This window comes from Miscanthus floridulus, chromosome 9, assembly GCF_019320115.1.
Source record: "Miscanthus floridulus cultivar M001 chromosome 9, ASM1932011v1, whole genome shotgun sequence".
Taxonomy (NCBI): domain Eukaryota; kingdom Viridiplantae; phylum Streptophyta; class Magnoliopsida; order Poales; family Poaceae; genus Miscanthus; species Miscanthus floridulus.
Genome location: NC_089588.1, coordinates 91,191,733 through 91,262,867, shown reverse-complemented (window position 1 = coordinate 91,262,867; position 71,135 = coordinate 91,191,733). Strand labels below are relative to the sequence as shown.

Here is a 71,135-nt window from a genome sequence, read left to right as displayed (position 1 = left end):
CAATTATTTAAAAAATTTGTTGAACAATTCCATACGACACGTTCAATGCTTCTTGCAAGAAATGGTTAGAACCGTGTATATATCATACATACTCGAGGCTTTTGACAACATATGAATCCTAATTAACTAAACAATTTGGAAAAAAAAACAAAATTCTATACTTGGTTTGTGTGGGGGTATGGCCCCCGGTATCCACAAGACAAGACATGGGCCGCACCATCAGAGGTGGCCCATCCCACAAGATTAAGGTGTGCACGGCGTTGCTCGGCGTGAACCGCAAGATATTGTATAGTACCAAATAGGCGACTTTTCTTGTAACCCTGCCCCTCCATAGTATATAAGGAGAGACAGGGGTCCCGTAGCGGACAAGATACATACATCTATACAATGATCCATACATCTCAATGCAATACATCAGAACACAAGATGTAGGTATTACGTCATACTGACGGTCGAACCTGTCTAAATCTTGTGTCTTAGTGCTTGTATTACCCTCTCGCTCCTGATCTCGCTCACCTCTACGACAAATCTATCATCGTGGGATAACCCTCGGTGGACTGCCGAGCATCTTTTGTCGACAATTGGCGCGCTAGGTAGGGGTGCGCACTTGATCCCATGGCAAGCCAGATGACATACCTCAAGATCTACGTCGTTCGTGGGAACTCGGCGGATCGCAGCGACAAGCTTCGACAACCAGAGCATCGGCTTTTCTCGCCGCGCCGCGTGACGTGATTCCACGGCGATAGCTTGCGGTGTCCCAGCAGATGCCAAATCCGAATTGGCAAGCGTCGGCCGAGGAAGCGACGTACAACTCTCCGAGCTCGCCCAACACCACGCGCGTGAAGGCTGACGACGCGCGTATTCAAGCTGACGAGCCAGGCGATGCAAACTACATACACCACTCAGGGCAGTCCCAATGGTGCATTGATGATGGTTTCAATCCTCATTAAATGACTTGCCACGTAGGCAAAATGCTGACATGGCAACGTAATTAATGAAGAAAGAGAGCAAAAATCATAGAAATGGTTTCTTCATGAGGAAACCAGGTCTACTCTTGACCCAATGCACCAAGAAACCATAAAATCGCCATTGGGGAGAAACCACCAGTTTCTAGGGAGCTCGTGTCGCACTCCCATTGGAGGAAAAGATAGAGTTGGGAGAGAGAAAGAGAAAATAATTATTACTCATAGAAACCATGGGTTGGAAAGCAGTACTTTTTTGGTGCGGTATCCTATGTTATAGAAACTACTAGTTTCTTTCATTGGGACTGCCCTCATCACGCTGAAGAGCCAAGACTCGATGCATCAGGGTGTCCTCAGGCGGTTCCGATTTGGCAATCCCGAGAGGCACAGATGCCATCGGCAACACCACCATGCAGCACCAGGCTAATCAACGAGGGCCGTGCAATATCAAGACCCAATCAACAAGAAGCAAACCAGGAAAGTTGATCTACGATCTGCGGATGTCATGGGAAGCAAATTGAAGTAACCAAGATATACAGCTTGCTTGCGCTATACGGATCTTCATGCATGCAAATATGCAAGCACGGATCTATAAGGGCATATGCATGTGCACGTGTATAAGTACGTGTGCATCATGCAGCCGCAACCAAGCCGAGCACTGTCTATTCATCCCATCCCGTGACAAGCTCTCCAACGCCGACATGACCGCCGAGATGATCTTCCGAGGCATCAAAAAAGCTGTCCGATTGCATCAAGCGACTACGCCCGTTCAACTACGACTCCCCGTACCTATCTGACTTCAACACAAGATCAACTTCGTTCCAGCCATCAAGCGAGCTGCCCACGTCGCCAACCAGATAACGTCATATGCCGCCGACGAGACGTTCTGTCTAAAGCTAAGTCACGCTTTAATATTTTTCTAAATATTCTCCAATCTCCGTATATCGCCATGATGTTTCTCCGAACTGTTTTCTCTATGTTTGCTCTCCAAACGATTTTCTGAACCCCCGAACAGTCCTGTTGATGCTCAGACGCCTACAGAGACAGCCCTGTCTCCAGCTCCTCCCTACACGTGCACGAGCATCTGCCCTCTGCGTTATGGGTGGTCGGCAGCAACTCCTTAGCGACGCTTGTTCCTCCTACACATGCACGGGCTCCGCGTCCGTGTTATGGTTAACAGGCTAGCTAGGGCTGGAGACTCAGCTACACACTAACTGTTCGGGCGATTTATATTAAATACATCTTCGCTCCAACTGATCGCCAAGCTACATACGTTATTTTTTCTCCGGAGTTCATATATCTTTACATCATGTACTACCCGTTCTACATGTTTGTATTGTAGGATCATCGTCTAGGTGATCGGATCACCTGGTGCTCGAGCTTCTCCATCGATCAACTGGTCAGACCGCTCGGTTCATAGACTCCGTCACCGACCAGTTGGTCGGACTGTTCGCCGGTTGTTTCTATTCAATGCTCACTTCGCCACCGATCAGTTGACCAGACTGTTCATCGCTCATGCTTCATCGCCAGCTACGCCGGGGACTCCTCGGCGCTCGGTTTCTTCGTGCTCGAGGAGTAAGTGGGCACACTTCACCATATGGACGTCGCCAGCTATGCCGGGGACTCCTCGGTGCTCGGACCTCGCCAGCTTCGCCGGGGCCTCCTCAGTGCTCGGACATCGCCAACGATGCCAAGGACTCCTCTCTCCTCGGTGCTCGGTCATCGCTAGCAACGCCGGGGACTCCTCGCTCCTCGGTGCTCGGTCATCGCCAGCGACGTCGGGACTCCTCGCTCCTCGATGCTCGGACATCGCCAGCGACATCGGGAACTCCTTGCTCCTCGGTGCTCGGTCGTCGCCAGCGACGCCAGGGACTCCTCCCTCGTTGGTGCTCGGACATTGGCAACGTCGCCGGGGACTCCTCGGTGCTCAGACATCACCACCTACGGCGGGGACTCCTCGGTGCTCGGTCATCGCCAGCGACGCCGGGGACTCCTCGCTCCTCGGTGCTCGAACATCGCCAGCGATGCCGGGGACTCCTCGCTCCTCGGTGCTCGGTCATCGCCAGCGATGCCGGGGACACCTCGCTCCTCGGTGCTCGGTCATCGCCATCAACGTCGGGACTCCTTGCTCCTCGGTGCTCGGACATCGCCAGCGATGTCGGGAACTCCTTGCTCCTCGGTGCTCGGTCATCGCCAGCGACGCCAGGGACTCCTCGCTCCTTGGTGCTCGGTCATCGCCAGCGACGTCAGGACTCCTCGCTCCTCGGTGCTCGGTCATCGCCAGCAACGCCCAGGACTCCTCGCTTTTCGATGCTCGGACCTCACCAGCTTCGCCGGGGAACTCCTCGGTGCTCGAACTTCACCAGCTACGTCTGGGACTCCTCGGTGCTCGGTCATCGCCAGCGACGCCGGGGACTCCTCGCTCCTCGGTGCTCGAACATCGCCAGCGACGCCAGGGACTCCTCGCTCTTCGGTGCTCGGTCATCGCCAACGACGCTGGGGACTCCTCGCTCATCGGTCCTCGGACAGCGCTAGCGACACCAGGGACTCCCTTGCTGGTCGGATCTTGATATGTCTCATCGGTGTGCTATCAAGCTGCTCCATGCTATTCGGATCAGGGTGCTGATCTTGGGCAGCACGTCTGGGGTCTTGATACGCGCATGTCAGATGACGTCGGCAAGCTTTCAGACTTCTTTTCCTTTGACCCTGCTACAAGATTCATTCTTCATCTTCCAGCAGGCTTGGGGGACTAAGTGGGCACACTTCACCTTGTGGTGAATGTGCTTTTTTCTCATCTCGTGGCTACGCTCGGGGACTGGCTGCCTGCTCGGCTCGTCTTCTACTTTCTGACCCTGGCACCATATGATTACGTCACCTACTGTCAGGCTCAGGGACTAGCTGTGGGGGTATGGCCCCTGGTATCCACAAGACAAGACATGGGCCGCACCATCAGAGGTGGCCCAACCCACAAGATCAAGGCATGCACGGCGCTGCTCGGCGTGCACCGTAAGATATTGTATAGTACCAAATAGGCTACTTTACTTATAACCATGCTCCTCCATAGTATATAAGGAGAGGCAGGGGTCCCCTAGCGGACAAGATACATACATCTACACAACGATCCATACATCTCAATGCAATACATCAGAACACAGGATGTAGGTATTACATCATACTAACGGCCGAACCTGTCTAAATATTGTGTCTTGGTGCTTGTATTACCATCTCCCTCCTGATCTCGCTCACCTCTATGACAAATCTACCATCGTGGGATACCCCTCGGTGGACTGCCGAGCATCTTTTGTCGACAATTTGTTAAATATTTTAGAAGAAATGTTCACATGTTGTATTATATGGAAAATTCTGGAGTGCATTATTGAATTTGTTGATCTTTCTGTTAAGATTTATTATTAGTGACCAATTTATTGTTAATCACGTCACTTAGCAACTGCTAATGATAGTTGTATAGTAGGCATTAGAGAGACACCTTTTGGCCAATCAACTCCCTCTGGCCATTAGGCAACTGCCCATTGGGCTTGTATATAAATGTGTACTGTTCATCACAATAATACATCGTTCATTTCATTGATTGCTCTCGCTTTCACCGTTTCCACTTAACATGTTATCCGCACGCACGCTCGAACACCGCTAACACGAATAGGAGAAGGAAGGAGAGGGAGTTCGTCGGGACTTCGCCGGTGTAACTACATCTCAACTCGAGGTAGAAGATGGTAAACCCCATACCTTCCATGAATGCCATGGTCAACTCCATCACCAATGCAGTGGAGTCCACCATCCACCGTGGCCACCACGCCGGTGGCCTTCGTCGCTTCATGCTCTAGGGTGCTGTCGGTGTTTCGAGTTGCCACCGACAAGTAAATTTCTGATATTGCGCATTTGGCTCGGATGGTGTGCTAAGAGGACACGAGGTTTATACTTGGTTCGGGCAGAATGTCCCTATGTCTAGTTCATTGCTGCTGCTCGTGTTACTAGCACTAAAAGTTCGTAGTAGGGGTTACAAACGGTCGAGAGAAGGACAGGTCCCAAGTCTCTAGTGAGAGGAGCGAACGGATGCTGAGAGCTTGGTCGGTTTCCGGCTGTGTGCTTCTATGTTCTGATCGGTTCGGGGTTCGATGGGTTTGAGATGATTTGATCGGATCTAGCTTGAATCGATGTGATGTGTTGCCATGCCCCTTATGGGATGCCCTGCTTTCCCTTTTATAGGCCAAGGGAAAGCATGGGTTACAGCGGAGGAAAAAGAAGAACGAGAGAGATAGAGCCGAAGGCCTTCAGGATCTCTGGGTCCTTCTTCTCCTTCATGCGGGTCCCGCCAACCTTGTAGATATCAACAGGGATAGCTTCGTGTCATGGTCCTATCTGTCACTAGCGCCATACGCAGGCGTCATATGCCAGTCATGGTGCTCCACTCCATCCTAGCGAACGTCGTGGTGAACTGATGCACCCATCAGTGTTCGTACGGGGGTTAGGCAGAGCTACACCGGTACGCTCGACGCTGTTCTTGATGTGAATCCTCCGGTATGTCCCATCAAGGCCACGGGTTACATCGGGGCATGCTGGTCGCTTCCCTAGTGTTAGAGCTTTGACTCAGGCCCATATGCTTGGACATAGAGTGGTTGGTGGTAGTATGGGTTTTCATCGAGCGAGGCAGAGCCCATGGCCTTGGGGCAGAGCGAGGCATAGCCCGTGGCCTCAGGGTCGGGCGAGGCAGAGCGCAGACCCAAGGGTCAAGCGAGGCAGAGCGCAGACCCAAGGGTCGGGCGAGGCAGAGCCCACGTCCTCGGGGTCGGACGAGGCGGAGTCCTCCCCTAGAGGCCGGGCGAGGTGAAGCGTAGACCCAAGGGTCGAGCGAGTTACAACACGGACCCAAGGGTTGGGCGAGGAGGAGCATAGACCCAAGGGTCGGGCGAGGCGGAGCCCGTGGCTTTGGGGTCGGGGAAGGCAAAGCGTAGACCCAAGGGTCGGGTGAGGCGGAGCCCGTGGCCTTAGGGTCGGGCGAGGTGGTGTCCTCCCCCAGAGGTCGGAAGAAGCGGAGCTTACACGCCGAGGGGTCGGTTGGAGCTGTAGTCGCGCTCTTGACTGCTCAGATGAGTCAATGTTGTCGATCATTAGCTCCTCCTCTTCGGGTACCCTTGTATTGGTCCCCCACAGGCACCGTCTGTCATGCCCTCTAGGACATCTTCGACCACTGGATTCCTCCTCGCCGCTTCCACCACATCCGTACTGGAGGCAGTGGTAGCCGCTGTTCGTCACCGCACTCAAAGTCTCCACTACAGTTCGCCCCCAGCGTCTACCCGACGCATGGCCCAGCCATGTTTGTCAGGCACATGGGGGCGCTACCGATGATGTCGTCGATGCTGCCGAGGCCATTGGTGATGCTGCCGCCGCCGCCACCACCACTGCCATCGACTACGCTTGTGCTGCCTTGGAACGGCAGTGGTGGCACCATGGCCACGTGCCGTGGGGCCCCTCTGCTCTCCAACAACAGCGCCGGATTGGAGATTTGGCCTCCCGACTTTGCCTACGACATCGATGTCGCGCTTCCACCACCACCTCCACCAACTTGGCCGCGCTCCTACGCTGACGTGACGGCCAACCGCCACCAAGGCCTATGCCAAAATGCCCTCCCGCTCGGACACGCCCTCGGAGTTGGGTCCGTCTCCTCCTCGGATGAGGAGGGGGTAGCTCACCACCACCTCGCAGCGACGACCCTTGTGGCCGGAGCTCACCGAGGATGAGCAGGGTCCACCCTGTTAGCAGGCCTCCATAGCTGAAGTAAGGGCCTCGGCCTGAGCCCGCCATGAGAGGAGGAGGGAGGGAGATGAGGCACAAGACGACAGCAAGCATCATTGAAGGCGAAGTAGCAGAGGCGACGGTGGTTGGCAAAGCAGGTGGTGGCGGCGGTTGGCTAGGCGACGGCGGTAGTTGGCTAGAGGAGATGGTTAGGGTTTCCAAACCCTAACCGCTCCCGTCTTATGGCCCACAGCGTCTGGCACCCGCATGGGCCGAATTGGCGGCCCGGGCCCAGGTTGCGGCTTGGACGCCCGCGCCTACGCCTTGCTGCTTGGCTTGCTGGGCTGCGCGCCTGGCTAGCTGGCTAGGCCGCGCGCCCTGTTGGGCCGTTTTGACCCGCTTGAGGCCTAGAAAATTTTATTTCTTTATTATTTTCGTTATGTAAGAACATCAGTTTCACCGTATTGTTTAATGATGCTGTATACTTGTTGTACCTTGTCAATGTATATAAATGTGGTTTGATTTTATTATATTACAATGCAATATGTGATTCTATTATATTTTGGCGTATGTTGGTGCACCCAAACCCCTTTTTGCACCACATACATATTACACTTGTGACTTTGATTATTAAATTGGAATATGTTGGTGCACCCAAAACCCCTGTTTTGCACCAACATATATGTTACATTTGTAATTTTATAATAGAATTGGGTATGTTGGTGCCCACAGACCCCTTTTGCACCACATATATGTTAAATTAGCTAGTGACTTAGATGCAATTTAACAAAGTTATCCACAGAATTGGAAAACTTTAATTACTGTTGGTTTAAAATTGCAATATAAATATCTTGATTATTTTGGTTAATTAATACAAGGTAATGGAGTCTATGGCATTGGCTGCATTTAATTCCTTATGAATTATTCTGCCTAGAGACCGTGCCATAGGAGTGATTAAATCACCCGTTACTGAGAGGTCTACATCATGTTCCTCTGTGACTTGATGATTACCTACACTGTATTCTTACCCAAAATAATGGTCTATATGCAAGCGATGATTACCATTTTTCATCATATTATTTTGCTATTACACAAGATGGTAGAGCCCTAAGCAACGGTTGCGTTTAATTCACTTGTAAATTATTCTGCCTAGAGACCATGCTTAGGCAGCAATATATTTGCCTACCATAAAGATCTACTCTTTGTCTTTGACTTAGAGACTATCTGTCTTGTGTATATAAAAAAATTATGATGATTTGTTGTATGGTCTACACAATTTTGTGATTACCTACAACACTCCAAAACTATGATAAGAAATAAACTTTTAAAATATTACACTTAGTATTACAACATTACCATGTTGATTTTAATTTACCATATGGTAAATTAATTAATCCATGGTTGTCCACGTAGGATCATGGCCACTAAGGAGTTCGAGGAACTCGCGTTAAATGGCAACAATTACCCTACATGGGCTTCTGATATCAAGATAGCGCTCGCATCTCGTAGTCTTTTGGCTACAATTCAGGAACTACAAACTAGGGGTGTCCTGCAAGATAAGCATACCTATACTGCTTTGGCTTTGCTACGATTTTATATTCATAAGGACCTTAAATCTGAATATCTTATGATTGAAAATCCTCGTAGATTATGGGTCGCTCTTAAAGAGTGATATGAGCAGCAAAAGAAACTTATTTGGCCTGAGGCCAATCATGAATGGAATCATTTACGTCTCCAAAATTTCAAAATTTCATAGGATTTGTTCTAAGTTGAAATTTTGTGAAAAAGAGCCAATGAATGCAGACAAGATAGAGAAAACACTCTCCACTATGCTTCCGTTTGATAGAGTATTGCAACAGCAATACAGAGCTCATAATTACTAGCTTTATTCCTAGCTTATTCATACATTGACTCAGGCAAAAAAACATGATGAACTTCTTCTGAAGAATCATCATAAGTGCCTTGTTGGTTCGGCGCCTATGCCTGAGATTCACAACGTACAAAAAAATATTAGGAATAAGTTCAATGGATCTTTTCCAAACAACAAAACTGGTAAACGCAAACACAACAAGAGATAAAGGCCTAATTCAAACAAGAGGAAGAAGGACAATGCGTAATCCAAAAATGACAATAAGTGTCATAGATGTGGAGATTTTTCGCATTTTGCCAAGAATCGCTATGCACCTAAGCATCTGGTTGGTTTGTACCAAAAGTCCTTAAAAGAGGTCAAGCCAGTAGGAGACACAAGATATGAGGCACACTTTAATCTTATATCCGAGGCTATCCCGAAAGAGGGTTATTCCAATCAGGCCATAAAAGAACAAGTCAACAACAATTTTCTTAACATTGAAGAGAACCTTCCATCTACAGACGACATGCTCCTAGACTTTGGTTCTGGAGACATGTTTGGAGATTTGGAGTAATCTCAGTCCAACATTTGATATCTCACTTGATAAATGTTGTAATAGTTTAAGTCATACAAACATATAGTTGTTTTGGGTTGTATTATTTAATGTGCTTGAGAGTTGTACAAAGTTCTTTATATTGTTGTTAAGTTGTACCAACACAATGATATTGTAATATCATACTCTTATACTTGATATTCAATATGTTGTATGTATAATTCTATATGTTACATTTGAGTATTTTAATTATATTTGTTTTACATATAGATGTCTGTTGATCTCAATCCAAAGGAGGAAGAATTATGCCTTATGGACTCATGTACTACAAACTCTATACTTAGAGAGATGAAATATTTATAGACTCTTAAAAAACAGAAGGAAATATTATGACCATCGCTGGTCGTGATGCATTAATAGTTGGTTCAGGAAGAGCCACTATTACTCTCCCTATGGGTACACAAATTACAATGGAGGATGCCTTGTTGTATCTAGACTTGACTCGTACCCTTCTAAGTTTTAGAGATGTCCGTAAGAATGGTTTCCATGTGGAAACACATGGATAATAAAGAGGAATTTCTTCTCTTTCCCAAACATACTGGATATGGCAACCAAATCTATGAAAAGATTTCTTCACTCCAAACTGGATTGTACTTTACATACATAAAGCCCATAGAATTTGTTGCTTGTAAGATATATTCCAAGATATCGATACATTTCAAAATTGGCATGATCGACTTGGGCACCCTAGAATAGGGATGATGAAGAAAATTATCGGTAATTCCATTAGTCATGATATGGAAAACGCAAAATTTCCTCAAAGTAAAGATTTTTGTTGCATTGCTTGTGCATCTGAGAAATTAATTTTAAGACCGTCATATATTAAAATTCGAGCTGAACCATTCAAATTCCTCGAAAGAATTCAAGGAGATATTTGTGGTCCGATCCAACCATTGTCGGGGCCATTCAAGTACTTCATGGTATTGATAGACGCATCTACCAGATGGTCTCACGTGTCTCTTTTTTCGACACACAACAATGCTTTTGCCAAAATAATGGCCCAACTTATTAAGTTGAAGCCACATTATCCTGAACATCAGATTCAATCTATATGAATGGACAATGCTGCTGAATTCTTGTCCCGTGCTTTTAATGATTATTGCATGGCATTGGGAATTCATGTTCAGCATTCTGTTCCATATGTACATACTCAAAATGGTTTGGCTGAATCATTGATTAAAATAGTCAAGCTCATTGCAAGACCTTTGTTGATGAATTACAAATTGCCTACGTCATGTTGGGGTCATGCAGTTCTGCATGCTGCCAACCTGATCCAACTACGACCAACTGCATATCACGAAACATCCCCTTTGCAGTTAGCACGTGGGAATCCTCCGAGTATTTCCCATTTGCGTAAGTTTGGGTGTGCAGTAAACGTACCCATCTCACCACCTTAGTGGACATCGATGGGTCCTCATAGAAAACTAGAGATCTATGTGGGATATTCATCTCCGTCGATCATTAAGTACTTAGAACCTCTAACAGGGGATCTATTTACAGCCTGGTTTGCTGATTGTATTTTTAATGAGGATCATTTGCCAGCATTAGAGGGAGAATTGTACAAAAGGAATGCCAAGAAATTGATTGGAATGCAGAAGGCATTCTATTTTCTGATCCACGTACTACAAAAACTGAACTACAAGTTCAAAGAATTATTGATTTGCAAAATATTGCAAGCAATCTGCCAGACGCTTTCTCTAATTATAAAGGTGTTACAAAGTCTTTCCATCCTGCAAGGAATGTGCCTGAAAGAGTGGAGGTACCTAATAAAACCACACCCCCAAATTCGCAAAAAGAGGGGGAGAAGCACTTCTAAGAGGAAAGATGTGATTGCTGGCAAGCAAGAGAAGACTGTAAATACAACTCAACCTTTGGTTGAAAGACACCTAGAGGACATAAAATGTCCTATAGATAGAAGTGATCCACAATCTAGCTTAGTTATGCACATAAACACCGAGGCTGAAACATTAGAAGACCCAAGATCCATCGTTTTGGGAATTCATGATGAATCTTTAAGGGTAGACGAAATTGCTATAAATTTCGTAGAAACTGGAGAGTCTTATAATCATAAGTCCATAATAGTCTACATTTATTTCTCTGAACAAATTGCAAATATCCTTCAAACTGATTCAGATCCTAAGTCTATGACGGAGTGCAAGAAGCGCTCGGACTGAGATAAGTGGAAGGTAGCAATTGAAACAGAGATTTCCTCACTTTATAAAAGGAAAGTGTTTTCGGCTGTAATGCCAACACCCCCTAGGATCTTCACTATGGGATACAAATGGGTTTTCGTCCGTAAAAGGAACGAAAGCAACAAAGTGGTGAGATATAAAGCAAGGCTTATAGCACAAGGTTTTACGCAAAGACCTAGCGTTGATTTCAATGAAACTTACTCTCTAGTAATGAGCGAAAATAACATTCCGATACTTAATATCGCTAGCAGTACAAAATTGTCTATCTATGCAATTGATGGACGTAGTGACCGCATATTTGTATGGGTCATTGGATTCTAATATATACATGAAAGTTCCTAATAGAATCAGTATACCGAGTCCCAAGGCAAATCGCAACATGCATTGCATCAAGTTGTAGAAGTCATTATATGGCTTGAAACCGTCGGCCAAATGTGGTATAATCTGTTAAGTGAATTCCTTAAGTTGAAGGGATACACAAATAATGATGACTGCCCGTATGTCTTCATTAAAAAAATCATCAACATGATTTTGTATCATATCAGTGTACGTTGATGATCTCAATATCATTGGCAACGAACCTGATATTAATCAAGCACACCATCATTTAAAGACAGAGTTTCAAATGAAAGATTTGGGTCAAACCAAATTTTGCTTGGGTTTACAACTTGAGCACTTTCATTCTGGTATATTTATATACCAAGCTGCCTAAGTCTAGAAAGTATTTGAGCAATTCAATATGGACAAGTCATATCCAACTAAAAACCCGATGGTAGTGAGATCCTTAGATGTTGAAAAGGATCTAAAGGGGATCGTGATGCCCAAGAGGGGGGGGGGTGAATTAGGCAACTTAAAATTCTAACTCTAAACTATGGCCCCTTTTTTTAACCTTAGCAAAACCTATGCAAAAGACAAACTATCTAAATGTGCAACTACAGTTTTGCTAATGTGTTGCTATCTCTACCGCAAAAGGAGTAATGCAATCAATGTAAATGTGGAAGCTAAAAAGCAAGGTAGAATATGCAAACTCCCATCGATGACTTCGGTATTTTTGCTGAGGTATCGAGAAGCGCGCAAGCTTCCCCCTAGTCCTCGTTGGAGCCCCTCGCAAGGGCCAAGCTCCTAGTCGGGTAACTCCATGGATAGCCTCGTGCCTTCCCCACGCGCAAGTGGGTCTCTGACGTGCCTTCCGGCAAGCCTCTCCTAGATGCTCCCCGCCGTCTTCACTATCAAGCTTCCAGCCGAAACGCCGTGGGCCTTATTCCCTCTAGTACATGGTGGTGGCCACACCACAAACGCGGTTGGTGTGATCTCGCAAGACTACAAGCCTCTCCGATGTACAACAATGGTGCGCACAAGCACCGAGTGGTAAGAGGTATGCAAACCTCACTAAACACTAGGCATAAACCTAGAGCAAGCGCATAAGCGGTGGTCTAATCAACCTAAGCACTTCGCAAAGCACCTACGCCAATCACCTAATAAAACACTAAGCACTATGCAAGTGGAGATCACTAAAATGGTGTATCAACACTCTTGGTATGTTTCCTCAGCTCCACACCTGCCAAATGGTCAGTTGGGGGTTGTATTTATAAACCCCACTAAGAAAGTAGCCGTTGGGGACAAAATCCCGCTTTTCTGCTACTGACCGGACGCTGGAGTCATCCTAATCAGACGCGTCCGGTCATCCTGACTGTTGGGGTCATGAACAACTGATCGGACGCTGCCAGCGTCTGGTCACTTGCCACCGAACGCGTCCGGTCGCAATTTCGTCGCTTTGGAACGTCTCTGTACTCGATTGGACGCTGTTGTCCTGCGTCCGGTCGGTTTGCCGCCAGCGTCCGGTCACTTGCTAAGTGTGTTGTCGGACTAATGAATAGTGCCATTGGTGCATCCGATCGATTTACTTGTTCAGCGTCCGGTCGCTGCTACTGACGTCGAGCCACTTATTCAGAGCGTCCGGTCCAGCGTCCGATCACTTCTGTGAGCTCATTTCTTCGTGAACTTGCGTACGACTTGGTTCCTATCTTCATGATTGGACTTTACTTGATATCTTAGGTCTTCTCTTATGCTCCTAAGGTCTTGCTTGTGGTGTTGATCCTCGAATCATCACGTTGCCTTTGTCCAAGTCACGTCTTGCACCCTATTGAACTACAAAACAAACACTTGCAAATTCATTAGTCTAATTTGGTTGTGTTGGTCATCAAACACCAAAATTCAAAGTAAATGGGCCTATGGTCCATTTTCCTTACAGGATCCTTTTAGACGACGGGAAGAAGAAGAAGAGATATTGGGACCACATGTCCCATATCTTAGTGCCGTTGGAGCTCTAATGTATCTTGCTAATAGCACCTGGTCAGATATTGCATTCGTAGTAAACTTGCTAGCAAGTCATAGTGCTGAACCTACCAAATGTCATTGGGTAGGAGTTAAAACCGGTTTAAGATATCTCAATGGCACTAGAGGTCTTGGATTATTCTATAGTAAAAAATCAAGATCCAATTTTGTTAGGATATACAAATGCTGGTTATTTATCAGATCCCCACAATGGTAGATCACAAATAGGCTTTGTATTCTTGCAAGGTGGAACAACAATATCTTGGAAGTCTTCAAAGCAGACTTTGGTGTCTAGGTCCACCAATCATTCTAAAATAATTGCTTTATATGAAGCATCACGTGAATGCATATGGCTTTGCAGAATGATAAACCACATAATACAATCATGTGGTATTGGTGCACTTGAGACACCGACAATTATCTTTGAGGATAATTCAACATGTGTTACAAAAATGGAATTAGGTTATATTAAGAGTAATATGACTAAGCACATCATTCCCAAGTTGTTCTATGTGACACCCCAAGTGTCAGCTTAAAGTTAAGCAGTGGATTTAGTCTAATATAAACAAGTCAGAGAATGATTATGAGCTTTAGTTTAACAGTTTGCAAGTGGTGACAGAGGTGGAGTCAAACTTGTCATTTGAGACCTATTTCAAAATTCTTTTGAAAGGCAGAAGCAAATATCTTTCGGTTGACTTGTAATCTTTTCAAAATGTGCATGAACATTGTTAATCATCAAGCTTGTGTCATGTTTATGCATTTCATTTTTCAATTATAGTATATATATGTGTTACATATGTTTTTTTATGTGTGACCATGTGATGTTATCAATAATATTGATTATGGTTCTTTGTGATTTTGTGGTTTGAAATTTTCTTAAGCAATATAAAATATGCCAATATAAACTTGGTAGTACAAACTATGTTTTTCAATATAGAATCAAAGTTGTGTTAAGTTTCCAAGTAAAACATGTTCCAATTTGAACTCAAAGATTGAATTCAATAATTGATTCTCACACTTAGTCATAATGACTAAGTCACTGAAAACAGTTATTAAGTTCCATTTTAGGAGAATTATTAAGTGAATTTTCATGAATAAAAGTGGTACAACTTTTGTTTCATTGACTGGAGTAATGTTTGATCTTTGATAATGTGTAGTTGGTTGTGATGTTTGATTATTGGTTGCTCCCTAATTAATTCCCAAAGTTAGTAAATCAACTATGTTTTCCAAAAAAATACTGAAATGAAATTCAGTTTCTAATTTCAAGTTCCTGTGTTCAAAATTCAAAATCTCTCAAACTAGTGAAATTTTGACATTGGACCTCAAAGAAAAGTTGGAGATCAGAGATAGATGAGCAACTTTTGTTAATGGAGATCGTCAAGTTTATGAATGGATCGAGTGAAAGAGAGGGAAGAAGTGGCTCTGTCAGGTAGCTAAGAGCCGTGCCTGCAGCAGTTTGCTTAGCTGCTCACTGCCATCCGCCGTTCGCCTCATGCCATCTGCCGCCTTTGTGATGTTTCCCGCGCTTGGACACACTCCTACCTGCATGGCCGCCTCGAGCAGGAGCTGGTGAAGTTGGAGTTCGCGTCCTCGTCGTTAAAACGCCAAGCTGTCGGCGTTCTCTATCTCTTTTCTCTATATGCGCCGCTGCCAGGTTGCTCTGCACGTCGTTGAATTTTGCCACCGTCGCACCGCCCCCGCCTAATTCCTCTCGCAACTAGCTCTGCCTTGTCCTTGAGCGCTTCCTGCACCCACTCTCATCACCTCTCGCCATCGGGATCAGCCGTGCGCTGGTTTGCCACCGTTGTGGTCCGCCACAACCCCCTCGCCGTGGCCAGCTTGCTCCGGTTGATCTTCCCCCTTCTTCTCCCTTGCGTTGTGTTCCTTGCGCCTCCTTGGTGCTCATCGGCTCGCCCCCTTCGTTGTTTGTCCATAGGATCCACCGAAGTGCCATCATCGGCAGGCATCCTCTATTGGAGCCGCCTGTTCGCGCGGCTAGGATGCCTCGGGCCACCGCACGACAAGCCACGATCGCCCACAAGTGAGACGGTCCCCCTAATGCTCCAGCGCCACATCTAGCCGCTGGTGACCACCCCATCCAGCTAGAATCAGCCTCCTTCCCGATGCTGCTATGTTCCATTCACGAGCAGGACTTCGCGCTCAAATAGAAACAAATTCAGGGGCCTCTTTGCACAAACCGTGACTTAGGTGAATAGTATTGTTACACTGCGGGTTGATTTTTGAAACAATCAGGGGCCTTAGCGTAAAGAGTCTGTTTTTATATGGTTTTCTCTTTTTCTTTTCCAATAATCTAGCTAAAACTTTGAACATTCATAGTAAATCATAGAAAAATCATAAAATGAAAAATAAAGATGTTCTATAATCCTCATGACTAGATTTATATAGTGGATGTATAATCTTGTATCTGTTAGTGGAAAAATCTTGCTCTAAATTTTTGCCTACGCTTTTTAGGGAGAAGTTCATATCTACTGTTGTATTGCTCCAATTGACGTGAAATTTTTATGGTTGCCTTCTCATGTTATGCTTAATGTTTACTAACAATGTCAGCATTATTAGAGTATGCATGAGTGAGTTTTTTTATTTACCTAAGTCAATACTTGTTTTATGTGCAGTTTCTGTTGATGAACTGTTTTCATAGTGAAAATTATCTTTTCTGTGTTTGTGATCTATACAAAAGTTGTAGGTAACTTACTGATCTTGGCTTTCCTAACATTTCATGATTTTAGGCCAACAGATTTGGGAGTTATGAATTTTACAAATTCCCTATCAGGTTTTACTTGTATGCTGGACAGATTTGAAAGGTTGTGCTTTTTAGCTTCGTTAACTGTTTAATCATCTCAAGATGATAATAATAAAGTTGTAGGAAATTTCATAAGATTTTCAGAAAGTCTAGGAACACTTTTGTTAGATTCCTACAACTCCAGTTATGATCAAAACAAGTAGCTACTGTGCTACAGTCCAAAAAATGACTTTTGCTAAGTTTGATTGCTTTAACTTGATGAGTAATGTGTTTGTTAGTGTTAACTCATGCCTTAGTTAAGGTTGTTTTCATCTACCTAAAATAGCTGGTCACTTTGTGGTTTAATGATGATCAACTAATTAAGCTAATAGAGGGTCTTGTATGCAGGTTATTAGAAATAATGTTTGTATCTGTCTTACTAGAACCTTCATCATATTTGTATGTGAATTATATGCATGTGAGTAGTCTAAATTATTCCTATGTTGAATTAGTGTAAGGGTGTAACATCCTCGGTGTTACACTGTAAATCATTTACTAAAGCATGTCATGAGCATCATGTTTATGTGTCAATGCATGTAATAAAGTATGTAGATCAACGAGAATGCGAAACGAAAGTTAATTCAATAGTCATGTTATGTCACTTAAGGTTGAAACCCAATTTTTATTAAGCAAAAATGCTATGAAACATGTATGTGACACTTAAAGAAAGTTGAAAGTACAAACTTTGTAGATGGCAATGAAATACTTGTTGAAAAATATTATTGTTAGATAGTATTTCTAATAGCTTAGAAATGGAACTTGGACTAAAATTCAGCCCAAGACTTAGCAAATTTTCAAAGTTGAAAGCGGTGTGACAATGCTATATTAGTGAATTAATTCTGAAAAATTTAGCTAAAGACTTGTGCTATGTTTTTGCTTGGTGGGTTGCATCCAAGTAAGTACTTGTCAATGGTATAGGGGTTTGTTTAGTTAGTATGTGCTTTGATCATCAATTAATTGCTACAAAAGCTAGAAAATGCTGTTTGTGCGCCGGTTGATAGCATCCACTTGGCAGGCTCATATTTTATTTTCTAGTCTACCTTGGTCCAAGTATGTTGCTTCATTCAGTAGCCCTAGGTACCATCTTCAGCTCGGCTAAGTTGGTTGCGTCATAACCGAGCTAGATGGGTCATGGTTGACGCTTTAAAAAGCGTGCACAGAGCGTTTTGGGCCAGTTAGCCAAGTGTGCGTGGTCAATGCACGCCTGGCACGCTGCACGCTGCTGCTGGCGCCGCTGTCGATGCCACTGTGGCTGCACACACCGCCCTGTTGCGTTGCCCTGCCTCGCTGGCCACTGGTGCCGCTGTCGTCGCGTCACCACTACAGCGCGCACCGCCCTTCACTGGCCCCGCTGTCCCATCGTCACTTCATCGTCACGTCTCCGCACGGCTGCATGGTTTTCCATTGTCGCTACTGGTGCTAGGTCACATTACTACTGCCACTTGCCACTGCATGCACGTGGGGTGCCACAGCCACGCTCGCGCCATCGCCTCGCCTTAATGGCGCTGCGGCCGCGCAGGCTACTCCCACCTACCCTCCCCGCCCGCGCACGTGGTCCGGCCGTGTGTTGCGTAGTTCGGTTAGAGGTGCATACGCATGTTTGGCCAGCCGCTTGCCGCTAAGGCCAACAGAGCAGTGCCCTGTTGTATCTATCTCTCCCTCTTCCTCTGTTCTCGCCGTCGGGTCGCACCCACGAGTGTGCCAGTGGGGTGGTCACCTCATCAATCACTGACGCATGTAGCTTTGCCCTTCCATCTTCTCACCGCCTGACCCTGCAAAGCCTTAATGGCGGCCCGGCCAAGCGCTAATTTTGGCATCTCCCACCGGCGAGCTGTTAAGGCCGCGCCTCGGCCATGACCGAGGGTAGATTTCAATTCCCCGCCCTAAGCCCAATTGCTTGCGCCATTGGACTCGCATGACCCTCCTTCTCACCATGCGCATCTAAGCCTCGACTTTACTGCCACCCTCACAGCGCTAACGCGGCCACGCCACTGCAGTCTGTCACCGGGCTTGCCATGCGCACGTGGCCAGATGCACCCGGTCCGTCCCTAGCCAAGCCACCACCACAGGTAGCTGTGGGGTGAGTTGCTGATGCTCACCCATTGTTTCTATCACCTCTGTAGTGCCGAGGCTCATCGGAACGTGGCTACCGCCGCCGCAGGGTGTCCGCCACTATGGAGGGAGCACCTGGACGCATCCTTGCCCATTCTACCTCTGCCTGGCAACTCACATCAACCCTAGGTGAGCACCGGCCTCTTATTTTGGGCAAGGAAGGTCCCGGGTGGCCAGCGGGCGTGCCAATTCCACCGCCACTGCGCCGGTGCTCGCGGGGGTGACCGAGGGGCCTAGACGATGCAAAGAGGGAAGAGTGAAAGGGCCTTGTTGCAAAGTTTCTCTCTCTAGGAATAGTCGTGTGGAGTGCGGATTGATTTGCCGGTAGCTCAACGGTGTTTTTGCAAGAGTACAAGCACGCGCGGGCTTCCCCGTGGTGGGCCACCTCATGCGTGGGCCTGCTTCGCGTGGGCCGTACCTACGGGCCACACATGTGCGCCGCGCAAATGGGCCACGCGAGAAGTGGTTTCTAATTGTGAAACTAATTTTGTTAGGTTTCTAAAATTGTGCTCTATCTGTTAGTGTATTTAGTTCATATATATATATATTATATTTGTTGATACCAGTAGCTATTAAATCATTTCCGAGTGTTTAGTATTATTTAGAATAGTATTTGTAGGAATTTTTATGGCAAATTAGTAATAGCTTTGACCATGAAATTTTTATAGTAGATTCATTATATTATTATGTGCTCACTATAATTTTTGTAGCCTTAGAATAGGTTGAGAAATATGGTAGCTAAGTACTCCTTGTTGTAGTATATAGGAAATCATTAATAAGAGTAAGAATATATTTTAGTTGCTAAGTAGCATTGTAGGTGAAACCCTACTGGTTTGATGGGAATGATGATTAGCTCGGTATCTTAGTCATTAGAGCTAGCTTAGTGGCTTAGTAGATGTATTCTTATTTTAAGAACTGTTGTTGCCTTAATATTGAGTGTTGCATCGTTATTGCATGCATGTAGAGAACGAGTTGGTGGAGTTCATGACCGCGGGCGAGCAGGAGTATGAGGAGGTGATTGAAGAGTACGAGGAGGAGATCCTTGTGCAGGAGGAGGTCTTGGAGCCACCACAGACTGACTGAGCTGACACCGTGCCTGCCCAAGGCAAGCCCCGGTGCATAACCCTTATTTTGAATAATCATTGGATATATATGTGATGTGCATTTACGTTACAAGCATTTTATGGAAACTACATACATAGATAACCTACCTATGAGTCCTACTAGCTTAGGTCAAGTAGCTACTATGCTTAGGCTATCGGTAGCGTGAGTAACCTGCCGTTACTCACAATAGGTGATTATTATTATCACTCTCATGATAAAATGGTGAAAGGAAATGGAGACCGGGCAGGGATATGGTACGGGTATTGGTGGGTGTAAGAGGTTGTGTCCCACGGCCAACGGGGCATAGCTTGGCTACACTATTTTCCCTGTCCGTGTTGGTTAAGGACCGGCCGTTGCATTGGGTTCTAGTTAAGTCACAGACTTATTATCCTAAGCACATACTTGTTTATGGGAGTAGGGAAGGCTCGTTGCTTTCTTGTCATGGGTTTTGACTCTTTTCGAACCGACTGATTGGAGGCGGGGATGGTGGAGGTCGAAGCACCACACTAAGTCCAAGACTCAGGTGTGGGGGCTTGGAGTCCAAGTTTGGACGGGGACCTGGACCCCTTGATAGGAGAGTGATCGGTTGGTCCTACTTGTGCTTGGGGTACAAGCGAGGCGTGTGTTTTGGGGTACCCAGCTGGACACATTGATTCACGAATTGCCAGGTAATCCGGTATGACTTGTCTATAGTCTAGCACCATAGTAAGAACTGGAAGATGAAAGATGGTGAAATAGATCTGTTTGCTCAACTCTTGATTGAAAGTAGAATATGTGCTTACATAGAATGGTTAGGTAATGAACTAATCATGACTGCTAATAAGAAACATACATAAGGATACACTACTAGTATTGCTTTCCGCAAAAAGGAAACCCAGCAAACCATAAATCTGATCATATCCTTTGGAGTCGGGAAGTTATTCCCACTATTCGGGTATGTCTTGTGAGTACATTGTGTACTCAGGGTTCATTTACCCCTATTACAGGTGCAGCTTGAAGAGTAGCTGTTGTGTGGAGGATTCTTTTGGTGGACACAGACGGATCCTTGTATTCTACCATTAGATGTTTATTGTAATTCTACTGTTTAAATTCCGCACTCTGAACTTGGTACTGTAATAATGTATTTCCAAGAACTCTAGTTGTATGAAATGGAATAAGTATTGTAAACTCGTTCTCATTATTGGATCCTAGAGAAAAATGTGGATTATTCGAGTTCTCCCTTGGGGTGTGCTCGATGGAACCGTCTGATGTAGCCAGCTTTTGGGGTGCTTAGTGTCTGGTGGAAGACGAGCGCCTCCGGAAGCTTGCTATTTTGGGCAGTTTTGCCACAAAGGGAAATGCAACCTATATCATTCTCTTGCTCATATGATGGTCATGCATGCTCTCTATTTGGGTGATCATGTTTTGTGGCCTACTTTGTATTGTGTATCACCTATATGAACCTTGGTTAACTTAATGACTATGTTTAATGTGAGCACAACAGCCCCTATAAATCTGGTAATGCCATCTTAGCTAATCCGTAATAGATGAATGTCTTTTAGTAGTTTAATAAAGGTGACATGTGATTGAATGATTTGGATTAGTAACTCGCAATCTCACTATGGTAAACTTGTGTGATGTATAGTTTAATATAAGTGCTTGTGCCCAACCTATCATGGCCTTGTGTTTGTCATGCTCACCTTCTTGTGATGTAGCGTATATTGCTCTTCTATGTATTCATGTCTTGCATTGTTGCATATCATTTAGGTACGTTAGATGCACGACGAGAAGATGAAGGACGTGATGTTGTAACCAACCAAAAGATGATGTTGGTGAACAAGCCTGGAAGATGGAAGGGCTAACTCGAGCACTTGGGAATGGAGATGCTTTTCAAACAAGCTTCATCTACAAACACTAACATCATGTTAAACCCTAGGCAAGCCTCAGAGTATTACAAGCCTCCTACCTCATTTTTTTAAATTTACATTCGAATTTATCTTTTATATTGTGCATTAGGTTATAAGAGTTGATTGAAACCCGTTGTTGCATTACTTACCTTGTCCACAATATATGTACCTGCAACCTTACTAGTATGTATAGGTCACTCTATGCTTAGCTATGCTTAGACCGATAGAAGTCGGGTGATTCCTGTCGCCTGCGAGACATAGGTGGCTACTCTGACATGGTTGGCTATATTTGCTATCGTGGAAAAGAACCAGGTGATAATGAATAACTAGAGACTGGACAAGATCCGGTGCTATTATGGTTGTTGATGCCGGCTAGGCATGTATTCTTTGATCCCGTCTGTGTCATTTAAGGACCGCTTCGTTGTCGAACCTTGGTTGAGATTGAAGGTACCAAACACATAACAGGGGCCTGAGTTATAGTTGACCGTGAAGCCAATTAGCTCATTTGGGTTGAGTATATTGAACCGTTAGCATTGCTGGGAGGGAAGGCTGAAGGAAGGGGACAGGTCCAAGACCATGTTTGCTATGGGCTTCAAGCTTCGGGAATTCATGTGAGGATACAGGATCATGAGTTTTGCGAAACGATCCAGACTCACTGCCGAATGGAGTGAACGGTAATCCACACGAGCTAATGTGGGCTCGTACGGGTGTGTGTTTGGGATTGCCTAACTGGATGAAATCGATTCGAATCGTCGTCTCTCCCGAATAGTGAGAAACTCATACCTTGCTCTGGCAGTCGTAGTAACTGATGAAACATGATGGTTCTGTTGATCATGATAATTGAATATGGTTACTACTGTGATACTTAGTAATCAAATGATTATTACAGGATAGATGCAAACTTAGCTATAATTGGCTTCACTGAATTTGATGCTAAAATATTGAAAGTAAGAACTTACATAGTAAGCTCTTTTGCAAAAGATTTTGCTATCCAACTAGCTGCACCAAATAAACCATGCATATCCTTGGAGTCTTTATTTTTCTCTTATCGGGTAAGTCTGGCTGAGTACAATTGAGTACTTAGGGTTTTATCCCACCATGTTGCAGGTGAAGTACTATGTTTGCTGAAGGTGGTGACTAAGTGCCGGTGGGCTCGGCTATTCTGTATTGCTTCTCATCTATGCTTTTGTTGGAGGGTGTCATCAGAGCTAGCAATATGATTCAAAATTATGATATGGTAATCATTTTAAAGTTATGTTGTTTTAACCTATTGGATTTGAAACTAAACTTGTATTAATTACTTGTGACCCTATTGTAATATTATTTCTGCTACAAACTCTGTGTATATAATATGTATTTGCTTAATCAAGTACGATCTTGGTTGTGAAGTTTATTTATCGAGGCCTTTGTGGTACTTGATGGACTACCGGGTTTATATAAGTGAGCGTATGCATGTGTCAACATGTTTAATGAGGACAGTCACACAAAATCTTGTATAAATTGGGCGGTTCTGTCACATTCTGCCCCCATGAACTTCAAAAGAATGGAGAAATTGAAATCTTGCAAACTAAGTCATGTGATAATCTAGTAGATTTATTCACAAAATCTTAGAGGTTTGCAAGCATCAGGGGAAGAACCTCTCTAAAATATAACCTGTTTCAACATCACATTATACTCTTTTTCCTTTATATGAGTTTTACTCTTCTGGAGTTTTATCACAAAGTTTTTAATGAGGTAATGTTAACACATAGTGAATGTCATATTATCTATTTTTTCTCACAGAGGGTTTTCAAAGATAATATTTATGGCATATTGATCTTTGATCAAATTGTTTTTAGATTGTCTTTGGGACACCTAAAGGGTCTATTAACATTGGAGTTATATATATCATGGTGTTTCTCCTTATTTTTTTTCCATTGGGTTTTAAGGAGTTTTGCCTGGTATATCGATATACTTTGGTTTTTTCCCACAGGGTTTTTCAAAGCTTCAAGACGATGACTGATGAACAAACAACGATACCTACAAGAAACCAATTGATCAAGGGGGTGTTAAGATTTATTATTAGTGATCAATTTATTGTTAATCACATCATTTAGCAACTACTAATGACAGTTGTGTAGTAGGCATTAGAGAGACACCTTTTGGCCAATCGACACCCTTTGGCCATTAGGCAACTGCCCATTGGGCTTGTATATAAACCCATACTGTTCATCACGATAATACATCGGTCATTTCATTGATCGCTCTCGCTTTCACCGTTTCCACTTAACACTTTCAAAAAAAATTTGAAAAAATTAAGAAGTATAGATGTGCCTGTTCTAAATTGATAGCATTAAATCTCAGGCAAACTATGGTTTAAGTACATTCAAAAAGGGATTCATGACCAGGGAGAAAACATGTTTAGAGATTTTAAAGCCCGGACTCCTAATATACAAGCTCTAGCATCTCAATTCTACTGACCTACCCTAGCTGTCCCAACTGGGGATTGAACTCGGGTGGGCGGCACTCCCACCAAGCGGCATCACCACCGAGCCACCGGTTCATTCGCAAAACACGTTTAAAAGTTGAAAGAAACATATTTCCACTTTTCCATCCTGCCCAACATGAAGCTAGTAGTTGTCAAGTACTTTGAAGCCGTGCGTTCCTGTGTCACATCACCTCGCATCATTCCGACGTGTTGGTGGTGGAGTTTATCTTTATAATAGATATAGATTAATACTTCCTCTGTTATCTTTCATTGGGCGCGAGAGGTGACATCTGGGATACTAAGACAAGTGGCTAACTCCGCTTGCATGCTTTAGCATCCCCTCAGTTTCTCTCTTCATGCATTTTTCACAATTGGCTACATTAATTAAGCATGCACTGGCCGTTTGATTTCCCTTGGAAAGTATGAACACGATTGGATGCGTAAGAGTAAATGTCCACGGCTCCTCTTCGAGTTGTACCGCCTCAGAAGGTACCCCATGCCCAACATATCGTCAAAAATGAAAAATCATGGTACGCCCAATAAAAGATAATGGAAGGAGTAGAAATAAAGGATAAAAGGTCAATAACTGCAGAGCATATCATTAGACTTCCACCATACTTGGTGAAAATATCACTCACTGTATGTTTCAACGTAAACAAGCGAAGAAGCCTACAACAAGCCTAGAACCTGATTGATCCCATATGATGCCTGCATAAAAATAGACATCCATCATATTTTATGTCAACCTAAACACTAGTGCTGTCAGGGGTGGAGGCGGGGAGGGGGGCTCAAGCCCCCCTACCGTCCCTGATCTCCTAGAGCCCCTCGAAGAATTTTTGCTTCTGGGTGTAGAATGGGACAATTGTGTAGATTGTTTGCAATAGTGTGGCGATGAGTAGGATGACGGCAGTCAAGAGGGTACATGTGCACAAAGCTAGCACGGCACCTATTCCACAGCTTTTTGCAGTGTTGGCTCACCTTAAGTTGCACATCCCAAAACCTAAATTGGCTCATTAGTGCTTCAAAACCTATGCCATTAACCATCTTCGCAATTCCTTGTCGCTACTCAGCAAATTTTTTACGAGCCCTTTAGACCTCAGCAGCTCCACATCTCTTTCGGTGTTAATCAGAGTATTCATGAAGAACATGTAGGAGAGACCTCGTACCCGGCGCTTGGATGCAACATCTTCTCGGTCACTTTTTCAGCCTCAAACACTCACAAATACAAAAATGATTTTGCAGGGCGGTGCCCAAACATTAACCGAGGCGGCCATAAAATCCAACCGCCTCGGAAAATGCCTGAGGATTTTCAGAGGCGGGCATTTTCATTTACCGAGGCGGACACATTTAACCGCCTCGCAAAATCGATTTACTGAGGCGGTAAAAAAATAACCTCCTAAAATCGATTTACGAAGGCGTCTGTAGATGGTGGCCGAGCCCACCTGGCCCATCTATGCATGGTAACAGATTCCTACTATATATACGCCCAACCCCCTCCTGGCAGCGGCATGCACGGGCTGGCCACGGCAGCGGCACACCGGCTTCCCTCCGGAGGTGGTGCCCCCCACCAGCATCCACCTCCAAATATGGCATCCTCCACCACCTTCACCTCCAAATCCGGTGACCTCCACCATCTCCACCACCTCCAGCTCTAGATCCGGCGACCTCCACCACATGCACTCCAGATCCAACAACCTCCACCTCCCTCCACCACCACGAGCTCCAGATCCGGTGACTTGCACCACCTCCCAGCGGCGGATCTGCACCCTCTGCCGACGGCATTTCCGTTGGAGGGCGGTCCTGATGAGCGGCGGTGCTCATGCATGGATCCTGCAGCTGTAGATGGGCTTGGTGGGCCTATGGATGGGCTCGGCAGGCTTGTCCATGGATTTCTCCTTTTTTTTATTTTTATTTGATTTACTGAGGTGGACATTTGGACCGCCTCGGGAAAGATGGATTTACCGGGGCCTTTGCTCCGAGGCGGTTGTGATGCCCGCCTTGGTTAATCCATTTTGCCCGCCCCCAAAAAAGATTTTGTAGTAGTGGACATGATTGCATGAATCTTGATTTGCTTGGGATGAAGGTTTTTAGGGGCAAAACTTGTTTCAAATAGGAGTAGTTAGTAAAGTCTTCCTCCATCCTAGAAAGGGTATAATTCTAAGAGTAATGATAATCAAACATCGACAGTGGAATGCGCCCGGTTGTAGATTAATATTATCCACCCTCTCGACTAGGTGATTTCATTCTAGTAGCTTGTTTCCTACTGATACCCTTCTACTTTACATATGTTCAAGTTCTTCCATAAGAAAAATGTTTGTCACCATAGATGTATGACCTACAAAAATATATTTCTCCACTAATTTTGCAATGGCACAATTGCAATTTTGAATTAGGTTGTTTCAAATACTTAGTGCATACAAGTTCTAAATAAAGGAGCCCGGAAAACAAGTTAAACTAGCCCATTAACATACCATTATATTACGCCATCACAAAGTGACGCTAGGATCAATTAGCCCGGCGCAACCTATCAGGGCGCATTCCATTGTAGTATCAAATTATTAATATTTGCTCAAAAAATCAAATTATTAATATCGTTGAATTTCTTGTGAAATATGTTTTGATAGTACATTTATTTGAGTTTTATAGGTTTAATTTGTATTTTTTTTAAATGATCAAAGTTAAAGAAATTTGACTTACTAGTCCAAAACTACAGAACTACTATCATTTGGAAGGGATGGAGTAATATGTTATGTACTCCCCACAAAAAGTGTTATTGTCACTTCCGAGAAGTTAAATATTTTTAAAAGTGACCAAATATATATAAGAAAATATTAAATTTATGGTGCATTTGGTATCATTAGATGAACCATTGAATATTTTTTTTATTAAATCCTTATTTAAAGATACAAATACTGCTAATATTTTTTTATAAATCTAGTCAAACTTAAAAATATATTTGTCCACTATTTTGGAAATTACACTAGTGCAATTTTGAAGTAGGTTGTAGGTGAGCCCTAGCTCACCCCTGTCTTTTCCAATTCTTCTCCAACTAGCCAAATATATTATATATATCGATCATTTGTTAGTCCTGAGATCTCCGGCACGGGTGAGCCGACCGCTCACCATTGTTGCCGACCACACACACTATGGCTGGAGGTAGAAGAAGAGAGGAAGAACAGAGCGCTCACACATACAGCACAAGCACCAGCGTTGGCCGGAGCTCTGCAAAGGAGATGGCAAAACTAAACTCGCTCAACTTTACTAACTTGCAGTGGGAAGCTATATATACAACTCTACCATCTAATCCTAGTACATAAACATGACAGGCTACCATGCTGCTATAGTGACTAGATGTGACAGTAGGGCCGACTTTGGCGCATGTCGCTGTTGTGGCTACAGTGTGGCAGGAGAGCCTTTCGGCGCCTGCCCCTACCGCAGCTACAGTGCAGCAGCAGGGGAGCCCTTTTGGCGCCTGCCCCTACCACGCGTATAGGCGAGGGAGCAACAGATTACTTTACAATTCTTCCCTTAATCTTGTTGCTAAACCTAGAACCTCCATCATGCCGATCATCTTCTTCAGCTCCATGAATCGAAGATAGCCGAGCGGCTTGTTGAGGACGTCCGTGAGTTGTCGACCAGTTTCGACGAACTCAATGACGATCTGCCCTCCATCGACATAGTCCCTGAGGAAGTGGAACTTGACATTGATGTGCTTGCTCCAGTCGTGGAGAATCGGATTCTTTGCGAGGGTGATGGTGGGTTGGTTGTCCACCATCAGTGCTGGTGGATGAGCTTCCACACTGGTCAGCTCGCCCAGCAGTCGGCGTAGCCACACAGCTTGGCACACTGCTGTGGCTGCCACCATGTACTCTACCTTGCACGTGGACAGCGCCACCAGCTTCTGTTTTAGCGACAGCCATGAGATTGGAGCTGACCCAAGGAAGACGAGCATGCTAGAGGTGCTCCGCCGTCCGTCGATGTCCCCCGCCATGTCTGCATCACTGAACACAGTGAGTTGCAACCCACTTCCACCGGTCTTGGGAAAGACGATCACCTGATCCACCGTCCCCTTGACGTAGCGCAACAGCCGCTTCACCATGGCCCAGTGATCATCTCGGGGATCCTCTATGAAGCGGCTGACGTAGCCCATAGCAAACGCAATGTCCGGCCTAGTGTGAACTAGGTAGCGTAGACCGCCAATGATGCTCCGGTAGAGTGCTACATCTACATCTGCCACGGTACTAGCCTTCGTCAGCTTTAGTCGCTCCTCCATCGGAGTCACGCATGGCTTGCACTCAGCCATGCCGCTCCGCTCCAACAGCTTTGAGGAATATGCGCTCTGACTGAGTGTGAGTGCCTCCTTCCCCTATTTCACCTCGATCCCAAGGTAGTTGGAGAGCGTGCCGAGATCGCTCACTTGAAAAACAAGCCACCATCTCATGCTTGAAGCTGTCGATATCCTCCGCACGCGCACCAGTGATGATCAAGTCATCCACATACACGCTAACAATGAGCTCCTCCTTCCCCCATCACTGCATGTAGAGCGTGTGCTTGGTTACACACCACGTGAACCCAAGCTCGCCTAGCATGGCGTCAAGCTTGGCGTTCCATGCTTGTGGGGCCTGCCACAGCCCATAGAGCACCTTGCGCAGTCAGAGTACCCTGTGCTCTGCTCCCATGATGGTGAAACCCAGAGGTTGTTTGACGAAGACTATCTCTGCCAGCTCGCCATTGAGGAAGGCCAATTTACGTCCAGGTGATGGACGCGCTAGTCCTTTGATGCTGCCAAAGCAAACAACAGTCGGATAGACTCCATGCGCGCTACCGATGCAAAGACTTCCTCGAAGTTGATGCCCTTGCGTTGGACAAAGCCTTGGGAGATGAGGTGCGCCTTGTGCTAGACAATGGTGCCACGCTCATCCCGCTTGACCTTGTACACCCACTTCAGGACGATCGAACGGCATCCTGGAGGTGGATCGACGAGCTCCCAAGTCTCGTTTTCTTCGATCGCCTTCATCTCCTCTAGCATTGCCCATCACCAATTTGCATCACGCTCGGCCAGCGCGAACGTGGGTGGTTCCTCTACACTGACGAGAAATAGCTCTGGGTCATTGAGCAGTCAACCCGTCAGGCCTGAGGACCCTATGCCACCGACGATGTCGTCCAGCCTATAGAACCACACCTCCTCACTGTCATGGAAGGCATCCATGAACTCAGTGATGTCGCTTGGAGGTGAGGCAAACTCGATCGACGTCGATGGAGTCCCTTGTTCCATCGGAGTGGTCAGCACATCACCTAGATTGCTTGGCACCCCAGTTGCAGTGCTCAGCACTATTTCTAGACCGCTCGTCACCACTCCTAGAGTGGTTGGCATCACTGCATGAGTGTTCAGCACCAGTCTTACAATGGTCGGCACCACTGCAAAACCTCTTGGCTCTGCTACGGGAGCGTTTGGCACCCATCCTGGAGTGGTCGGCACCACTGTAGGACAGCTCAGCATCACTCCTAAAGTGCTCAGCACCCCTCTTGGAGTGCTCGACACCGCCCCAGGAGTGCTCGGCTCTGTTGCTGGAGTGGTCGGCACCTCCTCTCCAGTGTCTCCACCACCGTGGATGACCAAGTGTTTGACGACGAAGGTGCTGGTGAAGCTGCCAGCTTCCCCTGTGCCCAGACTGTCCCAGTCCCAGGCCACCTTCTCATCGAACATGACATCGCACGAGACAACCACCTTGCCTCTGCGTGGGTCGTAGAGCCGGTACGCCTTGGTACCTTCCTCGTAGCCCAGGAGCACCATCGGTGTGCTCCTGTCCTCTAGCTTGGTGAGGACCGGCTTCGTCTTCCTAACGTGGCTAATGCAGCCAAATATCAAGAGGAAGGACACGCTTGGCTTGCGCCCATACCAAGCTTCTAACGACATCTTGCCCTTCAGGGCCTTGGTGGGCCTGCGGTTGAGGATGAACACCGTCGTGGTCACCGCCTCACCCTAGAACCTTGCCGGCATGCTCTTGGCCTTCATCATGGATCAAGCCATGCCGACCACCATCTGGTTCTGTCGCTCCATCATGCTATTCTGCTATGGCAAGTACAACGCGATGTGGTGTCGCACCACACCCTGATCTGCGCAGTACTCAGTGAACTCCACCGAAATGAATTCACCGCCATGATCAGTTCACAGCACGCATAGCTTCTTGCCGCTCTCTGCCTCCGCGCGCGCATTAAACTTCTTCATCGCCTCCGCCACCTCATCCTTGCTCGTCAGGAGTTGCAGCCACATATAGGAATTACAATCATCCACGAGCCGGAGGAAGTACTGCCGACCACCGTTTTGTGGCTAGCGTGTTTGGCCCACAGAGATTGCCGTGGACGAGCTCGAGAGAGTCCATTGCATGATACTTGGCCGCCTTTGGGAATGACAACCTCCTCTGCTTCTTAGCTAGACAGCTGTCACACAGCTCGCCTCCGTGCTTGATGTGGGGCAGCTCTCGGACCATCTTCTCCAGCCGACCGAGCACGTCAAAGTTGAGATGGCCGAACCAGGCATGCCACTACCATGGCCCCTCGGTGTGCCGTGCTGCCAGGCACACCAGCTGCTCCACCTTCAAGTCAAGCAGGTACATTCGATTATGTGAGCATTTTACCTTCGCGAGAAGACGTCGCTCCCGATCTTGAATCTTTAGGATCCCACTCTCGATCAGTACCTCGCATCCGCGCTCGTCCAGCTGTCCGATGCTTGAACACAACTGCGGGATGTAGTACACATCTGTTAGCGCACAGTGCTCACCATTTTAGTACCTGAAGATGATGGTGATGCACCCTCGGATTGCCACCCTTGAGCCATCACCGAACTTTACCGTGCCAGTCATGTTACCATCGAGCTCGGAGAAGGCTTCCATGGAGCCCATTAGGTGGTTGCTGGAGTCAGAGTCTAGGTACCACCGCTGCTCCTGTTCGTCGCCCACACGTACGAGGTGGACTTGGGCGCGTGGTTCGTCGAGGTTGACAGCCTTCAGAGCCTTGCCGTGCCCTTTCACCGCCGTCACCTCTCCCTTCTCCTTGGCCTCAACGTCGTGCAGTACACAGAACGTCACCATCAGGAGAGTGGCCTCATCATCCTCATTAGCCTACGCTAAATGAGCCTCAGCCTTCTTCTCCTGCTTGTGATTTGGGCACTCCTTTACCTAATGGCTCGTCTTCCCATAGCGTCGGCAGACGTTGGGGTCGACCTTCTTCTTCTTCTTCTCCAAAGAAGCCTTGCCATGACGCTTGCCATCACCACTGCGGCTAGAGTAGGCTTCTCCGGACTTCTTCTAGGTAGCCCACTCCTCCTCTGTCAGCAGCAGCTTACCGCTGTCCGTCGTTGCTGTGGCCTGCTCCATGCACTCGTCCACCGCCCGCAGACGGCCTATCACATCCTCAATGGTGAGGGTGGACAAGTCCAGCATCGTCTGGATGTACTTCACCGGCACGGAGTGAAGGTACTTGGAGACCGTCTCTTCTTCGTCGATGGTGACACTGTGGCTCCTCAACTTGTTGATGAGCGTCTGTAGGCGGAGAGAGAAGTCCTCCACCGACTCACCATCCTTGAACTTAAGGGTGGCGTACTCCTGTTTCAGCAGCTAGGTCATCGCCTTCTTTGCGCGGTCGAAGCCGACACGCATCGCTGCAATGGTCTCCCACGCCTCCTTAGCAGAGTTCTTCACCCCCAACGGCTCCCTGTACTCCGCTGGTACAACAACGAGGATAGCATCTAACGCTGACATGTCGTCTTCTTCGCTGTCGGTGCTCTTGTCACTGGCATTCCAAAGCCGTCGGGCTCTGAGCTTGACTTTCATGGTCACTGTCCACTCGCCATAGTTGGTGCGAGTCAGCGTTGGCCAACTGATGCCGCTGACCTCCCGCACCGTACGCACGACGACTTTCTATCGTGGCTTGGCAGCCACATCAGCGCCGCTGCTGTCGTCCATCTCCAAACCGTCCGTCATCGCCAGCGGTTAGTCCGGCGACGGTGCTTGTACGACTCTGATACCACTTGTTAGTCCCGAGATCTTTGGCACAGGTGAACCGACCGCTCACCGTCGTTGTCGACCACACACACTACGGCTAGGGGTAGAAGAAGGGAGGGAAAACAGAGCGCGCACACACAGCACAAGCACCAGCGTTGGCTGGAGCTCTGCAGAGGAGATGACAAAACTGAATTCGCTCAACTTTACTGACTTGCAGTGGAAAGCTATATATACAACTCTACCCATCTCATCCTATTACACAGACATGTCAGACTGCCATGCTGCTACAGTGACTAGCTGTGACAGCAAGGCTGACTTTATGCCTACCCCTGCTGTGACTGCAGTACGACAAGAGAGCCTTTCGACGGCTGCACCTGCCACAGCTACAGTACAACAGCCGGACAACCTTTCGGCGTCTGCCCTGCCACGCGCTGCAGATTATTACTTTACATCATCGTGGAGCTGTACGTGAGCTGTGTGATGCGCGTGCTATGTTTAGGCATGGTGATTCCCCAATAACAATCAGGAGGATGCGCTATAGCTTCTCCCTCCTATGGATAGCACAATGATGTCCGAAACGGAAAAACGAGGAGACGAGCTTCCCGTCCCTCCTTCCCCACCACCTCCATTCCGGCCGCTGCCGCTCTGCAGGGCCGGCCCATGCGCGGGTGAGGTGAAGGTGACGACGACGCGGCGGCGCGCGTTCACCGGACCGGCGGTGGCCCACCGGCGGAGACGATGAAGGGGAGGCCACTGTTCAAGAGCCCTCTCCCCCGCAGCTACCTCTCCGACACCTCCAGCGTCTCGTCGGCCGCCGTTGCCACCCACCGCGTCTACCAAGTCTGGAGAGGGAAGAATGTACGTGCGTGCGTTCGTTAATTGATGGCTAATTGATTAATTAATTCATTACAAGCTGCCACGATCGATCGTTGCTACGTAGTAATTAACAATGGCGATCGATCGAGGACTCTCGCGTGGCCGATCCTGATGTCGTTGTCTGATCGAGATGCATGGTTTGGTCTTTGGTGCTGATGTCGTTGGCAGAGATTCCTGTGCGGCGGTCGGCTCATCTTCGGCCCGGACGCGAGCTCCATCGTTCTCACGGTGGCGCTCATCATGACGCCGCTCGCGCTCTTCGTCGCCTTCGTCTCGTTCCGGCTCGCCGAGCTCATCGGGAAGCCGCTCGGCACCGCCGTCCCGGCGACGGCCATGGCGGTCGGCGTATTCGTGAGTCCGTGGCACGCACACATACATACAATCAATCACGGACCAACTCTACCTAGTTGTAGCACGCGGCCGGCGGCGTTGATCATGATATCATTGCGATGGTGCGTGCGTGCGTGCAGGACGTTGTGGTGCTGGTGCTCACGTCGGGTCGGGACCCCGGCATCATCCCCCGGAACGCGCGGCCGCCGGAGCCCGACGACGCGGCGACGGACAGCTCCTCCTTCGCGTCCCCCGCGACGGGCGCGTCGTGGTCGCTGCCCCCGACGCGCGACGTGTACGTGAACGGCGTGGTGGTGAAGGTGAAGTACTGCCACACGTGCATGCTGTACCGGCCCCCGCGCTGCTCGCACTGCTCCGTCTGCAACAACTGCGTGGAGCGCTTCGACCACCACTGCCCCTGGGTGGGCCAGTGCATCGGCCGCCGGAACTACCGCTTCTTCTTCATGTTCATCTCCTCCACCACCTTCCTGTGCCTCTACGTGTTCGCCTTCTGCTGGGTCAACCTGCTGCTCATCTCCCGGCAGTACGGCGTGAGCTTCGGCCACGCCGTGGCGGAGTCCCCGGTCTCCGGCTGCCTCATCGTCTACACCTTCGTCACGGCGTGGTTCGTCGGCGGGCTCACGGCGTTCCACTCCTACCTCGTGTGCACCAACCAGACCACGTACGAGAACTTCCGGTACCGGTACGAGCGCAAGGCCAACCCCTTCAACCGCGGCGCCGGCAGCAACATCGCCGAGATCTTCTTCTCGCCGATCCCGCCGTCCAGGAACGACTTCCGGGCCAAGGTGTCCCCCGCCGACCCGGACGCCGCCGCGCTCTACTACCTCGGCCCACTGTCGTCCGAGTCGCGGATCAGCTTCTACACCAGGGCCAGCCTCAGCTTCGACATGGCCAAGGCCAGCTTCGACCTCAACTACTCCGCCAAGCGCACCAGCGTCGCGTCCTCCGACTTCGGCGACATCTACGGCGGCAGCCACGGCGGGCACGGCCACGGGGCGCTCGACCGGGTCTCTACTACGCACCTGCAGCAGCCGCGGCACTCCATCTTCGGCGGGCCCGGCAGGGAGAGCAAGAAGGCGGAGGACGAAGCGGACGCCGTCACGGCGGAGCTCGGGGCCACGATGCACATGCACTACGGCGCCGCCGCCGGCCGGTCGCGCGCGAGGGAGTTCGAGGTGGTGTGATCGAGCGCGCGCATGCAGGGGAACGAGGGGGGTCGTTGATCGAGAAGAAGCAAATGCTGCCGTGTTCTCAGCTCGATCGTGAAAATGCGATTTGCGCGTGTGCTTTTTTGCGTGATGTCGATGTCGATGTCGTACGTACGTGTAAGTAGCCCCAGCTTCGTCCTCCATATGTATGTTTGGAAATGGGATGGCTCATATCATAGCATTCTACTTCCTTCCTGCATGGTACATTGTAGTTCGAGGCTTCATGTATATATAGTTGTTATACATACATGTATATAGGCTGCCTATGCACATACATGCGCACATGTGAGTTGATGTCTGCAAGAGTTGAGTCCGATGCTAGTAATTACGAAGCAGGAGATACCGTGGAATCGATGATTTTTCACCACGTAAGACTCTGCCCACGAGGCAGTCCTAATAAAAGAAACTAATAGTTTCTATAACATAGGATACCGTACCTTTCAATCTATGGTTTCTATGAGTAATAATTATTTTCTCTTTCTCTCTCCCAACTCTATCTTTTTCCTCCAGTGGGAGTGCGGTACGAGCCCGTTAGAAACCGGTGGTTTCTCCCCAATGGCGATTTCATGGTTTCTTGGTGCATTGGGTCAAGAGAAAACCTGATTTCTTTATGAGGAAACCATTTCTATGATTTTTGCTCTCTTTCTTCATTAATTACGTTGCCATGTCAGCGTTTTGTCTACGTGGCAAGTCATTTAATGAGGATAGAAACTATCATCAATACACCATTGGGACAGCCCTAAGGAATTAAACTAGAAATTCGATTTCTCGTACCGTGGCTCCGCTACCGTACCATGCGGTCGTGGAACGCGTATTGAACATGGCTTATATATGTTATACGTGAGAGAGAGCACTTTGATTTCAGGTCCTCTTTGGCTGGGCTATGGCTTCTCCAGAAATGAAGTCAAAAAGGTCATATTTTTGTGGTTTCGGCTTCACTACTTGTCAGTGTTTTTGACCGAGGGTCCTCAACCAACTAGTGAATTTGTTCTGCGTGTTTCCGATTCCGGATGGCGATGCAAAGAGACACAAGGTTTATACTGGTTCGGGCAACTCGTGCCCTACGTCCAGTCTGGGAGATTGATCTTGTATTCCTTGCACCGAAGTGCTTGTAGTAGGGGGTTACAAGCTAGGTGAGAGAGGGTGCTAGTCCCAGGTCTCGGCGGGGAGAGATGTGGGCTGCTTGAGACGTTGCTCTCAAGCGGCAGGAAAGTGTGCGTGTTACAGGGTGTTGTTCTTCGTGAGTGCCTCCGCCCCCCTTAGAAATGACCCAAGTCCTTTCCTTTTATAGTTCGAAGGGAGGACAAGGGTAGTACATGTGCTAACTATACGGCGTCGTGCGAACAGAGGCGGCGTGTCCGAGCCCTGTAGCCTGTTCCTATGGCGGCGTGGTCATCGGAGTGGTCCGTTCTTGGAGCGCTGGGGCGACGTGCTGGTCACATCCGATCCTGTGCGTCATGGGAGCTCCAGGGCTGCCTCGGAGCGGGCGCGGCGGTCAGCGTGCGTGTCGCTGTGGATTGTCTGCGCGTGAGGTCGAGGCTCGGTTGGTGCCGAGGCTGGACCGCGGTGGGGGGTCTCGGCAGACGTGAATCCCGAGATAGCCGAGACCCTGGTGTAGAGTGCCGAGGTCCGGAGGGAGCGGTTGATCTGGTATACTGGTTCGGAGGCGATGATGACCCGAGCCAGACTTCCCATGCCGCGTTGTCTTCGGGGCGGGGATTGCGGGGCACAGTGCGGTGCGAGCGCTGATCGTGGGCACAACGCCAGAATACAGTGGCTGGTAATCCCCGCCGTGCCCCGTCTCAGCCGGTATGGCGCTGATGCGACCTCATGTCCCGTCGGCCACTCCGCGGTGTCGAGCCGTCGTCCGGCTAAGATTACGGGAGTGGTTGACGCATTAATGGGACATGACATGCTGTCGGGAAGACTGGTCGAGGCGGGAGCGACGGGTTGTTGATAAGCTAGCCTCGAGCGATACGGAGAATAGCTGTCTCATTCGAGGTTGTACGTACGGGGCCTTGGGCGAGACGGAGATTGGGCTCCTTGCCGAGGCCTCCCGTGAGAGGCCTCGCGTGAGGCGGAGATTGCGTCAGGATGCCGAGACCTCCTGTGCGAGGCCTGAGGCGAGGCGGGGAGCCTGGTGGGCTCGGACGGGGCTGGTGATGAGCCCATGGCTTACCCTCTAGCTTTGTTGTCGATGGGATTTAAGTGACCCTTTTTGGTGTACGCTCGGGGTACCCCGTTTTATGGTACCCGACAGTAGCCCCCGAGCCTCAGGGGGAGTGCGTGCACTCACCCTGAGGGTTTGTCGAGACTTGGCCTACAGCCGCTCCCGTAGGGATTGTGTTTTGCTTCTTGAGGTTTCGGTGGGTGCGCGCGAGCGCACCCGCCGGGTGTAGCCCCCAAGGCCCTGGAGGAGTGGAGTCACTCCTCCATTGGCTTTTTTCGTGTTTTGAGTGAGGAGTTTTTATCATATTTGCCGAGCCCACAAGTATGAGTTCGGGTCGCGGGGTCTCGGCAAGGTTGCAGGAAGAGCCCCCTAGCCTCTGCACGGAGCAAGAGGTCCGTCAGGGATTCCCCTGGCTTTTTGTACGACTCTCACGCTTGCTTTTCGCTCGGAAGGAGGGGTGGAATGTGCCAGGCTACCCTCGGTGGGCACAAGCATTGGCACTTCCGGTGAGCTGTTATCGGGTAAGTCCGAGTGGAGGCCCGTGCCCCGTTCGCTAGGGGACGGCTAGCGGTCCAAAGACACACTCCAAGAGTACCAGAGGGTTTCTCTAGTGGGTGCCGAGGCCGTTCGCTGGGCCTCAGTGGCTCGGTGCCTCCCTACGGTGGGATCCCATTCGGAGACCTCCCTACCGGTCTCGGACACGACTTAGGATGCCCCGAGCGATTGTTTGCTCGGGCCTCGGCCATTCGTGGGCTCGCCCATAGTCATCCCTGACTCTGTTGCCCTGGGGCGGCTGTCGAAACCTCGGGGGGCCCAGCCTTTGAACCCTTGGACCGTAATGGGCTCGGTGCCCTTTATCGTATTTGTAACGAAGCTTCTAGCGCGGGCTTAGGTCGCTTGTCTTTGTCTTGGGTGCAGGAGGAGCCCCCGAGCCTCCGCCCGAAGCGAGAGGGCGGTCAGGGGTCCCCTGGCTTTTTTGTTCGACCCTCACATATCCTTTTCGTTCGGACGGAGGGGTTGTCTGCCGAGCCCATTCGGGTGCGAGCCGGAGCCGCTGGGTCTCGGCAAGGTTGCAGGAAGAGCCCCCTAGCCTCTGCATAGAGCGAGAGGGCCGTCGGGAGCTCCCCTGGCTTTTTGTACGCCCCTCGCGCAGGAGGGTTTGTTTGCCGAGGCCCCTTTGGGCGCGAGCCTGGGTTGCAGGGTCTCGGCAAGGTTGCAGGAAGAGTCCCCTAGCCTCTGCATGGAGCAAGAGATCCGTCAAGGGTTCCCCTGGCTTTTTGTACGACCCTCGTGCTTCCTTTTCGCTCGGAAGGAGGGGTTGTTTTGCCAAGCCCCCTCGAGTGCGAACCAGGGTCGCTAGGTCTCAGCAAGGTTGCAGGAAGAGCCCCCTAGCCTCTGCACGGGGCAAGAGGTCCGTCGGGGGTTCCCCTGGCTTTTTTGTATGACCCTCACGCTTCCTTTTCGCTCGGAAGGAGGGGTGGAATGTGCCAGGCTACCCTCGGTGGGCACGAGCGTTGGCACTTCTGGTGAGCTATTATCGGGTAAGTCCGAGTGGAGGCCCGTGCCCCATTCGCTAGGGGACGGCTAGCGGTCCAGAGACGCACTCCAAAAGTACCGGAGGGTTTCTCTAGTGGGTGCCGAGGCCGTTCGCTGGGCGTCGGTGGCTCGGCGCCTCCCTACGGTGGGATCCCATTTGGAGACCTCCCTGCCGGTCTCGGACATGACTTAGGGCGTCCCAAGCGTTTCGCTTGCTTGGGCCTCAGCCTCGTATAGGCTCGCCCATGGTTGTTCCGGACTCTGTTGTCCTAGGGCAGCTGTCGAAACCCCTAGGGGCCTAGCCTTCGAACCCCTGGACCGTAATAGGCTCGGAGCCCGGTTCCTTCATCTGAAAGGAATAGGGCGGGGGGAATATCTTCCCCATCGGCTCGGCAACGGCTGGCATGCCTTTTGAGGCGGTTTTCTGGGGAGACGGAACGACACCTGCTGTCGTAGTGGTCGGGCGCGACGTGGTGGATGGGACGTAACTGTTCCCGCAATTAATGAGAAAAAAGGTAGGCGCGTGGGCGGTAAAATCGGATCGTGGTTAACCGCGCCGCATCGAGGGGAAACTTCCCCGATTTCATCGCCCGTCCGTTTCGCCTTCACCCTGCATAAATACTCAAAGGGCCTCGCCCCTCCTCACCTTACCTTGCCTGCGTTAGCTCTGCCTCCATCGAGCCGTCGCTAGAGCAGTGGGTGCCAGGAAGAAGAAGGGAGAAGAGCGAGCCAGGGAGAGAGTGAGAAAGAGAGAGAGAGAAAAAAACTCACCGCCGCATTCGATCCCTCCTCCGCACTCATGGCCGGCGACATCGTTGTCATCGAGGCGGACCCTTGGGATCCTTCCGACGTCACCGTGGAGATGCTCTAGTCGCTCGTCGATGGCGGACTCCTTCATCCGGTGATGGACCCCAATAGGACGGAGTGGATCGCTCCGTCGGGCGAGCCGGAGCTGAGGCCTCACGACGGTTACGTCGTGAGCTTTGTCTCCTTCCATGAGCGCGGCCTCGGCGTCCCGGCGGATCGGTTCATGCAGGCGCTCCCGCAGTTCTATGGTGTGGAGCTCCACAACTTCAACCCCAACTCCATCGCACAGGCGGCCATCTTCGTTGCCATCTGCGAGGGGTACTTGGGGATTGCTCCCCATTGGGAGTTGTGGCTCCATCTCTTCCGGGCGGGGCACACCACTAAGCCGACGGGCATGTCGGGTACGAGGAAAGCGACGAGGGCCGGCGGCTGCACTCTCCAAGTGCGCCAGGACCGCCAGCACCTCTACATCCCGGCCCAGCTCGCGTCATCCAATCGCTGATGGTACACGAGCTGGTTCTACCTTCGCAACGACGACGAAGGACTTCCCCCATACACTGGGCGGATTGTGGGGAGCTTCCCAGAGAGGTGGAAGTACGACATCTCGAGGGAGGATCAACCCAAGCTGCAGCCGCTTCTGGAGGGTCTGGAGAGGCTATGGGGTCGTGGCCTTACCGCGGCTGTGGTCATGGCTGCCTTCCATCACCGGAGGGTGCTGCCATTGATGGCTTGGCGGCGGCGGCTGTTCGAGATGAGGCCGGGTGAGCCCAATGAGGGCATCCGGATGTCCTCCTCCGCCCTTACCGACGAAGAAATTCTTCGTCGGGTGGGGGAGACGGTGGAGGCAAAGCTAAGGGGCGGCAACCTGACCCCCATCGCGATGCGCCCATCGCGGGGGTTCCTCTCGCTGGTAAGTCGTGCGCCGCTGTAGCCCCCGAGCCTCCTCTGTTTCTCCTTACTTCTCATTCCCTTATGCGCGTTCGCCGTTCCTACAGGGGATGAGGGACGTGCGTGCCTCTCCGCCGCCCGTTCCCGAGGACGCGAGGCGGCGGGCAATCAACCGGGCGCACGCCGAGGCGTAGAAAAAGCGGAAGGACACCAAGGCGGCGAAGCGCATGAAAAAGATCCTCGCGCACGAGGAACTAGACAAGCGCCGTCGTCAACAAAGGAAGGATGGCCTTCCATTGGAGGAGTCCCCGTCGCCGTCGATATCGACGGATGCCTCGGACGAGGATGACGAGGATGAGATGGGGCGAGGTCCCCTGGACCATCTCCCTGACGTAGTGGAGGTGGTGCCTGGGGCATTGGCAAGCAGCCCGGCACTCCCGGGAGGAGGAGGAGAAGCGGACCCGGGGTCGGCAATTGCTCGCTCCGGGGCCAAGGCCGACACGCTCGAGGCACGGGCATTGGGCAAACACGCCGTCAGCCCAGTGGGCTCGGCGGTGGTGGTGGAGCAAGTGGCGGTGGAGGCGACGCAACTGCCCCCGCAGAGGACCGAGGGGGCGCCGGGGTCCGTGGAGGACCAACCGGCGCCGATGGACACGGAGGCCATGCCTCTGCCGCCGCCACCGCCTTTGTAGACAAGGGTCACCGTGGCGAAGCGGTTGCCGCCCCGCTTGAGGTAGGTGTATTTTTGGTGGGGTCGTAGTGCCTTCCGTTCGTTCTTTTGTCTTGTGCTGACCCTGCGATCGTCTTGTCCTTAGCCGGAAGCGGCCTGCGGAGCTGCCTACCTTGGCACCCCTTAAAGCGCTCAAGGTTAACCCCGGCTCCACCGCCCACTGGGTGGCGGAGGCGCAAGCCACCCTGTATCATGGCGCGGCGTCGGCGAGGGCCGACCCGAAGGAGCCGGCCACCCAAGGAGGGGCTGCCGAGATGGCCCTAACACAGGAGGGGGAGGGAGCGCCCCCGCCCCGCGATGGCGAGGCCCATGGGTTGGATGCGACCGAGGTTCCCTTGGCCGCCGAGACCACCGGGACCGAGGTCCCCGGGGTTTCACAGGCCGGGGCGACGGAGGCTGCGGCGCCCAGGACCATCAAGGTCGCTGCGGCGGGCACTGGAGCCCTCGCGACTGCCGAGGCCATGATGGAGGAGGCCGGAGCCCCTGAGACCACGAGGCCACGATGGCGGAGGCCGGAGCCCCCGGGACCACCAAGGCCACGATGGCAGAGGCCGGAGCCCCCGGGACCATCAACACTGACGTGATCGTGGCGGGGCTGCCGGCCCAGGAAGTGGGGATGAAGGCGGCGGAGGCCTTGGCGGCACCCTTGGTTCAAGGCCCGCCGCCGTTGCGGGAGAGCGCTCGGGAGGTGGAAGTTCTTCCGATCTCCTCCGACGATACTTTCCTGGGCGTAGGAGATGGCCGGCGCCGAGATGGCCGGTGTCGTGGAACAGCCGGTTCCAACCTCGGGCGAGGGAAGCTCGGCCCTCGTGCGGGTGTGACCCGAGCCCCGCGGGTGGAACCACCCGCTTGTCTTGTGGCAAAGCCAGGATGATCCTAAGGCAGAGCCTCTGTTTGCCCTCGAGGACGTGGCCGAGGGCGGTCGCTGGGACACGTTCGAGCAGTACCGCCAGCTGGCGGAGCGGTCTCTACGAATGGCGCTATCCGTGGTGGCCAACGATTTGCCCGGAGTCGCCCAGGTTCGTACTTTCTTTTCCCATGCAGTGGTCTTTTTCTGAGTTTTCTTTGTACGGATTGACCCCTGTTCTGTTTCCCCCAGGAGCTTAAGACCCGATCTCTTGGGAAGTCGGTCTTCCTCCACCGGGAGAGGGATGTCTGGGACCAGCTTCAGCGGCAGAAGGGCCTTCTTGCAGGCGCCAACGAGCTCCTATCGGCGCGGAGCGCAGAGGTGGAGGACCTCCGCCTTCATTGTGCTGACGCGAAGGTCGAGGCGGCCACGGCCCAGGAGCAGCTCGCCCCTCTGGCGGCGTGGGTCAAGGAGTTGGAGGAGGAGCTCACCCGCGCGGCTAGTGATCGGGATGCCTTCAGGTCTTGAGCCGTTAAAGCTACGGCCTCAGCCACGGCTCTTGCGGGGCAGCTAGGGGCGGAACAGAATGCGCACCAGCTGATGAAAGGCGCTTTGGATGAGGCCCTTGCAGCGGCTGAGGCCTCACGAACCGAGGCTGTGGTTTGGAGGGGAAAGGCCGAGGGTGAGTCTTAATCCCTTCATTTTATTCGCTTTTTCTTACGTTCGTTCCCTAACTTCCTCGTGTGACGCAGAGCTGGGGAGTGAAGCTTCCTGGGCGGCCGATGCTTCTCGGGTCGAGGCTCAACGCCTGAAGGAGAAAGCCAAGGCCTTTTGGGTCAAGGCCCGATACTCGGAGCTTAAGGCCAAGGGTGAGTTCCGTAGGCTTCCATCCCTATTTAGCTTGTTTTTTCTCTCGCTCATCCCCATTCCGTTTTCCATGGTGCAGAGTCAGAGGCGGAGGTTACCTGGGCAGTCGAGGCTTCCAGCGCGGTGCAGACGGTGCTCGAGACCGAGATCAGGGAGCACGAGGCACTAAAAAGTGCCGCCTGCGAAGCCCTGGTGGTCGAGGGGGTTCAGTCAGGCAGCTCCCTTGGGAGCCATCTGATTGCGCTGAGCGGTCAAGTGCGTGAGCGGCTCCGAGGGGCACTGCATACGGGCGTCAAGCGCGCACTGGCCATCATTGCCTCGCACTACGTTGGTGTTGATCTTCAAGCCATTAGCGATGGCTACGTCTTGCCTGATGATGACGATGAGGCCGACGAGGTGGTGACGAAGCCGTTGGAGGCGGCGGAAGGCCCTGGCACCGTGCTGGCAATGTTGTTTGAAGAGGAGGTGGTCCCTCCCCCACCGTCTGCCGATGCCAGAGGTCCCGAGCCTTGACCTGGGCCCAAGCGGCCATGTAAATAGAGTAGGAATTAAATTTGCATCGTAACGCTTGTGGCCGTTGAGGCCTCTCTTTTTAAAGTGCTCGTGTTTCTTTAATCGCTTGTCTTGTATTTCTGAGCCTCTGCCCTCTTGTTGTCTCTGATCTGATTTCTTTGCAAAGAACCTCTTTGGAGCCTAAGCCATCCCCTAGGCGAAAGGTGGTGAGGGAGCGCCGTAACCCGAAGGCTTAGGCCGTCTCGCAACTCAACCGGCCTTCTAGCCCTGAGACGGGCTTTTGGTCCCTGGGTTTTCCGCAACCGATTCGTCAGAGCGTGCTAGAGGGTTTGGCGTAGGAATTTTTTTGAAAAATGACTAAAAATGGCGCGTGGGACTTTAGGGGGAATCCCCCATCTAGCCCCCGAGGGAGATTCGGTTCTGCGGAGGCAGAGCCGAGTCTCCCTTATAGTGTCATCGTGTTGCCGAGACCAACGATAGGCTCGGGGAATTTCTCGAAAAATTAGAACAACTAAAAAATGGGTTTCAATTGTATTCCGAGAAACAATATATACAATGCTTGGAATTTTAAGGATAAAAGCGACGTAGTTGTTCTATGTTCCAAGCGTTGGTGAAGACTTTGCCCTTTTCGTTGGCTAGCTTGTAGGTCCCGGGCTTCTGGGCGATGATGTACGGTCCTTCCCATGGCGGGGTCAGCTTGTGGCGGCCCTTGTTGCTCTGTGCTAGCCTCAACACCAGGTTGCCCACCTTCAAGTCTTGGAATCGGACGCGCCGGGCCTGATAGCGCCGTTGGGTCTGCTGGTATTTAGCCGAGTGCAGCAGCGCGACGTCTCGGGCCTCCTCCAGTTAGTCGAGGGCATCCTCTCGGGTGGTGCGGTTGCTTTGTTCATTATAGGCCTGTAGCCTTGGGGAACCATATTCCAAGTCAGTGGGGAGGATGGCCTCGGCCCCATAGACCAGGAAGAAAGGCATGAACCCCGTGGCTCGGCTTGAGGTGTTGCTCAGGCTCCAGATGACCGATGGGAGTTCGGCGAGCCATTTCTTGCCAAACTTCTTCAACCGGTTGTAAATTCTTGGCTTGAGGCCTTGTAGGATCATGCCGTTGGCACGTTCTACTTGGCCGTTGGTCCTTGGGTGTCCTACGGCCGACTAAGCCACATGGATGTGGTGGTCGTCGCAAAACGTCAAGAATTTTTTGCCGGTGAACTGTGTCCCGTTGTCGGTGATGATGGTGTTAGGGACCCCGAACCTGTGGATAATGTCAGTGAAGAACAGCACTGCTTGCTCGGATTTGATTCGATTGATCGGACGAGCCTCGATCCATTTGGAGAACTTGTCGATTAATACTAGTAGATGGGTGTAGCCCCCGGGGGCCTTTTGCAGAGGCCCGACCATGTCGAGCCCCCACACGGCGAACGGCCATGTGATGGGGATGGTTTGGAGGGCTAGGGCTGGGAGATGTGTCTGCCGAGTGTAGTACTGGCATCCTTCACAGGAGCATACTAGCTTGGTGGCGTCGGCGACCACCGTCGGCCAGTAGAACCCTTGGCGGAAAGCGTTTCCCACGAGCGTCCGAGGCGCCGCATGGTGCCCGTAGGCCCCTGTGTGCAAGTCCCAAAGCAGGGCTCGGCCTACCTTGGCGGTGATGCATCGTTGAAGGACACCGGAGGGGCTTCGCCTGTACAATTCGTCATTGCAGAGGACGTAAGTCTTGGCTCAGCGCGCAAGCCGTCGGGCTTCGGTCCTGTCACTAGGAAGCTCCCCCCGATCAAGCCAATCAAGGAACAGGATTCACCAATCCGCGTCTTGGTCAGTCTGGGGAGCTTTGGTGTTGACTTCCATGACCTCGGGCTTGGTCGAGGGAGTCTCGACAGCAGAGGGGGCGTCGAGCCCCGTCGTGGGTTCGACAGGTGGGCCCTCCTCTGTTACCAAGGTGTAGTCAATGGAAGATTTGTGGAGGTCCCTGGCAAAGACGTTCGGGGGGACCGGGGCCCGTGCTGAGGCCATCTTTGCCAGTTCATCGACGGCCTCATTGTACTTGCGCGCGATGTGGTTTAGTTCGAGACCGTCAAACTTGTCTTCTAGGCGACGTACCAACTTGCAGTAAGCCTCCATTTTGGGGTCGAGGCAGTTTGACTCCTTCATGACTTGATCGACGACGAGCTGCGAGTTGCCCTGGACGTCGAGATGCCGTACCCCAAGTTCGATGGCAACTTGCAAGCCATTGACGAGGGCCTCGTACTCGGCCGTGTTGTTGGAGGCGGCGAAGTGGAGCCGCACCATGTAGCGCATGTGTACTCCGAGGGGCGAGATGAAGAGGAGACCCGTGCCTGCCCTGGTCTTCATCAGAGACCCATCGAAGTACATGGTCTAGCATTCTGTCTGGACTTGAGCAGGTGGTAATTGGGTGTCGGTCCACTTAGCGACAAAATCGGCCAAGATCTGAGACTTAATCGCTTTCCGAGGCACAAAAGTCAAGGCTTCCCCCATAAGCTCGATGGCCCACTTAGCTATCCTGCCTGAGGCTTCCCGATTATGGACTATCTCTCCCAAGGGGAAAGATGATACCACGGTCACTGGGTGGGACTCGAAGTAGTGACGCAGCTTGCGCCGGGCCAGGACTACAGCGTAGACCAGCTTCTGGATGTGGGGGTAACATGTTTTGGTCTTAGAGAGCACTTCGCTGATGAAGTAAACAGGTCGTTGGGTGGGTAGAGCATGTCCCTCTTCCTGCCTTTCTACTACTACGACAGCGCTGACCACTTGGGTCGTTGCGGCGACGTAGAGTAAGAGGGCCTCATCCCTGGCCGGGGGTACCAGCACAGGAGGATTAGTGAGCAGTGCTTTAAGCTTGGTGAGGGCTTCCCCGGCCTCGGGGGTCCAAGAAAAGCGCTCGGATTTTCTCAAGAGTCGGTACAGAGGCAAGCCTTTTTCGCCGAGGCGCGAGATGAAGCGGCTCAGGGCCGCAAGGCATCCCATGACCCTCTGCACTCCCTTGAGGTCTCTGATTGGTCCCATGCTGGTTATGGCCGAGACCTTCTCTAGGTTGGCTTCGATGCCACGCTCCGAGACTATGAATCCCAAGAGCATGCCTCGGGGGACCCCGAACACACACTTCTCAGGATTGAGCTTGATGCCCTTCTCTCTAAGGCATTTGAAGGCTATCTTCAAGTCGTTAACGAGATCTTTGGCCTTTCTGGACTTGACCACGATGTTATCCACATAGGCCTCGATGGTTTGCCCGATGTGGTTGCCAAAGACCTAGGTCATGCACCGCTGGTACATGGCCCCCGCGTTTCTGAGGCCGAAAGGCATAGTCACGTAGCAGTACATGCCGAATCGGGTGATGAAAGAAGTCGCAAGCTGGCCAGACTCTTTCATCTTGATTTGATGGTAACCAGAATACGCATCAAGGAAAGATAGGGTCTCGCACCCCGCCGTGGAGTCAACAATCTGATCGATTCGAGGTAATGGGAAGGGGACTTTTGGACAAGCTTTATTCAAACCGGTGTAGTCTACACACATCCTCCATTTCCCATTTTTCTTCCTAACTAACATGGGATTAGCCAACCACTCTGGGTGGGACACTTCCTTGATGAATCCGGTAGCCAAGAGTCTCTGCACCTCCTCGCCGATGGCCCTATGCTTTTCCTCATCGAATCGGCGCAGGCGTTGCTTTACCGGTCTAGAGCCGGTTCGGATGTCCAAGGCGTGCTCGGCGACCTCCCTCGGTATGCCTAGCATGTTCAAGGGGCTCCATGCGAACATGTCGGCATTCGCACGGAGGAAGTCGACGAGCACGGCCTCCTATTTGATGTCGAGGGTGGCGCTGATCCTCAATGCCCGGTCGTCGGGGCAGGCGGGGTCGACCGGGATGAGCTTGATGGCCTCTGTGGGCTCGAACGCCCCTGCACGACGCTTGGAGTCAGGCGCCTCACCACTGAGTTGGTTGAGGTTGGTGATGAGGGTCTCGGCCTCCGCGAGAGCCTCGGCGTACTCGATGCACTCGACGTCACAGTCGTATGCATGTTCGTACATGGACTCAATCATGATGATACCGCTGGGGCCTAGCATCTTGAGCTTGAGGTAGGTATAGTTGGGGACTGCCATGAACTTGGCGTAGCACGACCACCCCAAGATGGCATGGTAGGTTCCACTGAACCCGACCACCTCGAAGGTAAGGACCTCCTTGCGGTAGTTGGAGGGGGTGCCGAAGTAGACGGGAAGGTCGATGCACCCGAGGGGTCGCGTGCGTTTCCCTAGCACGATGCCATGGAAAGGTGTGGCGTCGCCTCGGAGCCTCGACCGGTCGATCTCTAAGAGCTCCAGGGTGTTGGCGTAGAGGATGTTGAGGCCGCTGCCTCCGTCCATCAACACCTTGGTGAGTCGGGTGTTGCCGATGATCGGGTCGACAACAAGTGGGTACTGCCCGAGGTTCGGAACATGGTTGGGGTGGTCATCTCGATCAAAGGTGATCGTCTCCCGAGACCAGTCGAGGTACCGGGGAGTGGCCACCTTGACCGAGAAGACCTCTCGGCGTTCCCTCTTTTGCTGCCGTGCCATAAGGCACGCCGAGGGTCCGCCGAAGATCATGAAGGCGTTGTGTACCTCGGGGAACCTATCGTCCTTGTCATCGCCCCGGTCGCCGGCGCCCTTCTGCTTGGCGTCATCTCCGGGGAGCCCGAGCCTAGCGTAGTAACACCACAGCATGGAGCAATCCTCGAGGGTGTGCTTTACCGAGCCTTGGTGGTAAGGGCAGGGTTTCTTAAGCATGCCGTCGAAAGGTCTGGGGCCCCTGGGGCCTTGGGGATTCTTGCGTTCTGTGGCCACGACCAGATCGGCCTCGAGGACGGCCCGCTTCCCCTAGCGATCCTTTTTCTTTCTTTTGGGGAGGTGGGGAACCGAGGCCTCGGGGGCCTCATCCCTCTACTTCCCCTTGGCGTCGTTCTCGAGGAAGATGGCCCCTACAGCCTCTTCGCCCGAGGCGAAGTTGGTGGCGATGTCGAGGAGCACGGTAGCCGAGCGCGGCACGTTTCGGCCTAACTCTTGGACCAAGTCTCGGCAGGTGGTGCCGGAGAGGAAAGCCTGGACAATCTCTGAGTCGCCGACGCTGGGCAACTCGGTGCACTGTTTAGAGAAGCGCCGGATGAAGTCTCAAAGAGACTCGTCTGGTTTCTAGCGACAGCTCTTAAGGTCCCAGGAGTTTCCAGGGCGCACGTATGTGCCCTGGAAATTCCCGACAAAGATCCTAACCAAGTTGCGCCAGTCGTGGATCTGAGAAGGAGGAAGGTGCTCGAGCCAGGCTCGCGCCGAGTCTGACAAGAGCAAGGGGAGGTTGCGGATGATGAGCAGGTCATCGTCCGCGCCGCCTAGCTGACAAGCCAGACGGTAATCAGCGAGCCAGAGCTCGGGGTTGGTCTCGCCGCTATACTTTGTGAGGTTGGCTGGCTGGCGAAACTGGGCTGGAAACTGAGCGTTGCGGATGGCTCTGCTAAAGACCCGGGGGCCGGGCGGTTCGGGAGAAGGACTGCGGTCTTCCTCACTATCGTAGCGGGCACCCCGATGCGGATGGTAGCCTCGGGCGAGCCCCTCACTGTCGTGGCATCGTCGTCGGCCGACCACCTCGTGGTCACCCTGCGCCTCGCGTTGGTTATCGAGGCGGTCGTGGACCGAGGGGACCCTATTGATTGCCGGCACCCGAGCGGGCTTGGGACGAATCGAGGCCTCCCTATCCTGCCGATGTTGTGCTGGGGGGAGGTCCGAGACGGCACCGCGCCGTCGGGAGGCGAAACTCTCGGCCTGCTGCACCGTGGCGGTCTCGAGGAGATCCCGGAGCTCGTCGCGAACCCGTCGTCCTTCCGTGGTGGAGGGCTCGGGCATCGCGCGCACTAGCATCGCCGCAGCCGCGACATTCTGGCTAGTGCAATTGAAGATTGGGGGACGATCGTCCCCTTCGTCATCGTTGATGCGGTGGTGCACGTCGCGAGCCCGTTGCCGGGCTCCTCCGCCATCACCGTGGACTTGCTGCTCCTGCTCGAGAGTGCTCTAGAGCTGTTGTAGAAGGAGTCGATCTTGCTCGACCTTGGCTTGAAGCTCGCGAAGTTGCTCCAGGCCCGGGCGTCGAAATTGTCCAAGGGCAAGGTTCTCGTTCCGTGCTGTCGGTGGGACAATGCGTGAAGGCGTGGCATCGCCCGTTCCCTGATGAAGCGGAGTGCGGTTGTCTACCCCCTTGTCCTCGTCGCCCGTGCTTGGCATCCCAAGTCCGACATGGAAGCACTCACGAGTGGGATCGTAAGTATCTTCATCGTCGAAATCGGAATAGCCAAAGCAATAGTCACTTGCGGCCAAGAAGCGGCGCATGGTTTCGCGGTCATGGAGGTCTGAGAAATCCGCTCCGGCCCATGCCTTGTCCTCCTCCGAGGAGTCGGCGTGGGTGTGGGTCGAAGCGGTGGTGTCGAAGTTGAGAGCGAAGCGTTGGCGGTGCTCCGAGAGATCCGCGTGGGCGGAAGCGTAGGCGTAAGCATAAGAGGTGGCGGCATTTCTCAACCCGAAGGGGTATGGAGATAGTGCCATCGCCAGGCTCTGCTCCGCCGGAGTTGGCTCCTCAGGGAGTGGTGGATCAGAGCTTGATGTCGGGGCGTCGCCGGGTGCCACCGGCGTTTTTCTCTTGTCCAGGCTCAGGCTAGACAGGTCCCCAACCAGGGACCCTGTGCCAACAGCTGGTCGTGGGATACCGGTGGAGAGCGGCGAATCGCCCTGGATTCGCGTAGCATCGGGGTGATCTTGCTCGCGTCGTGTCCGGCAAGCGCGGCGAGAACGGCCGCCCGGGCGCCGCCTGCGCCTAGGCTGCCAGTGCGTGACGTCGTCGTTGGCAGGCGGGGCTCGGGGTGTGAGAAGTACCATGTCGTACTCGTGCCCTAGAGACATGAACTCCAGGCTCCCAAACCACACCACCGTGCCGAGACGCAGCGGTCATACGGGGTCTACCATCCGAAACTTGTTGGGATGACAAAGCTGACACGCAGAGGCCCCTACCTGGCGTGCCAACTGTCGGTGTTTTTGACCGGGGGGTCCTCAACCAACTAGTGAATTTGCTGTACGTGTTCCCGATTCCGGATGGTGATGCAAAGAGACACAAGGTTTATACTGGTTCAGGCAATTCGTGCCCTACGTCCAGTCTGGGAGATTGATCTTGTATTCCTTGCACCGAAGTGCTTGTAGTAGGGGGTTACAAGCTAGGTGAGAGAGGGTGCTAGTCCCAGGTCTCGGCGGGGAGAGATGTGGGCTGCTTGAGATGTTGCTCTCAAGCGGCAGGGAAGTGTGCGTGTTACAGGGTGTTGTTCTTCGTGAGTGCCTTCGTCCCCCTTAGAAATGGCCCAAGTCCTTTCCTTTTATAGTTTGAAGGGAGGACAAGGGTAGTACATGTGCTAACTATACGGCATCGTGCGAACAGAGGCGGCGTGTCCGAGCCCTGTAGCCTGTTCCTATGGCGACGTGGTCCGTCCTTGGAGCGCTGGGGCGACGTGCTGGTCACATCCGATCCTGTGCGTCATGGGAGCTCCAGGGCTGCCTCGGAGCGGGCGCGGCCGTCAGCGTGCGGGTTGCTATGGATTGTCTGCGCGCGAGGTCGAGGCTCGGTTGGTGCCGAGGTTGGACCACGGTGGGGGGTCTCGACAGACGTGAATCCCGAGATAGCCGAGACCCTGGTGTAGAGTGCCGAGGCCCGGAGGGAGCGGTTGATCTGGTATACTGGTTCGGAGGCGATGATGACCCGAGCCAGACTTCCCATGCCGCGTTGTCTTTAGGGCGGGGATTGCGGGGCACAGTGCGGTGCGAGCGCTGATCGTGGGCACAGCGCCAGAATACAGTGGCCGGTAATCCCCGCCGTGCCCCGTCTCAGCCGGTATGGCGCTGATGCGACCTCATGTCCCGTCGGCCACTCCGCGGTGTCGAGCCGTCGTCCGGCTAAGATTACAGGAGTGGTTGACGCATTAATGGGACATGACATGCTGTCGGGAAGACTGGTCGAGGCGAGAGCGATGGGTTGTTGACAAGCTGGCCTCGAGCGATACGGAGAATAGCTGTCTCATTCGAGGTTGTACGTACGGGGCCTCGGGCGAGACGGAGATTGGGCTCCTTGCCGAGGCCTCCCGTGAGAGGCCTCGCGCGAGGCGGAGATTGCGTCAGGACGCCGAGACCTCCCGTGCGAGGCCTGAGGCGAGGCGGGGAGCCTGGTGGGCTCGGACGGGGCTGGTGATGAGCCCATGTCTTACCCTCTATCTTTGTTGTCGATGGGATTTAAGTGACCCTTTTTGGTGTACGCTCGGGGTACCCCGTTTTATGGTACCCAACACTACTTTTTGACTAGTTTTGGCTTCAAAAGCCGTTTTCATATGCGAGTGTTTGGCAGGGCTTCTCCAAAAAGCCACAAGTAAAGCCCCTCTAGAAGCAGTCCCAAAGAGGCATGTGATGCTCACTTTCTCTATATCCGGCAACATTGTCTGGTCCATAATTAGGGTTTAAAGTTTTGGGCTTTGGGTTCTAGCGACCCTCTCTCAAATCCCTCAATTTGGTAGTAGTGGCCGCTACTAGCCCCAGGAGATGAAGGAATCGATCGATTGGGTGGAAAAAGGGTGGGAGTGGAATGACTTAGATGCATTAGCGCAATAGCATGATCCGCGAGAGATGAAGGAGGATGGGGGTGGGATCATAGACCCATGACATTGTGAAAAATAAATCCTTGAGGCCAAGGAGGAAGGGGTGATGGCAGAGTTCTTGAAATGGCATGTGAGGTTAGAGGCAAGCAAGCTGTAGGGGCCATGTTGCCGGCAAGCGGTCGGAGCTGTGGTTTGGACGCGTCGACGGGCAAAAGATGACTTGGATTGTTGTTATTGTCTGACTTAAATTAATCTAAGGTCATTCCTCTCTTCACCTAATGGGTGGGAAAACGATGTTTTCTGGTCCTAGAATACACAATTGTTTCCTGCACTGACCCACCCCCCCCCCCCCCCCCCCCCCCCCCCTTCCCACCCCCCCCCCCCCCCCCCCCCCCCCCACCCCCCCCCCCCCCCCCCCCCCCCCCCCCCCCCCCCCCCCCCCCCCCCCCCCCATTCATTCCTATTCACTTAAGGCTTGTCTGGATACACTCGTATCTATCTCAATCCTTTTGTCTTGGAGTGGATTAAGATGAAATTAAACCAAGTTTCACTCTAATTCACTCCCATCACACATGGATTGAGATGAATACGGATACATCCAAACAAGACCTTAAGAAGTCAAGAGGCATGTGTCCTAGGTTCAAAACGATAACAGACATGTGCTCCTCACTTTGTGATGTGCTTTTATGTTACAAGGATGAACTTAATTTCTTTCCCAAGGGTTCCTACTTCCAAATTGACGGTATAGCCTGTGCAATCATCCTGGACCACACAGTCAGAAACGAAATCTGCAAACACATGAAGAATTGTATTTCTGCACTCCATGGTGTCCCATTTTGTGCTCCTTCGAGCTCCATCAAATGCATCAAGAATAAGAACATTATATTCATCTGGATGTAAATTACTGAGCTACTAAAAGCCTATAATAAACTGACGGGAAGACAAGAAGCCTATCAAACCTGGCGCAAGAGTCGCCTGCAATACTTTATTTACATTAATTGACTTGATCAAGCCTTAGCTCGAGACATTTTGCTTTGATCTCACAGTGCGCTGCATGCGCTAACCATAAAACTTAAGATGGTAGAAAAATACGGATAACCCACTCATATTTCAAAAAAAAAAGAAAGACATAAACCTAAGTTGATGGGGAAAAAAGTATGGACAATTCACTCCGTAATTAACCAAGAATGACAATTGACAACAAATAAATCAAACCTTTTGACTGTTGAATAAAGAACGACTGGCTTCACTACCAGCCAACAAGTAGCACAAAACCAGGAGTAGATTAATCGACTTCATCTGTGGTTGGTATCTGACTGCTCAATCAACAACAGGTCCATTTCATGATTGATGCAATCTGATAAACTGGCGGTTTGGCAAGCACCCATCATATCCAAGTGTTGCTAATGAATGCGTCTATTAGGAAAGTAGAGCATGTGCAACAACAGTAAACCTTCATCTGCAATACAATATCAGCTTTGAGTCCCAAGCAAGTTGGGTACGATAGAGATAGAACCTAACATGAGGACCACCAACTGAAAGAAACATATGGATCTATACTTGAAAAGGCAGGAAAATGTCAGCTTTGTACAACTCAGATACCAGAAGAGACATTTCTCAGGAAAAATAGAGTTGAAAAGAATTACACTCAAAATATTTGTTTTTAGGAATGTTTTGAAGCCCAAGACCAGGAGAACATCTCGTGCATTTCCGTAATCAAAAGACCCAAAACTCATCCAGCTCCTACAAAAAGAATTTTTTGTTGCCAATATTATGCCAGGTGCGCAGCTCCTAATTCATGCAAGATGTTCTTTTAAGGAATTTCTCGTGCTTAATGCTAATAAAGCCTCTTGAAATTGTTCGATCTTTGTGATGATGATGCTCATACCTTTCCTTGTGATGATGATGCTCATACCTTACCTGGATACAAGTGAGATAGATGATCAGTAATGCCCACTGCCTTGTAAAGATAAGAAGCATACTACTCGCCCACTGTCCATTTCTCATACATCCGCTGTCTGATTTTGATTGGGATTAGCTATCATTTCAAACAATCAATACAACAAATGAATAACCAAGTTCTCATATAAACAAACAATGAATTAAATATACAAATAACTAAACAGTCCACATCTTGGCTGCTGGGCACAGGCACTGTGGCTCACTTGGATCCCCCCCTCCTGAAGGCTTTCTCACAAAGATCTGGTGGAAATTCATTGTGCAAGCCAACCAGATTTACCAGAGAAAGCCTTCAAGGGAGAGAGGGACCAAGAGAGCCATGCCATTTGTCACTCTTAGCTCTAGGTTTACAGTTCAGACAACATTGGAGTTGTAGGCACAAGGGATCATTGACAGAACTTAGTGAACATTTATATAGTGTTCAGAACCAACTATATATGCATGATGCAGTTAACACATACTATTAAACTAATCTGATCAAGACAGGCAACAACTGAGGTATAATTAAAACAATAAGGTGCTACTGCATTGTAGACAGGTAAGATAAACATAGGCTCAACCACCTAGAAAGAGACCAGATACTTTACCATAGTGGAACTAACTTTTTTAAGACAACTTTTGTCCAATGGTATCTGACTGTGCCTATCAATTGGTCCAACTCATGGTTATGTTTGATTCCCATTTGCTATTTAAACACCATCTTTCATGCTTGATCACCTAGTATCACAAGGCTACAACAAATTAACCAGCTTTGTATCAAGAGAAAGCTAAATGCTCACTTTCCTGTATATATGATGTTCACCGGTCTTTATTCATAGTCTTGACACATATGCATAAGAAAAATAATAGTACATGCCAGCAGAAGTTCTTGATAAGTTGGGTAGAGCCAACAGTTTAGCCGCATCACAAGGTTCAGTAACCTCTTTGAAGATGAGTCACAATTTTTACCCATAAAGCATGCAAGCACTTCCATAATTAATCGAATTGCGAAGGAGTGGATGTGCTGCCCTAATCCAAGTAGCATACTTGGATAGCCATATGAAATGGTTTGGTGCAAGGAACTATCTTTAGTATCTTATGAATCTCACTCGCTACACAAGAATACAACCACGAGAAATCACATAGCAGATATTCATACACAGTTGAAGATGTTCTGAACCAGGCAATTCAGTTGTCGCATCTGCATAAGTTCAACCATAGTCCAGCAGTATTCACCCACAGACAGACTAAATAAAAAATGACAAGAATCACCTATTGGACAGAGATATAGAATATAGATGTCCTAAGTGACCTTTTTTTTAAGGAGTAGCCAAATTGCTTTTCCTAAAGAAGCACTAAGCGAAAGATTTACAAAGGTGTAAATATGGATCATAGTTGGTACAAGTAGTTAATTGTCAATGTCAAAATCTCTAGAGGACATCTTTTGCTGCCCAGCATATCACTGATAAAGTCAATATACTATTCTTGCAGCTACCAAATAATATTTGGCAGCACAGTGACATGAAGAAGCATATGAAAAATTGAAAACACACCATTACTTGGATTTGCTTTATTATTTAATGAGCACAAGAAGAATAGCTTGGCCAAAACCATAAAATAGTTCAGAAGGAAACAACACAGGTTTGCCACTCTTGGCTATCTAATTCAGTTATATAATGATTTTTAACAAAACAAAGGCATAAAGATACAAATAGCAAAATTCATTTGCAAAATTAAAGGATAAATCTAAAAGCAAAAAAAGCATTTGGCTAACTCCACGAAGGAAGAATATGGTCGTCATTTAATAGCATTTAAGTTTGACATTGCCACATCATTACAAACCTACTACTAGCAGATATACTCCTTTGAACTAGTTGGGTGTAGTCTCAATAAGATTCAGTGAATCACAATAAAACTGAGTATGGTTCTTGTCAACCTTTCCAAATTAGCTTCAGTATGTTGGATAACCCCTTCACGTTCTAATCAAATAATTGAGAAGTAATGATAACAAATTTAACAAATCATGAGATGAGAACCTAGAAGAGGTGTCCCTACAACCTGAAGTTCTGATTCGAAATAATCTCTTGGTGCAAACTGCAAAGGGATTCTACATTCTCCGACTTCTGGTTCGATAGTTCATTTGTTACACCACTTAAACTTATATAACATCTGATTCATGGAACTATCATCATCATGAGGTCATCCATGCAATTCCTTCAGCTTCTCTCAATATCTCTCTTCAAAAACTAAGTACCACATGTTTAAATTTTTTCACGGAAGAATGTGCTAGGCGGTGGCACCCCGCGGGCACGCACGCGTCGACGTAGAGGCTGAGCCCGCTCTGCGCCGCCCAGAGCCCGCCCACGGCGCCCGCGCAGGCGAGCCCCGCCTCGGCGACGAAGTGGGCGCCGGCCGCCGTCGTGCCCCTGGGCGCGGAGGCGGAGAGCGACGAGGCGAGGGAGGCCGCCGCCGCGGCGAGGAGGAGGAGGCGCGCGACGGCGAGCGCGTGCGCCTGGAGGTCCGAGGCCGGGAACGAGGCGGCGAGGAGGTCGGCCGCGCGGGCGAGCAGGAGGAGTGGCAGGGAGAGGAGGAGCGCGCGGAGGAGGGGAAGCGGGAGGTGGGGAGGGAGGAACGGGAACGGGAGCGGGAGCAGCGGAGGGAGGAGGAGGAGCGGCAGCAGGGGCGTGGAGGCGAGAGGGAGGAAGGCGAAGGGGAGCGCGAGGAGCAGCGGGAGGAGGCAGATGAGCGGGTGGCGGAGCAGCCGGATGAGGCGGTGGTGGAGGGAGGAGGGCGAGAGGTAGGAGACGGCGGCGACGACGAGGTGGGAGAGGGAGGCGGCGAGGAGGGAGAAAGAGAGGGCGAGGTGGCACGCGAGCAGCAGCGCCTCCGCCATTGGGGTCAGGTCAGTTGGAGCACGGCCGGGGTTCCGAGGAGGAGGAGCGGTCGATGCCGGAGTTTTGGGGCAGGGGAGCGGAGGAGGGGAGCAGGAAACAGGGCGGCGGGGAGAAGGAGCGAGAGCGCGGCGAGGAGGATGGAGAGGGCACCGGTTGCCGCCGGTATTCGGTCGTCCCGGCATGGACCCGGTTTTCTCCGGAAGCAAGTTTGCGTGAACGAACGGGTCTCAAATTCTCATCTACAGGCTGCCAGAGTGGATCTACAATTGTAAAGCATTAACAGTATTGCTGCCAAAGCATTGGAGTACAAAGCTATTCAAACAAATTCAAAAACGTTTATGCCCTGTTTGGATCAAACTATTTGGCTTAGAATTTAATATTTTCCACCACTTTTCAAATCTTAATGACATACCTACATTAAATTCAAAGGGTAAAAAATTGAAAGAGAGATAGTAAAAAATGGAAACAGAGATTTATCGCCACCTCCGCAGCCTGATCTCCTACGCTCGTCTCTCGCGAGTCTGGACACACAAAAAAACTCATTGTGGGGACCCTCCTCCCTACTGCTGTTAAGCTCTCACCGAGGACAACACTTCAATTAAGATCTAAAATGTAATGTGATTCTTGAAATAACATTCAATTCCACGAAAATATATAGGGGTTTTCTGGAATCACCTAGATTAGTCATTGGTCCCAACTCAAACTTACTTGAAAAGTTTAGCCAACTAAAGTTTGATCCTAGGTTAGTCATTAGTCCCAACTCAAATTTACGTGAAAAGTTTAGCTAACTAAAGTTTGGTCCCATGTTTTGAGTACATAAACTATTGAAAGGAGTAAAGGAGTAAATTGGACTGAACCAAATAGTAGTCCACCTTTTAATTTATCCGTTTAAATGGCCTAGGACAAAACTTTAGATGATTAAAGTTTAGTATACATTGATCCAAGAGGCATCCTTTGCAATGAATTTCATTTGCACCATTTTGTACATTTGGAAACAAAGTGTTGCTTAAATGAAGACCGAGACCCCACGTTTTGATTTCGCATCGGATATTCAGACTTACTCCCTCTGTTACAAATTATAAGTCATTCCAAGAATTATGGAGAGTCAAAGCGTCTCAGGTTTCACCAAAATTATATAGAGAATTACAAAGATTTATGTTGATAGATTATCGTCGGCAGTCCTCCGAGGGGTATCCCACGAAGGTAAATTGATCGGTAGAGGAGCGCGAGATCAAGAACAAGAAGGCAACAGAGACACACGAGTTAGACAGGTTCAGGCCGTTAGTATGACGTAATACCTTACTCATGTGGTCTGTTGGTTTGTATTAGCTATCGTATGATATGCCGTGATTTTAGAGGGGGTCCCTGCCCGCCTTGTATAGTTCGGGAGGCAGGGTTACAAGTCGGTTAGATCTAAGAGATAACCGGAAAGTAATAACTGATTACAGGAATCTTGGGATCATACATATCCTAACAGATCTCGTATTATCTTCAGGATATCTTTCCGATGTCTTGCGGAAGGCGCCGAGCAGAGCCGTGCCTCGCAAGGCTTCTTCTTGTGGGCTGGGCCTCCCCTAGGGGCGCAGCCCATGTAGTCTGTCGTGGGTATCCGGGGTCGTACACCCCACAGCTAGTCTCCGAGCGCCTTGTACCCGTTGTGCAACGCCGTCTTGAGCTTGTCCGAGCAGGTGCGAATGACGCCGAGCAGTCAAGCTCATGGTCCGACCACCATGCTGTACTGCCGAGCAGCGTGAACCATCGCCGAGCAGTGTGAACCATGGCCGAGCAGCATGACCAATCGCCGAGCAGCGTGAACCGTCGCCGAGCAGTATGAACCAAGTATAGCTTGCCATAAGGGTGTAAGGAGCTCAATTTCAGAATCGAAAATTTCTCTGCAGTGAGTCAAGTGTGCCCACTTAGAGTCCGAACAAAATTGTAGGAGTCATTCTTCCTCTGTAGGCATGCGGTCTTCGAGAAAAAATCACGCACACTCACCACGAGGTAAAGTGTGCCCACTTAGTCCCCGAGCCTGACAGCAGATGATATAGTCATGTGGTGCCAGGGTCAGAAACTAGAAGAAAAGTAGAAAACCAGTCGAGCAGGTAGCCAATCACCGGACGTGACCCAAAAAGAGACACAGCACGTTCACCGCAAGGTGAAGTGTGCCCACTTAGTCCCCGAGCCTGACAATAGGTGACAGTCACGTGGTGCCAGGGTCAAAAACAGAGAAACAACCAAAAACCAATTGGAAAAGACCACCTTTCCGTGAGCTGCTGGCGGAGTAATAGGAGTAATCCAACCGTGGAGGAAAAACTGGTGTAACAGCTGGACAGTGTCAGTTACTAAGCCTCAATAAATGGCGGAGTAGTCGGCGATATTGAGGCGAAGAGCAACTGAAGGCAGCGATAAATGAGCGCCATGGGCTACGGTTTGCGCGGAAGCCCAGGTAACGGCCCATTTGCCGCATCGGAGAAATCACAGCGGCGCAGATCGCGGGAACGGTTTCCCAAAAACCCTTGAGTCATAAAGGTGGGGAAAGTGCTTTATAATAGTACCGCCGCCGCCCATTCTCCCACCTTTGCCACTTTGCCATTTCATCTTCCATCTCAGCCACCACACCTCCAGATTCACAGCCACAAACGCTACCAACGCCAGACCGTATCGAGATCTGAGCGATGGCGCCGAAGAGGAGAGCCACGAACCCAAAGAAAACAAGCCCAAAGAAGGCAGGAAGCGGAGCCAGCCGCGACGAAGAGTGGACGCCGTCGTGTATTGGAGAAGCGGAGCTCGAAAGAATGGTGACGGCGGGCGTGCTTCCTGACCGCATCACCGGCGGATGGCGTCCAGCCATTGGTGAGCCCTTTCCAATGCCCAACACCGATGAAGTTGTAGTCTTTGAAGATTATTTCTGGCGTGGATTGGGGTTCCCTGTTCATCCTTTCTTGCGAGATCTGTTGGTATTTTGGTCCATCAGTCTATGCAATCTCTACCCCAACACTATACTACACATCTTGATCTTTATTCACTTCTGTGAGGCGTTTCTTGGGATTCTGCCACACTTCAACCTCTTTAGACATTTATTTTGGCTAAAGAAGAAAGGCGGCGGCGGCTCCAAGGTGGTCAGCGGCGTATATCTACAGCTCCGGGACGGAATGGCCAGTGATTATATCAGCGTACCACTAAACACTTCCTTGAAAGGGTGGAATGCCAAGTGGTTTTACATGAAACAGAACCACCCGACCATCCGCTGCGATGTGCACCATATCCCGGAGAACCAAAGAAGCTGGTCGGAGAGACCAAGTGTCGACATGGAGCAAGTGAAGGAGCTCCTTGACCTGATTCAAAGTGTGGAGTTGAGAGGTGAACTTGTGGCAGCAAGCTTCATAGTACGCCGTGTCCAGCCTTGCAAGGAAAGGGCCTATCCTGCTTTTGACTACAAGGGCGACGACGACGGAACCCGGGAGAGACCTGAACGGCTGTCAAGGAAAGAAGTAATAGGCCACGCCACAGAACTATTCGCCTCTAGCGCCTCATTTAGCTGGCCGAAAGAAACAAAGGCCTTCAACTGTACCAACCCGCCTCCTCAGGTAATCATCTTACCCGTCATTATTCAAATGTCGATTTGCTGAGCAGGGAACTGACTTACTTATGCAAAGATCCATTCGTAGGACAGAGCAGTATATTTTTCAGACGTGCCGAGAGCTGAATGGCCGCCAGTAGTGGATGTCTGACCAACAGAAAACCCTGAAGAAAGTCCCATCCGTATCTCATCAGAATCCAGAGATTCGGATGTTGATCATACGGCGTGTCCCCCCCCCCCCCCCCGTTATCGGAGAAATCTCAGGGAAAACGGGCAGCGGCAGACGAGCCGGCCCAGAAGAAGAGGAAAACGGCGGCGGCCGCTCTCCGCAGATCGGGCGGTATATCACTGGGCGGCGACCAGACTAGCCGTCCGCGGAGGGCCGTGGTGATGGAGTGGTCTGATGACGACGAAAATACAGTTCCCCTCCCCCAGCGTGCAAACAACTTCACGCAGAACACGCGTGGAGGAGCAACCAAGGGGAAGCGACGAAGTCCCCGAGCAGTAGGCAACGGTAGTCCCCGAGCAGTAGGCAACGGGAGTCCCTGAGCAGCAGGCAACGGGAGTCCCCGAGCAGCAGGCGACGGGAGTCCCTGAGCATCAAACGGAGCGAAACCCGATGGTACAGGCGGAGCAAACACTGGAACAACAGGTGGAGCATAGGCCAACTATAGAGGAGGACAGACCTCCACCCGATAACACGGAGGTCGACCCCATAGCCACACCCGGGGGCTCGAACAGGCCTCACCAATTCAAAAAAGCACACCGGCAGACCAAACGGTAAGTAACCTCGCATTGTTATTGTTTTGCTATTTGATCTCTGTTTTTTGGGCGATTGACCAAATGTTTGGATGCAGCGCAAAACACATGGAGGATCTAAAGTCATCCGCCCAGACTGATAAGTAGTCTCAAGCTGATCCCGAGGCGGAGGTAGCGCCTACCGCCCCCATGTCAGGGTCCCCCAGTGCTTGGGGATTGGCGGAACAAACAACAACCGCTACAGGTGGAGCTAGAGACGGTGAGGGACCGGCATCAGCAGAGGCCAGCTCGGCAACGATGCCCAAAGCAACGTCGGGTAGCGCCGGACCCTCAGGAGCTGAAACTGTAGTGGCCAGCGAGGCAGCAGAGTCTGGGTCGGTGAGACTAGGGGTGCCTGAGGAGCTAACGGTGCCCCCGGAAGGGTCGCATGTCATGCTCGGACCCACTGTCCGATCACGGAGCCCCCTTGCAGTGAGCCCTACTGCAGCGGAAGAGGAGGATGAGGAGATCGTTCGTGATGAGCCTCGAACCCAATCCGTCCGAATCCTTCACAAGCGTGGTGATGAAGTGGTAGTTGTCGAGGAAGAGGACACCCCTAGAGAAATGAAGAGGCTGAAATCCGCCCTCGGCGGAGTAGTAAAACAAATCGAGGTTGATACTGAATCCCGAAAATTCTTTGTTGTCATTGTTTGTTTCCTTCTGTCATTGTCATTGTGCATTTTTAGGGGATGACTCGAACTGCCGAGCACCGTTACCAGTTTATTAAGAGGATGGAGCCCCTCGCCGAGGAGAACAAAAAACTTAAAAAGGCGATGAACCTTTCGGAGAAGAATATTCAAAGGGCCCAGCGCGAGCGAGACCTTGCAGAGTCCAACGTGCGGGACCTAGAATACCAGAAGGGGGTCCTGTCTGGACAACTAGCGACTGCGAAAGAACAACTTCGGAGCAAGTCCGAGCAGCTGATCACTACCTCTACACAACTGAAAGATGCTTCAGAGCAATTGGAAAAGCTGCAAAAAGTCTCTGAGGAGAAAAGAGGTACGTTTGATCCACAAAAATGCCTCACATGGCCGGATACGATTACTTTTGTTGATGAATGATGTACTTGTAGAACAAGACGTGGAGCTCGGTCAGTTGCGTCAGGCCCTCGAACAACTCTGGGAGGAGAAAGCGAAGGAGACAGAGCGAGCGAACAAACTGACCAAGAAGCTGGACGGTGAGTACCCCATGGTCGGGTTTTCTGCTGAGGTTAATGTCTTCCCTGATGTAACTTCAAAATGCATGCAGACTACCGTCGGAGGGTCAAGGCACAATTCGATGTGTTGGAGCAAGACGCCCGTACCCAGAGGAACAAATTTGATGGCGTAGTTGTTGGAATTAGACCAGTGCTCGACTGCATCAAACCGGAAACTGCTCCTCATCCCGACGGCAGGCCACCTCGCCCGGATATTATCATCGAAAGATGCAAGATGGCGTGGGAAAGCTTTAAAAGCTTCAACCGCGATGCTGTTGTTTCTGCCGCTACCCACGCCCTTGCTGTTGTCCGATCCCACTATCCAGACACTGACCTAGAGGCGATAGGGGGCGGGTACGCCGAAGGGCTAAGCGAAGCGGAGACCCAGCGGCTTGAAGACGAGGCGGAGGACGTGGCGAAAAAGTTGGCCGGCGATATATACCTGTTTAGAGAGAATGATGGTAGTGGCGAAGCATAATGATCTCCTCGGTGGACATCATCTGTAATATCTTGACAGTATGGTTAGAAAGCGCGAAAGCGCAAGAAACAAATACTTATCAAATATTTGTCATTAAGTGCTTGTATATACAATATATGCAGTTTGCTTATAATTTGGTGAAATAATCTTCGAAGTTTCAAACCGGACGCGGTTATGCGTAGTTCAAGTAACATCCGACCAGTGGGTCTGCTGCTGGTCCCTATGGCCTTGGCCAGCCCATAGTCCATAACGTCGAGCGCGGAGCCCGTGCACGTGTAGGAGAAAATTGGTGGCTGAGTTTTTTTCCATAAAGAACAGCGCTGAACGTGTTCTGGTCGGCTGTTGTGAAACGAACTTAGAGATAAAGGCAACACAAGCGACGTCCGAGCAATGTATTCTATGTTGAACTCTCAGCCTTGGCTGACCCATAATCCATAACGTCGAGCGCGGAGCCCGTAGACATGTAGGAAAAACAGGTGTGACCAAAGGACCACAGCCGACCACCCATAACGCAGAGCGCGGAGCCCGTAGCACGTGTAGGGAGAAATCGAAGACTGGGTCTTCTCCGAAGAGAACAAAGAAAAAATGTTACTCTCCGATCAAAGAATGTTTTCGCTATATGGAAAACATGCTCTGCGATTTGGAAAAATCGAGTTTGGCGATTTAGAAAAAACGTGGTTGGTATTTTGGAGAAATCGTGTTTGGCGTTTTGGAGAAATTGTGTTCGGTGTTTTGGAGAAATCGTGTTCGGCGTTTTGGAGAAATCGTGTTTGGCGTTTTAGAGAAATCGTTCAGCGATTTTGGAGATTTGGAGAACTTTATTCGGCGAAATCGTGGTCGGCGATTTGGAGAAATCGTTCGGTGATTTTGGAGATCGTTATGGAGTATCGTAATGCTTCAGTGACCGTACGTGGAGATCGAAAGTTAAAGGGGAAAAAATGGAGACAAATTATGGAGACCAAAACTTTATTCATCATAAAATGGAGAGTACATATCTGGAGTGTTTCAAGGGTAGAAACGTATAAGGTGCTCGATGTGCCATGAGTTTGGAACATTAATCCCATCTAGGTCACATAAGCGATAAGATCCTAGTCGGGTGACCTCTTTGACGACGTAGGGCCCTTCCCAAGGGGAAGAAAGCTTGTGCAACCCTTCGGTCTTTTGTTTTCTGCGGAGAACGAGATCGCCGACAGTGAATGAACGACCTTTTACGTTGCAGTTATAGTACCTTCGCAGATCTTCTAGATATTTGGCTGTGCGGACGCAGGTGATCAGGCATTCTTCCTCGGCCCGGTCAATGTCCTCTGTCCGAACAGCCGTGGCCTGCTCTTCAACATAATTTTCCACCCTGGGTGCTCGGAAGGCAACATCTGCTGGTAGTATGGCCTCAGAGCCGTAGACCAAAAAATATGGAGACACACTGGTACTGTGACTAGCTTGAGTGCGCAGTCCCCAGACCACAGCCGGTAGCTCTTTGAGCCATCTGCCCAGATGCTTTTCTTCTTTCTGATATAGCCTCTTTTTGAGGGCGTCAAGGATCATACCATTAGCCCGCTCAACCTGGCCATTAGCTCTAGGATGAGCAATGGAAACGTATTTAACGGAGATGCACCGGTCTTCACAGAAGTCCCAAAAATGATGGCCGGTAAACGTGGTTCCGAGGTCGGTGATAATGCTGTTCGGGAGACCGAACCTGTGTATGATATCTTCAAAGAGGTCGACTGCTTTCTTTGCAGTAGCTAAAACGAGTGGTTTGTACTCGATCCACTTTGAGAATTTATCAATGGCGACGTATACATACCTGAAACCTCTTGGCGCTGGCTTGAAGGGCCCAATCATGTCCAGTCCCTAGCATGCGAAAGGCCAAGAAGCTGGGATGGTCTGCAATTCCTGCATCGGTACGTGTATTTGCTTGGCGAAGAACTGACATCCTTCACAGCGCCGGACGAGGTCTTCTACGTCGGAGATGGCCGGCCAGTAGAAGCCAGCTCAGAAAGCTTTGCCAACCAGGTTTCTCGAGGCCGCGTGATTGCCACAGGAACCAGAATGAATTTCGTGAAGTAGCTTCACTCCTTCGTCTTGAGGGACGCACTTCTGCAATACCCCTTCCTTGGCACTCTTCCTCATCAAGTTACCGTCTACCAACACATAATGCTTACTTCGGCGGATTAGGCGTTTGGTGTCAGTCTTGTCGGCGGGTAGTTCAGAGTTGGTGAGGTACTTGATGAATTGCTCCTTCCAATCAGCGACCGGCGAAGGCACCGCAAGTAACAACTGCTCCACAGGGGGAACCTCCTCAACTTCCTTTTCTTCTTTAATGGATGGCACCAGGAGATCTTGCACGAAGACCCCCGGTGGAACCGCGGCACAAGACGAACCTATTTTTGAGAGCTGGTCAGCTGGTTGATTTTGATCTCGTACCATGTGGTGGTACTCGATATCATAGAACTTCCCTTCAAGCTTCTTGATTTCGGCGCAGTATGCGTCCATCTTCTCACTGGAACAGGACCAGTCTTTGTTGAGCTGGTCGATAACCAACGCGGAGTCTCCGTACACCATGAGGCGTTTGACGCCGAGCGCGACGGCTATACGAAGACCATGGAGACATGCTTCATATTCCGCGGCGTTGTTGGAGGCCGGGAAGTGTATCCGAAGAATGTAATGTAGCTTATCCTTGGTCGGCATAACGAATAGAATGCCCGCACCAGCACCGTTGACGTTAAGGGTGCCGTCAAAGTACATCACCCAGTGCTCGGGGCAAGCGGTGGCGATGGGCTCTTGGATCTCGGTCTATTCAGCGACGAAGTCAGCGAGCGCCTGTGACTTAATGGTAGGTCTGCTTCTGAATTCAATGGAATAGGTGTCGAGCTCAATAGCCCACTTAATGATGCGGCCATTGGCTTCTTTGTTGCGAAGAATGTCCCCTAGGGGAAACTCAGTGACCACGGCGATATTGTAGTATTCGAAGTAATGCCGGAGCTTGCGCGACGTAATCAGAATTGCGTATAACAGCTTTTGTACCTGAGGATAACGAGTTTTTGGCTCATTGAGTACTTCACTGATAAAGTAGACCAGATGTTGCACCCTATAAGCGTGCCCGGCTTCCTCGCGTTCGACGACGATAGCTGTACTCACGATGCGAGAAGTGGCGGCGATGTATATGAGCAGAGTCTCATCTAGCCTTGGCACTGTCATGATCGACGGCTTTGTCAAGAACAACTTGAGCTGCTCGAAAGCTGAGTCTGCCTCCTCCGACCAGGAAAAGTGCTCGGAGGCCTTGAGGAGCTTAAAGAAGGGTAACCCTTTTTTGCCGAGGCGTGATATGAAGCGGCTTAAAGCAGCCATGCAACCTGTAAGCTTTTGTATATCCTTGACACATGTTGGCTGTTTCATATTGGTGATGGCGGAGACCTTGTCAGGATTAGGCTCGATGCCTCGAGCACTGACGATGTGGCCCAGCAGTATACCAAATGGAACTCCAAAGATGCACTTTGAAGGGTTCAACTTCCATCGGTACTTGTTCAGATTGGCAAAGGTTTCTTCGAGGTCAGCGATAAGCTTGTCGGCTATCTTGGTTTTGACGACCACGTCATCGATGTATGCTTCAACGTTGCGGCCGATTTGCTGGTCGAGGCACATCTGAATGGCCCTTTGATAGGTAGCCCCGGCATTCTTGAGTCCGAAGGACATAGTTTTGTAGCAGTATGCTCCAAAAGGTGTAATGAACGATGTCTTTATCTGGTCTTCTTCCTTGAGGGAGATCTGATGATAGCCGGAGTAACAGTCAAGGAAAGAGAGTAGTTCGCAGCCGGCGGTAGAGTCTACAACCTTGTCTATCCGAGGCAAGCTGAAGGGGTCTTTAGGGCAGTGTTTGTTAAGATCAGTATAATCAACGCACATTCTCCATTCTTTATTCTTTTTTCGAACGAGAATAGGGTTTGCTAACCAATCTAGATGATACACTTCTTTTATAAACCCGGCAGCTAAGAGCCATTTTATTTCTACCCTAATAGCCTCCTTCTTGTCTGGCGTGAATCGGCGAAGTTTCTGCTTGATCGGTTTGGTGGTCGGTGAGACATTCAAGGAGTGCTCGATCTTCTCCCGTGGTACCCCCGGCATGTCTGTAGGTTTCCAAGCAAACACATCGGCATTGGCACGTAGGAAGGAGACGAGCGCGCTTTCCTATTGGGGTCAAGGTGAGCCCCAATCTTCACGGTCTTGGAAGCGTCATTGAGGCCGAGGTCGACCTCCATGATTTCCTTGGACTTGGCGGAGGCGCGATGAAGCTCAAGCTATGGAATCTCCATGTCATCGGTGGGTACTGTCCTGGCTTCGGCGACCACGCTAGCCATTTGGATGGAGAGGTCAGTGGCTTCGGCGAGGGCGAGGCTCTCTGTCTCGCAGGCGTAGGCGACGAAAAGGTTGGCCTGTAGAGCCAGGAGTCCTGTAGGTGAAGGCATCTTCAACACCAGATACGCGTAGTGTGGTACGGCCATGAATTTGGCCAGAGCTGGCCGGCCAAGTATGGCGTGGTAGGCGGTGTCAAAGTCGGCAACGTAGAAGTTGATATGCTCGATGCGGTTGTTGCTTACCGTGCCGAACTATACTAGTAGGGTGATCTCTCCAAGTGGCCTGGATGCCCTTCCAGGTACCACACCCTAGAAGGAGGAGTCCGAGGGTGTGAGATCTGATATCGCGAGGCCCAACTCCCTTAGGGCTCCGGCGAAGAGTAGGTTCAAAGCACTGCCACCATCAACAAGGACTTTTCTGAATAGCACCTTCTGGACGGTTACATCGAGGATGAGGGGGAAACACCCTGTATATGGTATGTTTGCCCAATGGTCGCCCCTGCTAAAGGTGATGGGGATCTCGGACCATGGACGATAGTTGGGGTCGGCGGTAGTTTCTCCTGAAGCGACGACGAGCACTCATCGAGCGGCAAGCTTCCGTTCCCTTCGACTCTCAGTGGAGGCGAGGCCCCCGAAGATGGTGGCGACCACCTTATCATGGTCCTGAAAGGCGTTGTTGTTGTTCCTAGGTGGTCGGCGACCTCCTGTTCCATTGTTGGCGTCGTTGTTGAGCCTCTTGTCCTAGAACTCCCTGGCTAGACCAATGCAGTCCTTCATCTTGTGTTTGGCATTCTTGTGAAGAGGGCACGGGCCGTCGAGTATCTTTTGGTACTGCTCATCGTAGTTACACTTGGCGCGAGGTTGACTAGCGGCGGTGAAGATGTGTTCTGGCCGGCGGCGGCGATTTTGGCCTAGCCTGTGTCCTCCTGTTCGATCACGGCCGCTATCGCGATGATAGCTGCGATCGTCGGGGCGGCGGTCATTGTGACGTCGGTCGTTGGGGCGATCGTCGTATCGATGAGGTGGTCGCTGAGTGCCCGCATCCTCGTTTAAGCGCACCTCGGCTTCCTCTGCATTGGCGTACTGGTTGGCGGTAATTATCATCTCGCCGATACTGGTCGGCGGCTTATGGTTGAATTTGGAGCGAAGCTCGCGATGGTGGAGTCCTCGGATAAAGGCGGTGATGACTTTAGCTTCTGTGATGTTGGGGATAGAGTTCCTCATCTCGAAGAAACGCCGGATGTAGCTGTGGAGGAGCTCGGATGGCTTCTGGTTGATGCGGCTGAGATCATGCTTCGTGCCGGGTCGAGTACACGTGGCCATATAGTTGTCGGTGAAGACTTTCTTCAACTCTTCCCATGAGCCGATGGAGTCTGGCGCAAGGCTGGTGAACCAGCTCATTGCTGGTGGCATGAGCATGACGGGGAGATAATTTGCCATAACGCTGGTGTCTCCTCCGGCGGCATGGACGGCAATGGCATAAGCCTGCAGCCACTGAGTTGGGTTCATTCTTCCTTCGTAGGGCTCGACCCCGGTGATCTTAAAACCATGGGGCCATCGAAGCATTCGGAGTGCCCTTGTGAAAACCGGAGGCCCCTTAGGATTGTCGACGCCGTAATTTGCGGCATTGTGGTCGGGGATAGGCTCGAGGGCTGAGTCCGGGTTGCCGTACTCCTTTTCGTAATCCTGGCGGCAACATACTTCGTCTTCATGGTGACCAAAGCGACGGTGCTCGATACGCCGCCGCACATCCTGGAGGTTGCTGAGATGTACTCTAGCATCCTGTTCGACCTCCTGGTCGTGTTGGCGATGGTGTTTGGCGCGATGCCCCATGGGTACCCCTTGGAGAGGTAATGACTAGTCGGCGAAATGACTTTGACTTGGGTGGCGATTGGACCTCGGCGCAGGTGATCGGTGAATCATGCTCGTAGAGCACGAAGGTCTCTAATCCTCGCGGATCTCATTGACCTGACAGTGAGCCGCTTTAAGCATGGCGGCGATCTTGGCGAGCTCGCGCGTTTGAGGGAAATGAGAGAGCTCATTGGCGGCTACTGCCAAATTGGCGCTTGGAGTCTTAAAGACGTCGTGGCCGTCGACGCGGAGAAATTCTTCGTCGAGGTCACGGTATAGCGGGAGCGGTCTTCCTTGAGAGTCAAGCCGATTATTCCGAGCAGCCTTGGCCCTTGCGATGGCTGCCTCGTTTTCTCGCCGCTGTGCGCGGTTGACGTTTCGGTTCTCCCGAGCAGCGCGCTCCTCCTCGGTTTCGCCGTTCCGAGGAGGGCTGTCGATGCTGACGTTGAAGATCGCGCCACCCTAGAAGGGTGGGGGGAGAAACTGATCGGAGAGGGTTTCGACGAGGGTCTCCATAGAGCCCTGAGACTCGGAGCCTAGAGTTTCTTCCAGGATGGTCTGGAGGTGCGCCCCGGGGCTCCGACCTAAGTGTAGCGTGTTGACAACCGGCGGGAGCTGGACGATGATCTGGTCAGCGAGTCTGCCCCTTAGGGCGTGCTGGTAAGCGACGGCGGTGTTGGAGAATCCGAAAGGTAGGGCTATAGCCCTTGTAGTTTCCTGAGCACCCTTCGATAGATCTGGATCGGAGGGTGGTCGGCGCTGAACCAGAGTGTCCAGTGCCGATTCGGCGACGGAGAGACAATCAGCGAGCTTCAGTCCGACCCGATCGATGGATTTGATCAGATTGTCGTTGTTGATTGGCCTCCTCTGGTAGCGAGGAAGCGGACGGCGAGTTGTTGCCGAAAGAGACCTCGGAATCGCCTCTGAGATCGGATCTGCAGTTGCAGGTGCAGGGGTGGCCAGCGTAGAACTTTTCTGCTCCGGCTCAAGGAGCTCTCCGACTCCGTCAGCGTTGATGACCCACGAGATGGATCCGCCCGTGAAGATCTGGCCGGGCTGTGGAAGGGACGAAGAGCCTGCGGAAAAAGCCATCTTGTTCGACAACGAAACAACACGCACAACCCCTACCTGGCGCGCCAACTGTCGACAGATTATCGTCGGCAGTCCTCCGAGGGGTATCCCACGAAGTTAGATTGATCGGTAGAGGAGCGCGAGATCAAGAACAAGAAGGCAACAGAGACACACGAGTTAGACAGGTTCAGGCCGTCAGTATGACGTAATACCTTACTCCTGTGGTCTGTTGGTTTGTATTAGCTATCGTATGATATGCCGTGATTTTAGAGGGGGTCCCTGCCCGCCTTATATAGTCCGGGAGGCAGGGTTACAAGTCGGTTAGATCTAAGAGATAACCGGTAAGTAATAACTGATTACAGGAATCTTGGGATCATACATATCCTAACAGATCTCGTATTATCTTCAGGATATCTTTCCGATGTCTTGCGGAAGGCGCCGAGCAGAGCCGTGCCTCGCAAGGCTTCTTCTTGTGGGCTGGGCCTCCCCTAGGGGCGCAGCCCATGTGGGTCGTACACCCCACAATTTACGACATCAAATAGGTATACTATAAAAATATATTTATTGAAGAATATTATCATACTTCATTGGTATCATAAATGTTATTATTTTATTATATAAATTTGATGAAAATTGAGATGTTTTGACTCTCCAAAAGAGTTGGAATGACTTATAATTTGGGATGGAGCATTTTCAATTCACATATTCATGAACTAACCAAGCAGAATGTTTCTTCTAACAGATCAGAGTGTTTTTCCTGAGATATTATTACCTTTTTTTGTCTTCGGGTAAACTATGCTAAGCTTCAAATGTTAAAGCACAAATCTTAAACTATTACACAACTTAGTTGTACAAAACCAACATATCAAGTTCACAAAACTACTTCGACCTAATGAGTAATAATTGACATGCACCGTAGAACTACTTTGGCGCTTGTTACCACAAAGCTACAATTTTCTTGCCAAAAAATACCAACTATTTAGGCACTGGGTTCTGTGATACCAAGTGCCAAAATAGTTGAAGTTTTGTGATACGTATCAAAATAATTATAGATCTTCATTATTATATAACAAAAATACTCATAGTTCCGTGAATTTTTGTCAACTAATATGATCATTGTCAGTCCGTCACAATCTGTTTGAATAGGCATTTACAACAAATATTAACTCACAGACCAATTGGCCCCAAATTTCCTAATGCTTTTTTGTCAAACAAATGGTGTATGGTTAACGCCATCCCTAGTTCCCTACCTACCATTTTATCGAGCAATACTTCGATAGTTCATGTCAAAAATCCTAGAAGAATTTTGAATGTATCTATTGTCTGGTATATCTGAACTAGTTCTCTGAGCTTCCTGATTTCATGTTTCATACTTGCATTGCACCTGAATTTAGCGGTTATGTATTAGGCAATCCATCCCATTGTTGTCAGCGAATGTAGAAAACTGCAATATGTGGC

The 71,135-nt window shown here is 50.6% G+C and overlaps 3 protein-coding genes across 3 annotated transcripts; 1 reads left to right on the top strand and 2 right to left on the bottom strand.

The window, feature by feature from the left end:
* The first annotated feature begins 32,718 nt into the window (after nucleotides 1–32,718).
* LOC136482371 (probable protein S-acyltransferase 1) lies at nucleotides 32,719–34,614 on the top strand. Its single transcript, XM_066479585.1, has 3 exons — nucleotides 32,719–32,931; nucleotides 33,118–33,300; nucleotides 33,420–34,614. The coding sequence occupies exons 1-3, from the start codon at nucleotides 32,812–32,814 to the stop codon at nucleotides 34,482–34,484; spliced, it is 1,368 nt and encodes a 455-aa protein (XP_066335682.1). The 5' UTR covers nucleotides 32,719–32,811; the 3' UTR covers nucleotides 34,485–34,614.
* A 20,657-nt stretch (nucleotides 34,615–55,271) lies between these two features.
* LOC136482370 (uncharacterized) lies at nucleotides 55,272–56,545 on the bottom strand. The gene has a single exon (XM_066479584.1). The coding sequence runs from the start codon at nucleotides 56,535–56,537 to the stop codon at nucleotides 55,701–55,703; it is 837 nt and encodes a 278-aa protein (XP_066335681.1). The 5' UTR covers nucleotides 56,538–56,545; the 3' UTR covers nucleotides 55,272–55,700.
* A 7,850-nt stretch (nucleotides 56,546–64,395) lies between these two features.
* Nucleotides 64,396–64,965, bottom strand: LOC136480280 (uncharacterized). Its single transcript, XM_066477868.1, has one exon. The coding sequence runs from the start codon at nucleotides 64,963–64,965 to the stop codon at nucleotides 64,396–64,398; it is 570 nt and encodes a 189-aa protein (XP_066333965.1).
* Nucleotides 64,966–71,135: the final 6,170 nt, after the last annotated feature.

Bases quoted from the DNA above. Each gene is read 5' to 3' on its own strand.
- LOC136480280 (XM_066477868.1), bottom strand. From the start codon at position 64,965: ATGGTGTACGGAGACTCCGCGTTGGTTATCGACCAGCTCAACAAAGAC.
- LOC136482371 (XM_066479585.1), top strand. From the start codon at position 32,812: ATGAAGGGGAGGCCACTGTTCAAGAGCCCTCTCCCCCGCAGCTACCTC. The intron at 32,932-33,117 runs GTACGTGCGTGC...TGTCGTTGGCAG, and splicing joins AAGTCTGGAGAGGGAAGAAT to AGATTCCTGTGCGGCGGTCG. The intron at 33,301-33,419 runs GTGAGTCCGTGG...GCGTGCGTGCAG, and splicing joins CCATGGCGGTCGGCGTATTC to GACGTTGTGGTGCTGGTGCT.
- LOC136482370 (XM_066479584.1), bottom strand. From the start codon at position 56,537: ATGCCGGGACGACCGAATACCGGCGGCAACCGGTGCCCTCTCCATCCT.